This window comes from Silene latifolia, chromosome 7, assembly GCF_048544455.1.
Source record: "Silene latifolia isolate original U9 population chromosome 7, ASM4854445v1, whole genome shotgun sequence".
Taxonomy (NCBI): Eukaryota; Viridiplantae; Streptophyta; class Magnoliopsida; order Caryophyllales; family Caryophyllaceae; genus Silene; species Silene latifolia.
This window is the reverse complement of record NC_133532.1, coordinates 42062250-42134338: the sequence shown is the minus strand read 5'-3', so window position 1 is coordinate 42134338 and position 72089 is coordinate 42062250. Positions and strand designations below refer to the sequence as shown.

Below are 72089 nucleotides of genomic sequence, written 5' to 3'. Positions count from 1 at the left end.
GATGAAAAGGCCGGTTTTGTTGCGTGCAATTTCGAGGCCCAAAAAATATTTTAACGGGCCGAGGTCCTTCATATGAAAACAGCCACTTAAATAGTCTTTAAATTGCTTGATTACTTGAGAGTTATTCCCACAAATAACCAAATCATCAACATATACTAGCACGTGTACCTCGGATGCGGCCGCTATGAGGGAGAAAAGGGAATGGTCGTATGAAGATTGTTTAAACCCGTAGGAGATCAAAGCGGATGCGAGCTTGGCATACCAACAACTCGGGGCTTGGCGAAGTCCATAAAGAGATTTTCGAAGACGATACACTGTCCCATCGGTTTTGGCTTTGTACCCGGGAGGCAATTTCATATATACCTCTTCGTGAAGATCGCCGTGAAGGAAAGCGTTGTGAACATCCATTTGATGAATGATCCAATTTTTGGCTGCGGCAATAGTTAGAAGAGCACGAACTGTTACCATTTTAGCGGTTGGAGCAAATGTTTCTTTGAAATCAATGCCCTCAACTTGTCGGTTGCCCATAACCACTAAACGAGCTTTGTAGCGTTCGATAGTCCCATCCGCATTATATTTTATCTTGTAGACCCATTTGGATGCGATGACCTTTTTGTGAGGTGGGAGATGTTCGAGAGTCCATGTGTTGTTGCGTTCGAGAGCATCAATTTCACTTTGCATTGCGTCACGCCATTGGGGTACCTGCATTGCTTCTTTAAAAGAGGAAGGCTCGTGATTGTCGGTCACAGCCGCTAAGAAAATTTTGTGGTTAGTGGAAAATTTGTCGTAATTGAGAAAATATGAAATAGGGTATCGCGTACCAGAACACGGTGTGAAGACGGAGAGAACGTGGGTCGATGGATTAATAGGTGGTCGAACATAGCTTGTCATGCGAGTGTTAGGGAATTTGACTCGGTGTCCTTTGCCCTTAGGAGAGGGGATGGGTGTCGTGTTTTGCGGGTTAGGTTGGGAATCGGGTGTTGGGTCGGATGTAGTGGTTGGTTATGGAGTGTCGTGAGGAGGGTCATGTGGGATCGTAGTGGATGGGGTAGTATCCGGACTAGAGGTAGAGGTAGTCGGGTTGAGTGTTGTGTTTTCGTGGGGGAGGTCATTGGGTGAAGCAATGGTTATGTGATCAATACAGAAGGAAGGGTGTCATGGAGAAATGAAGGGTTTTCCATATCGTGAATGTTGAGGGACTGGAATGGGAACTCGTGCTCAATGAAGACAACATCGCGAGATGAGAAATGGGCTCCCGTGTCTAAATCATATACCTTCCAACCCTTCTTTCCAAATGGATAGCCTAGGAAAATGCACTTGCGGCCCCTAGGTGCAAATTTGTCGTTGGAGCGATTAATATTTCGCGCATAGCAAAGACAACCAAAGGTTTTGATATGGCTCATGGGTGGGGGTTTTTGGAACAACATTTCATATGGGGTTTTCCCATTATGGATAGAACTCGGTGTACGATTTATAAGATAGACTGCAGCAAGAATACATTCACCCCAGAAAAGGATAGGTAAACTTGCTTGAAAAAGAAGGGCCCGTGCAACATTTAAAATGTGACGATGTTTGCGTTCCACCCGAGCATTTTGTTGTTGAGTATCAACCATAGATGTTTGAAAAATTATCCCATTTTCATTAAAAAATTGTTCAAAACATCGAAATTCGGTGCCATTGTCGCTTCGAAAAATTTTAATTTTCTTATTAAATTGTCGTTCGATTAAAGCAAAGAAATTGAGTAAAGTTTTTCGAGTATCACTTTTCCGTCGGAGTAAGTAAACCCATGTGGATCGAGTAAAGTCGTCAACAATTGTTAAAAAATATGTGGACCCACATGACGCATTTTCGGAGTAAAGACCCCATAAATCACAATGTAATAAATCGAAACTAGCATTAGCAATACTTGAACTTATCGGAAAATGTGACCGAGTTTGTTTAGCACGGAGACTAACGTCACAATGCTTACTATGAAATGAAGAATCAGAAGAGTTTGATTTATTTGAAATAGGCAAAAAACGAGAAATGGTAGTTGAAGGGTGTCCCAACCTACGGTGCCATAATTCAACATTGTCGATGGCAGAGGTATTATAGGCTTGCACCGGATCCTGGAGCACTCTTTTGAGAAAATATAATCCATCAACTTGTTCACCCGCTCCAATCACCGTCTTCGAGGAACGGTCTTGAATCAAACAAAGTTGTTGAGAAAATTGAATAGTAAGAGACGAGTCAAGTAATAAACTTGAGATGGAAATTAAGTTACAATTTAAATGTTGAGCATATAAAAGATTACGTAAAATAAGACGGGGTGATAATTTAATATCACCACTTTGAGTGGCCAAGGCAACGTTTCCATTTGGTAATCCAACACTCAAAGGGGCGATATTTCGAACATTAGAAAAATGAGAAAAACAGCCGGACATATGATGTGAAGCACCTGTATCGATAATCCAAGTTAAAGTAGAAAAGTTACCATTGAGACGATCGGATGTTTCGAGTTTTCTGGATTTCCACCATTGAGTTATTTCAGCAAGATCGTTCGGGTTGAGGTTATTAAGGTCTAGCTGATCGGTGATTAAAGTCGGACCCCCACGAGTTGATGATGCAAAGAAGCAAGACTGCCGGAACCGCGTACGAGGCCATATGAACCCTCGGTCCAGGGGCCTAAAGACCAAAGACCCGAGGAGCTGGAACCACCATTTCATGCGGCGGAACATGGCCAAAAGACACGAAACCAGAGGACGAGTTTCCTCTGTTTTTAGCATATTTCGCGCGTCCTTGTTCATCGGGGACGAACACTGCCTGACTAAGGTCAGTCGCACCAGGGGGTAGGTAAATACGATCCCTAGGTCGATCCCCCCACCATTTCGGAAAGTCTCCATTAACACGATAGCATTTTTGCCATAAATGTCCATTACGTTGACATGCTAAACAGAAGGGTCGTGTGCCTGAGATATTGGAACGGGACTGATCACGGTTTCCTCCTCCCCCCCATTTCGAGGTCCAGTATTAACCCGAGCAAAGAAAAGCCATCACATCGGGACGCGGTTCGGGTTTGGCAGTATGAATGTCACGGATACTCTCAGCCTGAAGGAGGCGATTATATGCTATGTCGAGACCAGGGAGGGGATTAGTTCCAAGAATATTGGAACGGACATTATCAAATCGATCATCTAAGCCCAAAAGAAAATCGCATACCCGATTTTTTTCGCGTCAAGCGTCCATAATAGCCACCCAATCACAGCGACATGGGTTACAGGAGCAGGACGACAGTGGATCGAAAGCGAGCATTTCATCCCATATTGTAGTTATACGGCCATAATAGGCCATGAGGGATTCGGTAGGGCCTTGACGACACGCAAGTAAATCTGCCTGCAGACGATATACACGTGCATCGTTACTTTGGCAAAAGCGATTTTTAATATCGGTCCATACCTGTCGTGCTTCAGGCCGAGTCGAAATCGTACGACGAGTGGATGTTTCGATTGAATTGAAAATCCAACCGGTTACTAGAGCATTAGTAGACCCCCAGGTTGGGAAATCAGTCGCGGTTTCGACAGGCTTTTTGATTGACCCGTCGATGTATCCGTCTTTCCCCTTTGCAAGTAGAGCAAGGTGAAAAGACCGTGCCCATTCATCGTAGTTCGTGCCGTTGAAAACGATATTCGTGATGTTCGTTCCCGTATTTTCAACGTGAATGATGGAGTAGTTTTGTGGAGTTGGAGTTTCGACAGTTTGGGAAGTAGTTGAGTTCGTCATTTGGATCGAAAAAGAGGAAGGAGTTCGGAAGAAAAATTGATTCATCGGGAAATAACCCTAGCTTGATACCATATTATGAATGAGTAATATTAGGAATGCATAGAAAATGTGATACAGAGAATAGAATTGCTGCGTTGTATTATTATGATGCAATGTACACAAGTTCAAAGTATATATATATACAAAGATACTAAGCTATAAACAATTATATGGAATATATCAAATATGGCAAAGGAGAATTGGTTGCCATATTGTTCTCTACTAGCCGTTAAAGGCTTATGGGTAATGGGTAGGCTTGACTGTTGGGTCGGCCCATGTTAGAGAGAGGTAATTGCGAGACTCAACAGTCCGCTGAATGTTGGTTAAGACCAGAACATTGTTAGTGTCGTTACGTCTCTGTAAATGGCACTTGCCACCGACATTAGTACTCACAACTAGATCTCCGAGAACTTGAGCTACTTATGCTTCGTGTCTCGTGGCGGGCATTTGCTAGCCACATATACGGTTGAACATCGCAAATAAATTGTGGAACACCTTCTTCACAAGGTAGTGAACAGACATGTAGTAGAGACTTAGTACTCATGTCGAGGCGATAAATGCATAATTTAGTATCATCCACCAAATAAGCCTTCTCTCTGTCAGCTCCAATGAAATGCTGATATTCGAAGTCCACCCGACTAGGATATACTAAGAAGTTTATTAAAAGGGTCATATGCAGCAATCCCATTGAAAGTATCTAATAGAAACACTCCATTGTAGAAGGTCGCTTTCTTGAATCCGCACCCAGGCACAAAAGTGTGCCCATAAGGATACGGGACGTGGAATACACGCCAATCAAAGAATGCCGCCACAAAGAAGAGTAAAAACATATATAATAAATCCATCCAGCTCCTTATTCTGCAGGAAGAGTACAACAGTGAACTCAATCTTGTTCGGGTCATAGTTAGTAGGAGTAGAATTATTATTAGTCCAAACCCGCGTAGGCTTCAGTGGTTGTCTGTCTGCGTCTGCGTCTGCATGTAGGTAGTAGCAAGTGAAGCCAACATGATGATATCCATATGTGAAGTCGGGTAAAGGTAGTTCCATCCATTCTTTGAAGCAATCTGGGCTGCACACATAGAGAGTAGTATGATACGGGAAAGTCCGAGCTGCGTCAAACCAGGCTTGAGTAAAACTAAACCATCAGAAGTACCCATCACGCTTAGACCCTGCAGCATCTTGTTTGCCGCCCCAATTCTTATTGCTGGAATGAAATCAAAAGAAAAGGCGACAACATCATCAATATTAGCATCAACATCAGCAAGCTGACAAGGTCCAATAGTCTGCAGCATTAGATGATCGGCGGGATTTAATTAGAAAACGATGAGATGAACGAGGATGCGTGATAATATAGGAGCAAGCAAAGGAAGGCGCTGAAATAAGCGAAAACCATCTCTTAGACCATCTGCAATGGTGAAATTTTCACCAATTTTCACTCTACACTTTTCACCTTATCTCTCTTCAATTCACTATCCACCTCACCTTTCCACTTACCATCAAAATTTCACCAAAAAACATCAAAAAAACACGAGTCCGTTTTTGAAATAATGCTCAAAAATAAAAGAATTGTCGTTTTGGGTCGGTTTTGAAAATATTTATCGAAATGGTGTCCACGTAGGCTCGGTTTTGACGAGCCTGTATGGGGCTTAAACACGCCATACGTATTGGCGTGTTTATGCAGTTCAAAATTCCACCCAAGGCAGTAGCTGAACAAAATAAGCAAAGGAAACACGCCATTATGTATGGCGTGTCTTAAGAAGAAAACACGCCATTAGCTATGGCGTGTTTAAGCAGCACAATTTTTAACCCCTTTCCAGTAGCTGATAAAATCTCAAATATTAAACACGCCATACGTAATGGCGTGTCTTCCTCTTGAAACCCGCCATTATATATGGCGTGTTCTTCCAGTTTCCATTTTTTTTTTCATCGTTGGACAAATTCCCTTCGTCCTCATTTCATTCCCTTGCCAAAAAAGAAAACCAAACTCAACAATGCAAAGGACAACACAAACCATTGCCTATTAAAAATAAAAACCGAGTTTACACACCACATAAGTTTCGCACAAGGGGATTAAATTCTGAGTTTTACAACTAAAATGTCAAACAAATTAACCATCTAAAATGTCAAATACATTAATCCTCTAACTATTACATCAAGTCATCAAGTCTTCTTCTTGCTTTTTCCTCGAATACGACTCCAAAACCCTTTCTTAGGCTCCGGGGTACCTTGTTCATTGACAGGTGACATTGAAGACATGGTAGGCATTGAAGACATGGCCGGCAATGAAGACATGGAAGGCATGGAAGACATAGAGTGTCTAGCCGGCATGGAAGACTTAGAGCGTCTAGCCCTCCTAGTGTATTGAACCAAAGGTGAATCGTCATCCACATTCATTGAGTCGAGGGACTCTTGAACCATTGGTGAACTTTATTCCCTTGGTTCTATGGTTGGTTGAAGAAGATGGGAATAGCCTACATGTTCAAGCGATTGAGAGGAGTAGTCCCGTAGGTGTGAAACCATTGTGCGGAAATGAGGAGGCACCTCAAGAGGCATTTGTCGAAGCTCCTTATCACATGTATCATGGACATTGACGAAACCATGCGCCTAAAACAAAATAAGTAGTATAAAAAAATCACATTTTATGATATATTGGTTAAGAATTAAAAGACAAGTATATTAAGTGTACTTACAAGATATTGTGTGGCTCCAAATGGTGCTTAATAAGTAGCTTGTGGGGGGAAAGGGTTTAAGCGAAGAATAGTGCGATCCCGGTACCAAACCATGTAAGGGTCGTAGCAGCTCATTTCAATATCATCCTCTACACCACGGAACCGAAAATCACCCCTCCTAACCCAATTTGATATGTAGGGTTGATGTTTTTCTATCCAATTCCGTGAATGTGCACCCTTTTGTCAACTTTGTGCAAGTTAGGTTCGGTATTAGAGTTTAAAGGGATATATTGTTTCCACCCAAATTGACGAGCTACCCTATTAGGAAAATGCCACTCAACAATGTCGAAACAAATCATAGGTGCCATCACTTCCAATCGTCGAGTCATCATAACAAAACCCGGGCAAAAAAGACAAAATCTATCGGGTGTAAGGTTGCCATGTAAACTGATCATGTCGCATTGAATCAAAAGCATCCCTATACCCAATTAGTGTGGTCACCCCTTCCGGCCTCTTACGATTCACACTTACCCACCTACGACCCAATGAGTCAATCCTTATTTGATGTTGAGAACCTAATGGGTTCGGTCCATGATGAGTAGCATTAACGGGTCTCATGAGTGTAGGTCGACCAATACTAATCCTCTCCCATGCCCACAATTGCAATAGAACAAGGGGACCTCCAATGTCTTTGGACTTCACGTTGCTTGCTCTACATAAATTGCAATATAAAGTAGCAAGTACGGCACTTCCCCAAGAGTAATTATCTAAGTTGGTCAAATCCCTCAACAAAGGCAAATAAACAACTTGAATGTCATTACCACTCTTATCCGGAAACATGATAGTTGCCATTAAGAGAAGCAAATATGCCCTCACATATTGATGTAGAACATCTTCATTTGCATCTTCCGGAAGACCACTAAATTGTTCTAACAACCAACCAATCCTCAAAGAAGCCCCCTTAAGGTCTCCATCACCCGGTGTTTTGCCTAAGAGTTTAGTTACTAACAAGGGCCAATTATAAGCGGTTGTTCCACTAACAATATCCCCTCTTATCCGTAGCCCTAACAACACTTGAACATCTTTTAAGGTCACAGTAGCCTCGCCAATAGTCAAGTGAAATGAATGGGTTTCCGGCCTCCATCGCTCAACCAAAGCACTTATTAATTCCACATTAAAGTTCAACCCCACTAACCTATGAATAAAAAAAACTGAGTGTCCCTAATGAAATTAACTACATGCTCACTTACCAAAAACCCCTTGTGCGAAACTAAGTGTGACCTACATCGAAGGGAACCAACGTCCCCCCCCCCCTTCCAATATTGCCTTGCTCCTGTGTACCTCTTGTTGTGTGAGAAGTTCCGGGTTCACCGGGCCTTGTTGTTGATGTTGTTCCATTATTCCTACACATTTAAAAGAAGATTATTAGATTAGCATAAAAATAAATGTTCAAATAATAACAAAAAATTATGGTAATAAAAAAAATTAAAGAGAAGTGTAAGTAGTAGAATACCCTTGTGAATTGTTAACTCTCATAGTACAAGTTTTTTTATTGTGGCCTAAACCACGACACAAACTATGTGACCTTGTTCTTACTCTTCTCATCCATTTCATTAAGAAATCTTTTATTCTTCCGTCTTCCTTTTCCCCGTTTATTTTGCTCATCGCACACTATTTTAGACCCATTGTAAGGACCCCAATAAGCCTCATCTTTCAAAGGGTGAAATTTAGAAGCATATGAAGCTAAGTGTTCTCCGGTAGAATAGGCGATGTCCACAAATTGAGTAGCATTTAAACCCTTCTTTTTACAAACGGCATACACATGTGAACATGGATACTTGTATGTTTGGAACTTGTTACAAGTACATGTCCTCTTGGATAAATCAACGGTGTGCAAATGGTTACCATGTGACATGGGTCGAGAACCTCTACGTGTTGTGACTTGGTACACCCCTCCGACATGGTCAAAAGCCACAACCTTATGGTATGCTCCTTTTTGGCAATTTTCCTCCAACAAGGTTGTAATCTTCGGACTATAATGAAGCCCCTTCATCAATCGTTTCCTTGCAAACTTTACGAGTGCCGTTACGGGTAGAAAACGTGCTCCTTTAAGAACATTATTAAATGCCTCCGCCAAGTTAGTAGTCAATATTCCATATCTATGTCCACCATCATGGCAAATTGACCACTTCTCTATTCTAATTTCAACAACATATTGTTGTGCCTCTCTATTCAACTCACCTAGGCGATGAAATCCTATGTCAAACTTCTTGTTTTGTAATTGCATTGCCGTTGACCCAAACATTTCTTTAACTGCATTATTTCTAAATCTTGTATTAACATTTGAAGCCAAATGACGAATGCAAACTCTATGATAAGCATACGGCTCCTCCCACCCACTACCAACTTCACTCATTGCTTTCATAATCCCTTTGTGTCTATCGGAAATGACACACAACCCACTTCTTTTGGTAACAAATACTCTTATGCAAGACATAAACCAAGGCCAACTATCGGTATTTTCGGCTTCAACAATAGCAAAAGCAACCGGAAAATTTGATTATTAGCATCAATTGACATAGTCATTTGTCATAATAGTTCCCTTGAACTTTCCATATAAGTGGGTTCCATCAATGCTTAAAACTGGCCGACAATGTTCAAAGCCATCAATACATGGTTTAAATGCCCAAAAAACACGCTTGAATTTTTGCACATTTGGGTTCGTTGTTGGTGTTGTATAAAATTGAACAATAGTGCCAGGATTAGATTCTTTTAAGCCTTGCATGAAACGAGGTAGCAACTCATATGATTTATCCCAATCTCCAAATATTTCCTCAATTGCTCTTTGTTTTGCATTCCAAGCTTTGGTGTATGAAATTGTGTAACCATACTTATCTTAAATATAAGTAACAACAGAGTTTACTTTATATCCCCAATCTCCCTCAACAAGGTTACGAATCTCATGACTTATGAATGCTCGTTTCAAATTCATGTGGTCTTGAGGTACCATGTCACAAACACAAGACTCATCATGAGGACCTTTGTATGTCACAATGGTAAAAACTTCAGAATGAAAGTCTTTTTGTGTAGCCCTTAACCGCCAATTACATGGTGTAGGAGACCGGCTACATTTGAAGGTAATAGTATTAGGCTTTGATTCGGCAACTTTGAAAAATTGATTTGCTTTAACACAATATGATGTCACCTCATCGCTAAGTGAAGCTTTGTTTGGGAACTGTCCAACCGCAAACTCTTTCCCATGTTCATATCTTACCATATTTTCCCAAGTTTTCCAAATTATTCAATTCATCCTCATCTAATTGATCAATCTTATTAAACTCAACAATGGGAGCACTAGCAAAGACAAGATCATCATCACCATCTTCTTCATTTGCCAACAAATTCTCATCAAGTATTGTCAATTCCTCATCAATCTCATCACCTTCTAAGTTACCATAAAATTCCCCATCATTTACGTCATTAGTTTCAAGTGAAACAAATTGAGCAACATCATCTAGCCTAATACTTGGTGTAGGAGTGACAATTTGACTAGTAGAAACTTCTACAAATATGTCCATTGAAGGAGCATGTGAATGACGAATACTTGTCCATAACGCTTTAAAGGCTCCCTCATTATTAAGGGGTACAATTTTGAAACACCCGGCACTTGGAAATTTCATCATTACCTTCAATTGAGTGCCCAAACTTTAAACGCCGATTCCCTTATATATCTCTTCAACTAATTCAAGATATGTCATCTTTGTGCTAGCTAGAATAAAACATTGATTCCCTCCTCTATAAGTTACACATCCATTTTGCTCCAACACTTCTCCATCCCAATAACAAATAAGAGGAAAATCACAAATTTCCATTCTATAAAAAAAAATTGAACAAATTTAGTATAAATCAACTACCAATAACCTAATTTCGAGTTCCCTAAAATACATACCTAAACAACAATTAAAAATCATAAATCGTTCATCCTAATTAGGGTTTCAAAATTTGGGGTTTTCCTTAAACAACCTTAAATTAACACATATAAGTTGTAGATCTAGGCACAAAACAACATAATTACCAACAATGAAGACAAAATAAAAAAAATCTACATTCAAAAGATGAAATTAAATAAGTTAAAAGAATTAAATTACCTTGCTAATTAGGTAGAATGTATAATTTGAAAAGCAAAAACCCAATATAATGCCGGAGACATGCCGGAGATTCGCCGGAGATGAGTGTGAGGTGAAGAAATAAGAAGGGGAGTGAGGTTTGTTCTATCGCACTTGGGGTGTTTGTGAGGCGAAGATGGTGAATGGTTTGTTTTATTTGGTAGAAAGTGACGGAAATACAACATTTGTTAAAAAAAAAAAAAAGAAATCTGACCAAACACGCCATACGTATTGGCGTGTTTATTGGCGAAGACACGCCATACGTAATGGCGTGTTCTATTTCCTTCCAATAACGCAGCTACTGGACTTGGGTTGGAATTTTGGGCTGCTAAAACACGCCATACGTAATGGCGTGTTTCTTTAACAAGACACGCCATACGTAATGGCGTGTTCCCTTTCTTTCCTTATGTTGCTACTGACTTTGGATTTGAATTTTAGACTGCCTAAACACGCCATATGTAATGGCGTGTTCTTTCAAGTAAACACGCCAATACGTATGGCGTGTTTAAACCCCATACAGGCTCGTCAAAAACGAGCCTACATGGACACCATTTCGATAATTATTTTCAAAACCGACCCAAAACGACAATTTTTTTTATTTTTGAGCATTATTTCAAAAACGGACTCAAAAAACACACATAAAAAAATACTCAACTTTCCTTCTCTTTCATACTTTACTATACCTCACATTATCCACATCAAATTTCCCCTATCATATTTATTTTTAATTTATTATCATTATTTGCAATCATATAAATTTTTTGGTTTTATAATTTATTATTTTTATCTTTATTATTGTAAATTCGAATTTCTTTTTTTTAAACGGTTTTTTTCATATAAATTAAGGTAAATTCAAAATTCTTAGTTTTTTTATGGTCTTTAATTTCGAATCATTTTTTAATTTTATCTCTTTTTGTATTCACCAAACATGAATGTTTTCTTATTTTAAATAAAGATACGAAACACGAATGTAATTTGGAGAGATTAAATAGAGAGAAAATAAAATGAGTGTGAGGAAATATATAGATATTAGGCTCATTTTATAGAAGGTAAAAAAATATGGATTATAGTTATTTTATTTTTTTGTAAAAAATAAATTAATTAATTAATTATACTCAAAAATAACCTTAGTATATAGCCGTTGTAATTTAGCTGTTGGGCTGGCTCCACCACGTGGCAAGCTCCTATTGGTCAACGAAAGCCACACTTTTCTTATCCATGTAATTTTTTATTCACTTGTGGGCCTACTTTGCCTCTTCACCAATCTTCGTAAAGGCGAAAATGTTCACTCACCCACTCTCCTCTTTTGCATTTTTTTAATCATTTTTATTGTTCCTTCAATTCTCACATTTCTCGTGAAAATGCACGAGAACCCCAATGTGGATGGTCTTAGAGACACATTTGAAACGATGAAGTGCGTCGATAGGGAGATCCAAGTAAGATTTCGATCAAGACATCGTCATTAACGACATCTAATCCTAAACTTGGTTTTATAGTAACCAAAGGAAGAGTATCAGATACTACATTCCGTGCCCTTGGCTTTAAACACGCAAATAATCTTCTTTTTAGAAACAACAATCTATGTTTCAAGTCTCTAAATTGAAGCATAATCCAAACTTTTCAATTAATCGCAATTGCTAAATTCCATGAGTTGCACCACTAATAATAAAAAGAAGAAGAAAAATTCAATTTTTTCGATCTTCACTCTTCAAATCTTTGATCTTCACAGGAATATTAATAGCTTTTCGAACCTGTCCTTTTTGTATTGGATTAGAACTCCATTCTTCGGACCCGCAAAAATTTTCCAAGCGAGAATGTAGATCTTTTCAAACTCGTTAAATTTCGCTTGTCATGAACGTTGCAATTATTCGAACTTGACAAATTTCAATTAAACGGGAAAACATTGGTTAAAATTCATAATTTCATAATTTGGAAGCCTGACCTAAATTGTAACCCGTAGTTGTATTGACGAATAATATGATTGTGTTGAGTTCCTGATAGAGTCAACTAGTGTCGGCCTAATTAGATAATTTTAGTTGAATAAACTTGTCACAAAGCCGGTTTTGAGTGTTAATCGTTGTATTTTCCGGTGAATCCACTTTGGTTGTAATTTGGATCATTTGAACTTGTTGTTGGTATTTACATCTCAAGGTAATTCAAGTACTTCATATTGGTAAGTTGAGATGAATGGATCATTTTGTACAAGCCAACTCACAAGTCAAACCCGAGCCACAAATCAACCAAGGTGAAGAAGGAGAGCAAAAGGTAAGCCAAGGGAATAAGTTCAAAGTCAAGAAAAGTAAGTTAATGGAAGATTTGATGCCTTGGCATAGACAAACAAGAGCCAAAATGAAGAATTGAAAACTAAGTTTCACAAGGGTCAACTTCAAATGGATATGTCTCTAGTTCTAGAGCTCGTATCGACGCCAGGCCAATTGGAGGTGAAAGCTTGTGATCTTAGCTTTCCAACGGTAGGTCACACGTCTCGTTTGTCCAAGAAACGAGGGAGATATGGGCTTCAAAAGATGCTACTGTCAGTCTGAAGCGCAGCCTGCGCAAATACGCGCAGCCTGCGCTCTGCTCTGAATATTGCAACTTCAGTTCCATGTTTTGGGCTTTCTTGAGGGACTTAACCTAGATTAGCGTGCCTCCTTATATATATCTAGAATTTTGAGATCTAAAAAGACACTACTCTCCTCTAAAGATCTATGTTTAATCTTAAACTTGTAATAATTAAGACCAATGTTGTCAGGATCGGGATTCTACTTTGGATCGATGGGGAGGGTAGGATCGAATCGGATCGTAGAATCGCAAGATTCTACAAACTCACTAAATATAATTTTTTATTTGGTAAAAACATATAATTGAAAATCAAAACACTTGTTTATTAATATTTATTCATAAAATATTGGTAACTAATGATTTTAGTATCATTGTATGAACAACTTACACGAAATTTGGGTTTTACGGTGTCATTATATAAAAATATAAATTAATTTTTTTTATCATGGAATCGGATCGTAGGATCGTAAAATCGTAGGATCGTATTATGATCCCATCTCTAGAAATTTTCAAATCAATAGGATCGTAAGATTCTACAACTATGATAGAATCGTAGGATCCAGGATCGGTCAAGCATTTTCGAATCGTAAAAACGTAGAATCGTGGGATCGAATCGCGATTCTGACAACAATGATTAAGACAAGAACTCTCTTTAATTTTATGTTAATCTTTCTTCAATTTGTGGGTTGTAACAAGATTATGAAGGCTAAATCCTTCTTTACTTGGTATAATTTCATTCAAAGTTCCCAATTTTGGCATTGTAAGATCCTTTCATCTCTCTTAATTTATCTAATACTCTTTCCTTGTGCTTAATTTCTTATGTTTAATAATTGAATGTTTGGCTTGATCACCCTTTCATATTGCTTATTTGACTAGTGCAAATCCTAGAGAAATGGTTTAATCTATTTAGGATTGTTTGAAGCAAGTTTGTTGTATGTTGATTTGGTTTAAAGGATGTATATAACAAATGGGAAAGTTTATGTTTTTTTCTCATTTGTATGGTTTAATTTTAATTGGAATTAATCCTAGCTCCATCTTTTGGTTAAAATCTTAATGCTCATGCTTAGTCTCTTTTCATGGTTTAATGACTTGTTGTCTAAGTTTGAAGGGTATGTGTAGATGGTTTAATTTACATGTATCAACATCTTGAGAAGGTAGTATTGGGTAGATAATTTTGAGAGAGTAAAAGGGTCAAGCTCCTAATTGTTGGTTACTAAGAGGAGGTTATACCAAGTTCTCTTTAATATTAAATTTTCTTGCATGCCACTTGTTTGTTGAATTGTTTAAATAGCAAAATCTCCATTGTTACTCTTTCTCATGATGTTTTCACAACCAAAGACTTCTCCTTTTGTGTTTCCTATAAGTTGAACATTGTTAATATCCATTGTTTGTGTAACAACCCGGATTATAAAATAAAGGAAAAACGTAATATAAAGTAAATATCAGAGTATAACACTGATAAAAGGGTCAAGGTGGCGGAAACACCTTACCAATCCGGTTCGCTAATAAATCCAAAACCAAACTAATACATTATTCAAAGGTTCTTAAAACATAAAACAAACTCCTAATTTATTATTAAGCTCGCTTCGCACATTCCCCAAGCAAGCATCAATCAGCCAGCAACAATCTGAACAACCTGAGAAGGAGGTCGACAATCAGTCAGGAGTAACTAGATGCTCTCCCAGTCATGTTTACAACAATTGAATATAATCAATAATCAATAACAATTGAAAGGCATAAACAGTAAATATGTGAGATCATTTATACTCATGAAACCCAACACCAAATTACCAAGACTTATCAATCTTAGATGGATGCAAACATGCAAACCTAGACCATATGCAATACTAGATCATGAACACTCACAAGACTAGTAGCGACAAACGACCCACAACAACCTAAGGCACAAAGCTAGCATTAAAGCATAGCAAACACGGTAACACACAATCCACAGCAACAGAAGGCACAAAGCTAGCAATCAAGCGTAGCGAATAGAGCGAACGCCCGTTAGAGCGTATAACCACTGCCTCTAACTTGCCAGAGCGTATAACCACTACCTTTAGCTGACGAAGCGTATAACCACTGCCTCCATCGGTGTGGAGTGTATACCACTGCCGCCATGGTACTATGTATAGTGTATAACCACTGCCTATATGTCTAAGACCTGGCCAGACTCTCGGTAAACCAAACGACACTCGGGTAACAGAGCATATAACCACTACCTCTGCTACCCCCCGAACATAGACCAAACAAATCTCGCATCAACGGGTAGCGTTATTTCATTCCGATAGTATATAACTGATACTACCGTCGTCTATTCAGACTATCAAACCACAAATGCACAGTATAGCTAACTGTACTAACATGCGTGAACAACATCACGACTTAACTCATAGGATAGTAATATAGTATAACTGACCATCCTACTTATCATATGAACAAGTGTAACCAAATCTATATGCAAACACAATGTCATTTAATAACTGAACACAACACAACATATGAATAAGTATTAACAATTACTGTTATAGTACTCCAGCTATAACTTTAACATTAACCATTCAATGTTATAGTACCCCAACTATAACTTTAACATTAACCTTACCTCGTAACTCAATGTTATATTAGCTCTGCTACAACATTGACTTAATTAGCCTAATGTTACATTAGCATTAGCTATAACATTGACATGTGACTTAAGTTATAGTAGCCCAACTGTAACATTGAGCCATAATCTCAAAGTTATACGGCTTCACCTACAACTTTATCACGACCCCAGAGTTGTACCAACCCAGCTATAACATTGAGCCATAATCTCAAAGTTATACTAGTTCAGCCATAACTCTAGGTCTTCTCACCAACCTACACCATGCCGCCACTAGGGTTTCCATGTGGAACCCTAGCCGCACGCCCCAAACACCCAACGGAGCATAGGCAAGATGCGTTATACAATTTAAACAATAAAACACATACGTAAACACACAAACACGATTAAACATGATAATAAACAATCAAACACGTACCAATTTACACAAATCAATAATTAAATCATGTAAATTACATCAATTGGCATAAACACAATTAAAAGAAAACACCTAGTTACCATTTTAGCAATTAATGAAAACCTCCATAAAGAATACGACCAACAAAGCCTTGTCTCCAACACGTGTCAACATCCCGAAAAGCGACACAAAAATAAAAGCACAGACCGAAACCCTTGAAAACGCCATGAAAGGCTATTCTTGTTCTTCACCTATTAAAATAAGAGACCTTAAAGGTAGGTCTAAAGGTTCATACAAATAATCCCCGTAAAATTATTTGGAGAAGAATATGTTGTAGAGGTAAGAGCAAGGATTGTGGAAATATAATTTGTGTATGAGTTTGGGAGAAGAAAATATATTCAACAATGGAGTCAAAAGGAGAAAAGAAGAACAAAGGAGAGAAAGAGAGGAGAGGCGTCCGCGGCAGGTGTTACGTGAAATCAAAAGGATTGACCTAGTTGCTTTCTAGGTTAATTCTATTTATAAGGAGATTAACTAATGGGCTTTGGGTCCATTAGCTCATACAATGGATTATCTGATTACAAATCGGATTGGAGCATATTAAAATGCAATGAGAGCTTATTATAGAAAAATAGTTATTATATTAAAATAGTCAAATCATGCCCGAACATTTTAATCCGTTCAAAGTTGGTCAAAATGAGAAATAATTAAATAGAGAACGGAAGCGATAAATATATATATTCAAAATATATTATTAAACTCCGAAATAATTAATTTAATTAAATACTTTTATAATAAAATATTATTATAAAATACGGGGTATTACAATCCAACCCCCTAAAAAGAAGTTTCGTCCTCGAAACTTGAATTTCAAACATAAAATCAAAAGAAGGTAAGAATTACAAGTGATCATCAATAAATGTCATCTCGAAATCCTAATCGATTCGCACTCTGACCCTTATCCAAACTCAAACCAAAGAAAGATATCTCAAATCCTCGATGTTATTATCATCTTCACATACTCTACAATCTCAAACGTTACATCAAACTCATACCATCGAAGTCCATAAAGATCATTAAGCCAACATCTAATCCTCATATTTCAAACATTCCTCCACCATCATTAACCATCATTTAACAACATACACTATCTCTCATAATCTGTATGAACTTATTACTATTACTCCAAGTCCGGATACCTTTAACAAATAATCCAATTCTAATTTACCATTCACCACCAGATCTGACATTAACCAAAACCCCAAACAGATAAATCTCTAAACAAAGAACATCTTTCGAATGAGAAAACTCTTCTATTTACGGGTGACATTAAAATTATTGCTACCATAATTCCTCAAAGTTGGTAGGGCTTACTTCTATATACAGCTCTTAAGCTCAAAAGACTTTACCATCAAACTCGATAGTTCTTGATATACATTAGTATCCTAAGTCATCAATCTCAAACCTCAAACTTTGACTAAACTGTCAAAATCCTATCCAACCTCAATCTTATGACAAAATCTTTAGTCACACTCGCAAGACCCAATCATTTTCTTTTAACTATAACCACGACTTTCCTAAGCACCCAAGGAACCACATACCTTTAGTTAAGCTAGTACCTATTATGCCACAACACACTTATCCACTGATAACACAATACCATCACCGCTCTTAAAATGATATAACCATACAAATCTTATCATCTGTGTCCATAAAAACAATAACGCTTATAACCTCAATTGTAGTTACATTTTACTATCCATGAATATCATCTCAATATCACAAAACCACAACAAAATTGTATAAATCTATGTCCTTTAATAACACTCATACTCTTAAGTGAAACACTTCATTTCAGATAGAACAAACAAACAAACATCTATACACTCTCAAGGTAAAACATCCTCAAACTTTCAGAGCTCAATATAACACCTTTAATACTCTATCTCCAAAACATTAAATTTTATCCCAATTCATACTCGCAACCAACTATTATACTATGCACTCAACCTCAAATAACCAAACACCAATTTCGAAGTATCTAACATCGCTTGCCAAAGGATCCAAGTTTTCACTACGAGATGATCACAAGTAGCTCTAAAGAGATTTCAAACATTTCCAAGTTACCATGAAAGAATAAATAACTTGCAAACCAAAACGAACATTCCCGTGCAATACCACAAGGCAAAAGAACACATAGCTTTAGGAAGTAAAAGCTGAGAGAGAAATCAATGAAAAAGGGTAATTATAAAAGTTCAAAGAAGAAGGAAACTAGAGTTGAAATAAAGAACAAATCGAGAGTAGCGATAAATGAAACAGACAGAGGATAAAGATCAAAGAAACGTTTGGTCTGAAGGCTCAAAAAAGAAGAGGTATGGTTAACACGTGCTAGGATGACAAGAATAGACGACTCAAAAACAGTTTTATTTTCTCGAAGACACGACACCTTAAAACAAGATAAACAAAGCATGATAACCAGAGTCTTACAATTCTCGTACAATCATCACTCAAGGTAACAACGTCTCGTAACATCCTTTCATCATATCTCCATAATAACTCAGGACCAACAAGTCCCTATATAACACTACAAGAAAACAAGACAAAGGCGACAGACATGCTACAGTCGCCAATTTGGTGACAAAAAAAAAACTCGGGCGACCACTACCCGTCGCCAATTTGGCGACTATACCTTTTTATCCAAAAATCCGTATGAAATCCAAGGGCGACCGAATATTATCCAAATTGGCGACCGAAAACAGTCGCCAAATTTGGCGACCATTACCCGTCGCCAATTTGGCGACCAAAAACGGTCGCTAATCTTCTGTTTATTTTTTTTTGCCAGTTTCTTCACCCCGTCCCCTTCATTCATTCTATCATCAACTTAAAAAAAAAAAAAAATCGCCAAGAAACCCGACGATCCGACGCCACCACCAACTACAACGACCACCGGACGCCACCACTCGCCGCCGCCATCCGCACACTACATCACCACATCACTACCGACCCTTTGTTTTTAATAAAGGTTTGTTTTCGACTCAAATCGATTTAATTACTTCAATCCTTCATATTTTGTTTAAGTTGTGATGCTTATTTAGTATCTAGTTGTAATTTATACATTAGTGATGCTTATTAATGTATGTAGTTGTAATTTAATTAGCATTTTTGTTAATTAATTTGAGTTAGGGTTAGAAATTGGGGTTTTTGTTAAATTAGTAATGTGATTTGATTAGGGGATATAATTGAAGGTTATCTTGATAATATTAGTATTATTAAAGGTAGTAACTTAGTTTTAGTAATATTGAAGTAGTATTGTTGAAGGTAGTATAGTTTTATGAAGGTAGTATAATGTTAGGATTGTATAAATTTGCCTTATAATTAACCAAATTAAGTTAGAATGAGCATGATGTATAAATTTGTTAAATTAGTAATGTCATTTGATTAGGAGATTGTATAAAATTGCCTTATAATTTTGACAACTTGTTTAATATATAATGACCTAGTACCCGTTCAAGAATTACTCATTAGGAGCAATTCTTGAATAGTCCCCATTTTGGGACTGTCTTTGTACGTTTCAAGTCACTTAGGTAGTAAACACATAGTTGTGATTTTATTAATGAGAAAAGAATTTGGTTGCAATTTTCTCCAATGTTCTCTGAATACATATGTGGAATATGTATCTTTTCCACATTGTGTATTTGGAGAACTAAGGGGAATTGCTGCCGAATTTTTTTCTCATTAATAATTCACAAATGTGTGTTTGCTAGTGACTTGAAACGTACATTGATGGGTTTAGGTTGGAGTGATAAGGACCCAATTGAAATCTTGAAATTAGCATAAAATGGAGGATGAGATAACCATTGCTTTTTTTGTTGAAATTAAATATTATTATTTAAAATGGTTAGTTTGCTATATATTGCTTATAGATTAAAATGAAGAGATCTGAACGTAGCTGGATGTACGAAGAAAGAGTAGATAAGAAGAAACGTCCAATCGCTAGATTTGTAAAGGGAGTTCGTGGATTTATTGAATTTGCTAGATGTCAAGATTCATATGATTTGGAACAACGTAAACTTAGGTGTCCTTGTACTAAATGTAAAAACTTAAAATATTTATTTGACATTGAAGTAGAAGAGCATCTTGTTACAAATGGTTTTTTTCCAAACTACTACAATTGGATCTCCCATGGAGAAAAATATTATCCCGAAGAGCCTCAAATCCAACAAAATGAGAACCCATATAGAGAAATGGTACTTGATGCCTTTCGGTCTAATGATTTCATTAATGACGACCGTGTACCAATGATTGATGAAGAACAACCAAACCCAAGAGCAAAAGCCTTTTTTGACATGCTAAGTGCTTCCGAAAAACCTTATATGAGGGGAGTAGAATGACATTGTTACAAGTTGCATCCAGGATAGTTTCTTTAAAATGTGAGTATAATATGCCATTTAAAGCCGTTGATAGTATTGCTACGTTGGTTGAGGATGTTATACCCGATAATAATGTTATGACCCGAAATTTCTATAATACCAAGAAAGTGGTCAAAGGTCTTCAACTTCCACATGAAAAGATTGATGCATGTCCTAAAGGATGTATGCTTTTTTGGAAAGATGATGCTTTGCTTGACAAATGTAAGAAATGTTAAAGGGATAGATATGAGACAAGTGAAGGAAATATTGTTTTGAAGGGGAAGAAGGGTAATAAAAGGAGTGGAAAGAGAAAGAAACCAATATCAGAAAACACATTAATTTATTTTCCATTAGCTCCTAAACTTCAAAGAATGTATGCCACGAAAAATCTTGCCAACCAAATGAGATGGCACAAAGAAAATCCTCGTACACCAGGAAAGATGTGTCATCCGAGTGACGGGGAGGAGTGGAAGCGTTTTGATAGGTTATATCCCGATTTTGCCGAGGAACCTCGCAATGTGAGACTTGGCTTGTGTACGGATGGGCTTGTGTAAAGCATTTTATCTTCCTAATTCCAAAAAAATTAGTTGGTTTGATTGTCATAGATGCTTTTTACCGGATGGACATATTCATAGAGAGAACAAGAAATCTTTCTTAAAAGGTAAGGAGGTGCGTGACAATGCTCCGGTTCGACTCCAAGGGGATGAGATATGGGAGGTTGTACGTGATTTGCCAACAACTGTCGATGGGACCGAAGAAGAGTTTAAAGAGTTGAAAAAGAAAAAAATGGTTGGTTTAAAAGAAGTATTTTTGGGAGCTTCCCTCTTTGGAAAACAATGTTATTCGGACACAATTTGGATGTGATGCACATAGAGAAGAACTTCTTTGAGTTACTTATTCATACGATTATGGATGTAAAAGGAAAGACACGTCTTTGATATTAATTCAAGAATAGAATTGAAGAAATTTTGTGATCGTCCTAAACTTCATATTCGTAAGGATGGGGCTAAACCAAAAGCCATATTTACTCTTGACAAAGCTCAAAGAAAGGTATTGTGCGATTGGATAGGAAACTTGAAGTTTCCCGATGGATATGCATCCGATTTGAGCCGTTGTGTTGATTTGAAGGAACTGAAGTTGAAAGGGTTGAAAAGTCATGATTGTCATGTTTTCATGGAGCGCTTATTACCCGTGGCTTTTAAAAATTTACTCCCGACTACGATTTGGAATGCGATTCTGAGAAATAAGTCAATTTTTAGAGATTTATGTTCCTCCATGATATCGATTGAGGACATCGATCGTTTAGAAGACCAAATACCAGAAATTTTGTGTAAACTTGAGATGATATTTCCGCCTTCTTTTTCAATTCGATGGAGCATCTACCTATCCATTTGCCATATGAAGCTAAAGTTGGTGGACCCGTCCAATATAGGTGGATGTATCCTTTCGAAAGGTTTCTTAATCATGTGAAGAAAAAAATTGGTAATAAAGCTCGTGTGGAAGGTTCTATATGCAATGTCTACCTAACGGAAGAGATTGCCAATTTTTGCTCTCTTTATTTTGAAAAACATATTGAGACCGAAGCAAAATACTTGAATATTGATGAAGCGGATGAACTAGACACAAGTATACCCAAGTGTTTCCAAATGCAGGATGAAATAGAGTGTTCATCAATTTGGGGAACAAGATTTATGGATGACAAGGAGTATAACCGTGCCCACCTTTATGTGCTATCTAATTGTGAGGTTTTGGAGTCATATGAAGCTCAATTTGTGACAGATTTCATTAAAGAACACCCTAATGTGAACAGAGAGGATGTTTGGCATAAGCATGAGGATCAATTTCCAGCCTGGTTTCGGAAGCATGTATGTAAGCTAAATATTCAAGATGATGTGATAAGAAGCTTGGCTTTGGGTCCTTCTCGAAAGGTTGTGACGTGGAATCGATATTCAATTAATGGGTTTAAGTTTCAAACATTTGACTATGGCAAAAGTAAGGCTAAATGCAACTACGGCGTTACTATTTCTTCTCTTGATGGCAATGAATATTATGGCATATTAGAGGATATCTTTGAGTTGTGCTACAATGGCCGGAATCGGAGTTATAAAACCGTCTTATTCAAGATTCAATGGAGGGATAATTCCGTAGCTGGAACGAGAGTCCATGATCGTTACAAACTCGTGGAAGTGAATCATACTCGAACCTACTCTCAATATGACCCATTTATACTTGCACAACAAGCTCATCAAGTTTATTTTGCATCTCTTCCGAGCACAAGTAATGATAGACAACAAAAGCAATGGTGGGCCGTTTTTTTAAAACAAAGGCACGATCGAGAAGTTGATACATCTTTTTCCAAGAAGAGGTTGTATCGAAACAGATTTTGTCCCGATTGATCATGATGAAATTATTTATGCAAATGAGATAGAAGCGGAGGAGGAGTTAGAAGAGGAAGAATAAGAGAATGATAAGGAGAGGGATGGGATAGAAGAGGGGGAAGAAGAAGAAGAAGAAGAAGAAGAAGAAGAAGAAGAAGAAGAAGAAGAAGAAGAAGAAGAAGAAGATGAGGATGATGATGATGATGAGTAAGAGAAGGTATTGAAAATATACATATCAAAATTTGGAAACAATTATTAGCGTTTTATTTTTTCTTTTATACCCGTTTATTAGGTTTTATTTTTTTGTATCTTATAATAATTATCCTGTAATATTTGCTAACACTTTTTAATCAATTGTAGTACACATGGCTCGTGGAGGAGGTAGGCGGCGGAGGCTATAGTGAGGGAGGTAGTAGCTCCCGGAGAGCGGGAGGAGGACGTTGACCGTTCTACTACGGAGGTGAGTGAGGAGGAGGAGGAGGAGGTTGGTGTACCCCGATATACGACGACGGGATGATCCTTGATCCGAATGGTCTTTGGTAATTTTTTATTCATTCTATTTTGTAATTTTTTATTTAGTAATAAATGACTTTTTTTAGACATATGTTAATTATACATTATTTTTTATTCCTATATAATTATGTTTTTAACATGTTTGATTTCAGGTTTAGAAGTCAAACAGTTGTTAAACTGGTGTGACTAATAGCACCCAAGAGAACATGACACACGGCGTTACTTGTTGGAGTAACGCTAGTGATGAAGATAAGGAGATGTGGTTCAACAACTTCCGGGTATCTATTTATAAAATATATATTATTAAATATAATTTATTTATTCTTTTTACCTTATTATTAATTTGTTTCTCATCTATGTGTTTACTTTTTGTAGCGTGTGTTCTATTGGCCAACCGACCTTGAGCGCCTAGTTTGGCAAAGGTATAATGACATTGGCAAGAAGAGGCTAAGGGACAACATGTATAAGGTGTCTAGGAGGAAGAAGGCGCCATCTTTCATGAAAGGTATTTAGTTTCTTTTAATACCCGTAATTAGTTAAAATTCATTACATATTTTGAAAATATATTAATTAATAATTGTTATTTTATTGATTATAGGTTCGTCATATGAGGAATATACCAAAATCCGGAGCAGTCCACGAGTTCAAGGAAGCATCGGCCCGGAACAAGATCAACAGGAAAGGAGGAGATAAGGACGCGGAAGTTGAGCCTACTCATTATGGAGGGTCTCAATCTTTTCATGATCGTGTGGTGTTAGATGTAAGTTATTTGTCTTAGCTTTTAATTTAATAGTCTTCTAATTTAATTAGTCTCATTAATTATCATGTTTGAGTAACAATTTCCTTGTTTTTTTTTCCGGAAGACCAAGAAGAATAAGGGCAAGGTACCCACGATTGTTGATCTCTTTGTTGACACTCACGCAAAGAAGACAAGCAAGGGCAAGTTGATCTTCGCGAAGGAAAAAGATCAACGATTATATGTAAGTGTCAAAAAAAAAAAATTTCTTAGCTTTTTAAAGTATATGTTTTATCAATTTTTAGATAAGTAACCTCTAACCGTTAATGTTTTATCAATTTTTTAGGAACAATTCCTTGTCCGTAGGAAGAACAACCCGGAAATTGATGACAATGAGCTATGGTTTGATCTTGTTGAGGGGTTCCAAAGAGGAGATGTATATGGAGCCGGGTCGGCAAAGGAGATTTTCTACCCTCCTGCAAGAAGAAGAGGGTCAATTTCCTCCCAACAACAACCTTATACCCCAAGTGTCGTAAGTGTGCTCCATGCTCAATTAGCCGCCGAGGAGAGCGGGATGCCGAGAGGGAGAGGCGGGATGCCGAGAGAGATGATGAAATTCGGAGGATGAAGGAGGAAATGGAACGGATGAACTCCTTCTTCGCCAATTGCAACACCGGGTGGCGCCCCATGACAAAAGGATCCTAGAGATCCTAATTATGGAGGTGGTAGTGGAGCGGGAGCAAGTTTCCCTGTTATGTAGTTTTTTAGAGAACATGTTATTCCCGGATAATGTTAGATGACCAAAACTCGTAGAACTCGTAGTTGTGTGTATGGAACATGATTTTCTTTATCAAGTTTGGTTGTGTTGGCTTCCCATGTGTTCTCTGCTGGAAGTGTTGGTTTATTTGCAGGTTTTTACGTATTTGGCTAGGTCAAAAACGATTTTTAGGCTAAAAAAATGTAAATTTGGCGACGGATCTTTGAGCAATTGGCGTGACGGAAACCGTCGCTAAGTTTCGATCATGAATTATTTTTAGGGTCATTGGCGGCGAGGAACAATGAATTTGGCGACCAAACTCGATCGCCAAAATGGCGACAAAATCGATCGCCAATTAAAGATATGGAGATGACGTGGATTGTAAAAAGGCGACTAATGATCGCTAAAAAAAAGGCGACTAAAGACGATCGCCAATTTTGGCGACAATTTGGTCGCCCGCTTTAAAAAATTCCGTCGCCAAAATTGGCGACGAAGGCCTGTCGCCAAAAGCGACTAAACCTAGCTACGAAGTGCGGGCGGAGTCTTAGTCGCTTTATTCTTAATGGCGATTGTTCTCGATCGCCTTATATGGTCGCCAATTACCTTATTTGTTGTAGTGTAACTGTTCCTTTACAATCACTACATTTCTAAGACTATCAACTCTCAAGATCATAAACTTCCACGACCATCATCTCTCAAGTCCTTCCACACTCAAGGACTCCATTTAATTACACTTAATGAATCAATCCATAGCAATCTCAATACTCTCAAAAGATGAATACCATGATCCATTATAATCATCGTCAACATGGTGGTTCACTAAGCCAACGCTAAAACACTTTAACATTATTCATTAACATCTCCCAAGTCTATAAATTACAGTTCATCCCTTTCAATCAATCCTTTAAAAGGTACGATGAGTAAAGAACTCCTCAACGGATAAACCATAAAATCTTTCATAACTCACTAATAGTCATTAACAATCCTTACTCCTCAAGTATGATACCCAAATAAAAGACGAGCATAGTCTCCAAAATTCCCAACGTGCTCATTCTAAACTCCACGATAACATTCAACTTATTTCCATTATTCTACTCTTGATCCATAAATAACTCGCATAACTTTTTCCTTGACACAAGACAAAGTTTAGTAATTCTAACCATTAAAAGCATACGCCACGATATTCCCAAATAATATCAAAAGATAAATCTACTCATCATGTCTCTCACTTCTTATGAAACCATAAACCACAATCATATATCTTACGCCACATATCATCACTCTCTGTCATCAAAAGGATTTCCTCAAGCACATAAAAGAACCTAACAACCACTTATCCCAAATGAGATTTCATCTTAACAACCACTAATCCCAAAGTAAACGTCTTCTTTACCAATCGCAAAACTCATAAAAATAAATGCTCTTCCTTTCATACTCGAACATCCACAACTACCATCAAACCTAACTTGTTGCCCCAAGATCCAAACCACAAGGAATCAACTTCAAAATCACCTCAAACAAGGACAACACCACCAAATGATCCAAAAGGATGAAAGTACGATAAGAGTAAATCTCAGGTTATCAAGAATTAAAAGTTTTGACCAACATATAACCAAAATGCACGACACGTAACATGCAAAGGATATTTTCAAAATTGACCATTTTTAAAATCAACAAAGAATGCTCGAAAAAGTCATACATGAACAACACATTTTATACAATTAATGACGAAACAAAATATCAAGTCAATGACAACACAATATATAAACTATACATTTATTACAATTAATAACGATAAACATCAAGACATTAACAAACAAATACATAAACAACTTATTTAATACAATTAACAACAATACGGAAGTTAGAAGCACAAACAAACAAGTAAATGAACAACACATGTACTACAACTAATAAAGATATGAGACATTAAGGCATAAACAAACAAGTCCTTAATTGTTTCTACCCCATTTACTCTCACTCAATTACTAAGTCAATTTATTTTAGTCATTAACTACGTGAGAGTTGGGAGCGTGTTCGCTCTGATACCAACTGTAACAACCCGGATTATAAAATAAAGGAAAAACGTAATATAAAGTAAATATCAGAGTATAACACTGATAAAAGGGTCAAGGTGGCGGAAACACCTGACTAATCCGGTTCGCTACTAAATCCAAAACCAAACTAATACATTATTCAAAGGTTCTTAAAACATAAAACAAACTCCTAATTTATTATTAAGCTCGCTTCGCACATTCCCCAAGCAAGCATCAACCAGCCAGCAACAATTTGAACAACCTGAGAAGGGGGTCGACAATTAGTCGGGAGTAACTAGATGCTCTCTCAGTCATGTTTACAACAATTGAATATAATCAACAATCAATAACAATTGAAAGGCATAAACAGTAAATATGTGAGATCATCTATACTCATGAAACCCAACACCAAATTACCAAGACTTGTCAATCTTAGACGGATGCAAACATGCAAACGTAGACCATATGCAACCACTAGACTATGAACACTTACAAGACTAGTAGCGACAAACGACCCACAACAACCTAAGGCACAAAACTAGCATTAAAGCATAGCAAACACGGTAACACACAATCTATTCAAAGTTGGTCAAAATGAGAAATAATTAAATTGAGAACGGAAGCGATAAATATATATATTCAAAATATATTATTAAACTCCGAAATAATTAATTTAATAAAATACTTTTATAATAAAATATTATTATAAAATACGTGGTATTACAATTTGTGATTAGTTCCATTTGTTTAGTTTAAATTGTCATTAGAGTCTTAATTAGCAGTAGAGTCTTGCTTAGTATTCAATAGTTTACAATTCAAGTTTTTAGTTTAAAAGTCTTTCTCTTGGGATCGACCCTTACTTGCACTATATTGCTTTATCAATTAAAGTAATCTAGAGCATAGTGTGGCTTATAAATTGTTAATTTGGTAGTTAATTCTAGCATTTACGACACCTAGTATTATCTCTATTAGTTCCCTCAACGTAGCTAACTCTAGAGCTTGCAAGTCTGACCCGACTCAAATCCGGCCCGATAGAACTTGACAATATTGCAAATTGAAAGTGATTTAGTGTTTAGTTTGATATGTTTGACTTAATAATGAAGTAATTAAATTAAATAATGGTTGAAAACTAGACTTAATTGTCAAAATTTGAAATAATTCGATGAATTAACTGGAGCTAGTAACGACCCGACACGATAAATCGTTTGACCTGAAGCGGCCTGATCCCGATAACGACCCGACCCAATCCCGACTCGACCCGAAAGGATAGGCTGACCCGATATGACTCTAACCGATATGAGCCGATCCGACTGGTCTAACCCGAGTTACCCGACCTCACTCGGTCAACTAATATGAGTTAACTTGGTAAACGAGTCATTTGGTCCGATTTCGAATCGTTATTAATAAGTCTATTTAAATTCGGTTTTAATTCTATTCGGATCACGTTAATATGAGTTGAGTTGAGTTGAGTTGAGTTTGGTAACCGTCAAGTAAAACCGTCTAAACATGAGTTTGGCTTGAGGGTTACGAAAAATCCAAACGACATCCCTAACTTGACTGACGAAGGCGGTGCAGGAACAACACAAATAGTTGAAACTTGTCTCCCTAATCCCATCAATTAATTAATTTCTTCACGATTATTCTCTCCTAGGGTTTTACTTTCCGATTAAATGTCATCCTCTAAATCCAACGACGTTCATATGCTCCAATTCGAGGATCATGATGAAGAAACTATCTCCGATTCCTTCATTTGCTGTGTTTGTTTGTAAGTTTCCAAAATCTCCTCTCTTTCTTATTGATTATTTAATTTTTCATCGATTAAATTAAATGTTTGTTTCTGCAATTGCGGAGTTAATCTTATTTGATTTCCCCTTTTGATGCACCCGCTATCTCTCGTGATAATTCGGGTTTGTTATTGTGTTAATTAATTGTGCCTAGCTCGATTTTTCGGAAATATCAAGCGAAATTTGATTGGGGAAAAGCTGTTAATTTGATGCATGTATTGTCTGTCATCTGTCGTATGATGAAGTTGTGAATTTGAGTAGATGTCGATACCTTCATCAAAGCATTGATATCAACCACGCGCACCTTTGGTTTATTTATAGATACTTATGATTCAAATGAATGCAAACTTTTTCTGTAGCGAGTTTCTGAGTGAAAAAGACATATACATGTAGCCAAGATTAAGGAAGCTTCGCAAAAGTACATTACCTAAGAACTTGATGTTATTGCTAACACTTTGGTAGGAAACTATCTCTTTCTTTGTGTTGGGACTTTAAAAAAAAGGGGATGTTGTTGCATGAAAGGGAGAAGCCGAGAAGTACAGATAGATAAGAACCAACAATACATTTATCAAATTTCTTTGCCTACTAGTTTCCTCGGTGATCATACCAGTTGAACCATTTCACCCTCACCTTTCGGTTATATGATCATAACATGCTAAAACCTTTTTCCTTTATCTTCATGGGTCTAGGCTTTCAAAAGAGCAAAAGTGTGGCCAAAGTTATATGGGGAATGGGTATTATGAACAAGAGCTTCCAAAAGACGTACTTACCACACAAATAAAAAATTAAAAAAATACACCAAACAAACATTAAACTAATTTTCGCTACTCAACATGAGCTTCAAAAACCCAATGGTGTTTTGAGTCACCTTTGAATCTTTGATGTTATACTAATGCTTTCCTTTTTTATTTATTAAAAAACCTATTGAGAGCTGAACAAAATTATTATAGCCTATGGAACCAACAAAAACAACATTACTCTTGTGCCTCATTGGCTCCCGCTGTGAGAGAGTGAGAGTTTAGTTTTAAAAAGCGCACATAGGCCTCGCGGTGTCTAACGCAAACAGAATCCAAAAGGCGAACCTAACACACGAGGCGCAACTATTGTTGAAGAAATTTTTACTCTAAAATGTACATGTTCGCTTGAAAATTCTTGTGTCTATAAGGCGCATGCCTTCGCCTTGTAGTTGTTGCCTTGCGACCGCATCGCCTCAGTGCGCCGCCGCCTTCTCAAACTAAGAGTGAGAGAGACAATTAGCTGATATAATTAGAGAGTAAGGGGAGGAAATAATTGAAGAGGGGATCTGATTTTTAATGTAAAACTGTTAGCGTGATACTAAATTATAGCATTAGTCGTCATCACAGTAATGGGCACGAAGTGTGGTAGGGTACCTTGAATCATGATGCAGTGGCACAGAGAATGACATGGTTTATTGCAGTGTGTTTTTTGGTCCTTATATTTGTACTGATCTGGGTATCCATTTTATTAGTAATATATTGGCCTAGGATCATATATGACAACAAAATATCGACCAAGTGCTAGCTTTATGAGTCAAATATCAGCGAGAACGACCATTGTCAGCTTTTTCTAAAAGTTCATTTACGTACTGGAGAGTATCCACCTGGTAAGCTGCAAAAATTTGATGTATTAGTTGATATTGCTATGTCTCTATTGCTGAGCTAAGACCATGACGGTAACTTCTGTTGAATTTTCTGGATTTTCGCTGGAACTATCAACTATGTACTTGGCAGGAGCTCCAAAACTATAGCGTGATTTTTGGTAATAGAAGATCATTAGGTAGTAGTTCAAACAATGTGAACTTTGGGTAGTAAATTTTTTTTTTTTTTTCCAAGAACTAGTGAGCAACAACAAAATCGGCTGATATTCGTCATTTGGCTTTATTTATGGCCTTCAATTCAGTCATGGTAACCTATAAAATCTTTACAAAAGTATTGTGCTGTGATGTTGCTGCCTTGATTTAATGTTATGCCTGTATCCCTGAGACCATGGAAATCTCAATTAAAACACCAAATTGCGGCAGAGTTGTTAATAAGATTTACTGCTAGTGTGTTTTGAGGTGCTATCGTGCGCGTTGTGGTGCAAGAATCGAGAGTATAGCGTGATATCTGATTCTGGTATAATTCAATAGAAATTGAATACCATGCTTGGAGGCACGGGGGTTTATGATATTGATTAGTTTTCGCTGAGACTGAAGCCATATTTAGTGTATTTTTGAATGAAACTGATGGTTATCGATTTAGCTTCCGTGTGGAAGTCTCTTGGCAAGTTAGGATGGCCCACTCTTGGTTTAGTATATATGTGATCCTAGGTCTCCTTTCCTTAATTCGCAATGGCAAAACATACGGAAAAGGATGCTCCTTAGTCTTGTGTGCTGGTTCAGGTTGTCAAGTTGTCTACTCTCTCTTGTAAATAACGTTTCTCACTAAAATATATTTTGTTTATTTTGTAGGGATCTCCTCTATAAACCTATTGTGTTAGGTATGCCATTTTATAGTGCGGAAATACCCTTTTGAAAGTTATTCCGAAATTTTAGCATTACGAACTAATCACTCTTGCTTGTTGCGCAGAATGTGGACATGTTTCCTGCTTCTGGTGTGTCCACAATTCCATGGATCCTTGTCGTGAGTCTCATTGCCCAATTTGTAGGAATCCGTATCATTACTTCCCTACTATATGTGAAAGGTTACATTTTCTGCTTGTGAAAATGTATCCCCTTGCTTATAAAAGAAGGGAAAAGCAGATTCTTGGTAAGCTTGCTTGTTTAAAATTAGTAATATCTTACCGTTTACATACCTCACTTACCTCATTGTGGTTGTCAGGGTTTAAATTTTAAAGTTGCATTTTGTTAGGATCATTGTTGCACTGAACCCAATATGTAACCCAAGTTTCCCTGTCGAGTAACACCACAATAAGAATTCGCTGCCTCATCTTCCCTATATTTCATGGTCTATGATTGGTCCATTGTATTTCACACGATATATCTTAACTTCCAAATAGTAGTGTCATGGTAGAAGCTACCAAGCTTCTACGTTATTTCCATATGTAAAGCACTGTCGTGTGTGGAAGCATTTGTAAGTTCGTAACATGCTTTCTAGATATGAATACTTCTATGGGTTTAGGCTGGTGCTTGGCTAAACATTGATATGTGTATACTTATTCAGAATGAAATAATTTGTGATTTTCATTATGAGTCCGGCGGTAACCACTGCGACCGCTTTTATTGTCGTGTCGTAGATTTATCGCATTTTGACTTCTTCTTGTTGTAGATTTATCGCAAACATAACATTCGTATTCATATGCAAATTTCAAGGTGTGTACTTTGTATACTGGGCTATGTTACTCCGACTCTTCTAGTTCCCTTGCGTACCCGTGTCCGACACTCGACACTCGGACATGGGTAAGACACTTAGACACCTCATTTTTAACCAAAATATGCATATTTTTCATAAAAATAGCCGAGTCCGACACTTGAACACGTATCCATGTCAGATACTTCTAAACGAGTCTGAGTAACATAGATACTGGGTTAGTTTCACCTTGAATTGTTCATATAACATTGAATTTTTTGTTTGTATTCTTCAGAGGAGGAAGAGAAGATGGGTCTCTTCTCACCACAACTAGGTGAGCAAGAGATTAACAACGTTGGCAAATTTAAACCTTCTCATGGTGTCAACAATTTGTCTGATATGCCTCGATCCCCATGCATCATAAAGGAAGACAAGGATGGGTTGCAACTGAATATAGAGTGTTCAACTGCTATAAAGGAAAATAGTCTGCCAGCTAATGTGTATGGTAGAAACTGCAAGAGTGTTTCAATTGCCGACTTACTCTGTCCAGCTTGCAACCAACTTTTTTTTCGCCCGACAGTTCTAAATTGTGGCCATGGTAACTTTTGAACTGCTACATTACTCTTTCCCAATTTTTATTTCCATTTGACTTTATACGGCCTCTTAAGATATTTTTACTATACTCTTCTGCATTTATAAATCACTTTCCTTGGTTGAAAATATGATTTTGCGAGATACTGAAGTATTTGATAAAGTATATATTATAGTATCATATTTCCCTCTATTTTCTCGATTTAGCCCCATTTGTCATTTTTTGTGAGAGGAATTTGAAAAGTAGGGCTTAATGGGAAAATAGAGGGAGTAATTTTTTAACTTATATCTCCAACTTTTTCTATACTTCATTTTCAGGAATCTCGACTTTTATAAAAAAAAATTCAAAACTCCTACATTTCTGATTCTTTTCTCCAAAATGCCACTAAAAGCCGATTTTTGCCAAATTTAAATATTGGCAAAACACCAATCATGAAATATCTTTATTTTTCGCCGAAAGCTGACTTTGGTAGAAGGAAAAGACCATTCATTAATGATGTTGGTGAAAAAGATGTCTTTTATTTTGGCAAGTTATGGCTTTTTGTGAGAGTTTTGGAGGAAATGTCCAGAAAAGGTGGTGTCGTAAAAAAATTACAAAAGGTGTCAGCTTTAAGAATGAGGTGTATAAAAGGTGGGAGTTGTGAATTATGTAATATATTTATGGTCAATATTTTGAAGAATGTTGTGAAAGAAAGGAAGTATGAATTTTGCTTAAGTGCTATCTAGTTGAGACTTGAGAGGATTCTTCATTATTTTTTTTTTGCCTTTTATCTGTGCTCCTTATTATGGTAAAATGGTTTTTTATGCATATGTTTTTTTATTCTTATTTTGTGTGTAGTGTTGTGTGAAGCTTGCATTGTGGTTCCAGAAGACGAAGTAATCATCTGTAAAGTTTGTGAAATCCCACACCCAAGGGACTGCCCGAACATTTGCGTGGAGCTGAATAATTTTGTGGAGGAACAATTTCCTGATGAATTTATAGCGCGAAAAGGAAAGATTCAAGAAATGCAGTCACAATTTCAACATAAAAATCCATCTTTCTGTATGGCTTTCTTCTTGTTTCATCTCTTTGTTCTAGAAAAGTTGTTATGCAATGGTATTAGAGGGAGTCTGAACTCCATTCAACCAGTGTCTAAGTGATGGGGAATTTCAAGTGGGGTAGCCTACCATCTTTAGTTCACTTATTGTGCGTCTAACATGGGAGAGTGTTTGTCGACCATTAGGAGACATCCCTGCTGTTAGCAATGTTGACGAGTGAGCAACTAACTTCCTTTTTTTCCCCTCTACCTAATGTGATTATGAATCATTTCAGTAAAAACTAAGAACATGTTAAATTAGGCTGTGCTTAGTTGATCAAAAGGATAGAGCGGAGTGTCTAAAGAACAATCTAAACTAATAAAAAGTCTAATTTGGAAGGTTGTTGGCCAACCTAGACATATCGCACATGGTTTGTGGGAATAAGTTCCAAATATCAGTAAGATTTGACTTAAAATTGCGTGAAACCATGTGCGCCTTTGAAGTTTGAGGTGAGTTTTTTTAATCTAATAAATAAGCCAAAGGCGCACCAAGAACGATGATCCCCAAATGTGAAGGAAGGCCCGATGCCCATTAAAGAAGGGCAGGAAACAAAAACATATGCTTTGACTATCAAGCATGATTACATCAAGGAAGAAATTGAGGATTGTGGTTCAAATGTTCCAAAAAAAAAAAAAACAATCCCGATTTTTCAAGTTGCAAGGAAATTTGGAAAACTTTCTTTTGGTATGATCGTACTAATTGTGAGTGACTTCGTTCTAGATGATATCCACCCGTCTTATGGATTATAGGGTGTTATGGGTGACAAGGATTCAGCTTATATGTTATTTCATTGGCGGTTCTGCATCCTCAAAACCCGAATATATGCCTAATATCACTCTAGAAGTCTAGATATTACCGATGCTGATTTGAAGCCACCCTCTAATGGGAGGCCCAAGTGCCCAACTCGATTGTTCATTGACCGCATTATTCGATTGTTCATGGAACACATTTTTTAAGCTCAACAATAACAGATCCTTGGTCCGAATCCCCAACTGATTTGGGGCAGGCTAATATGAAACCTGTCTGGAACCATAGTTCTTTTTGGGTGTCAAATGAACTACAAGGGGAGTACAATATAAAGGATAAGGGGATTAGAACCTGCGACATATTGTCAAAAGCACTTACGTCTTAACTACTAGGCTAAGACCTTTTCCAATGCTATATTTTCTCTCCAAAGTAGACACGTAGTGCTCTCAAATACCACTGTCCAAGATTTCTTGTTTTTCCCTAACCCTCAGAGCTCACATCACTTCACTACTTATCAGACCTTCCAATTTGTGCATTGCTTGGTCTCCTTCTCACATGGCCAAACTAGCCAAAGTAATTGATGATTTTACCTCCTATTGTACCCAATAGACACGACGCCTTTATTGCCAAAGTTGAAATAAGTGGTTATGATGGATCTTTTGGTTGCAGCTTGGAAGGTAACTAGTATATGTAGCACTTTAGCGGCTCTTGAAACTTGTATGGAGTAAGACGGTCATCGACGATCTGATTAGTGGTCTTGATTTGACTATTTATCTAATTAATAGCATGTAAATCTTGGATCTTGATGTGAAACTAGTCCATCCAATGAGAAGTTAATTGTCATGCTTGGTAACAGAGTCATCATATATGAAAAGGGAGGACATTATATTACATTACATAGGGTACACATAACTAAGGATTTCATGGTGTTTTTTATCACATTAAGTTTCTTTTCTTTGGGTACATTATGGATTATTATCACATATTTCTTCTTTTCCCCTTGTCCCACGTACCACCGATCTTACAATTTTGTAACGAATGTGCCATGTAAGGACCTTTGGAATTGTTTTTTTTTTGTGCCAATGTGCTACCTAGGAGACTTAATTTTCTGTTGATGTTTACTTCCAGTTTCTACTTCAAAAAAATCTGCCAAGAATGGTTTCGAATTGCCTTCGAGTGAAGAGAATCTCTTACCATGGTCGAAAGAATATGTTTCAAAACTCCACGGCGGTGTTGGTTGTGATCATTGTGGAGTAAGTCTTTCGCTCCTTTTATTTTATTTTCAGTTTTATATTTACTTGGATAATTATACTGGATTCACCTGTACAAGTGACTAAGTGAGCCAGTATATTTGTTATTCCCCTTAGCTCCTCATGGCTTTGTTGTTATATGTTCCATTTTATTGCCCATTGGCCATCACCCATTGATTTTCTTGCTTTTAGAGCTTAATCATGCACTCATCTGAGAAGGCCATTTAGTTTAAGCCTCTGTCAGCAGAAAAAAAGCTTTACGTAGCAAATTTCCGTTATTGAAAAGTGAAAAACAAAGCTGGAAATACCTCATTTGTCTTTCTTTCCAAAAATAGGGAAGAAAACGAATAGGGCAGAAGGGAGAAAGTCTCTTTTTATTTTTAACTCTTTATTGGTGGTAAAATGTTGTTCTTCGTTGCCGGAAATGGATTTCTTTTTCTCTTCCCTTCTTATCCCAACCAATGATGGAGATTCTCCACCTTTTTATTATCCTTCTATCTCAAGTTAATGGCGGTGTACAATGATTAATGTTGGCAGATCTTAATGTATTTGGGAGACTTGATTTTGTTGTTGTAACTTGTAAGTATGGTCGACAGAAAAGATTTATATTTGGTGGGGAGAAATAAAATGCAAGGATAAAACTGGACTGTATAAAGGGCTGCAAAATTTGGAAGGCATTTGCTGGATTTGACACAATTAGAATACCAAATTCGAGCCTTATATGCTAGTTAGGTACTGCCTAGATTTTCTACCAATGCTGTTTATACTTGGTTCACACAAGTATGCCTTCATATTTGGAGCGCTATTTTTCGTGAATACAAATATAAGCATGGTAGGAAACAACTGCTCTAAAGTAGCTCTAAAATATAGGCAGTGGGGATATGTTGAGACATTTTTAGTCTAACATTTATTATGATATTAGGCTGATTAAATGTCAAGGTTGTGGAACATGTGCTTGCTATGTGTGTGTGTGTGTGTGTGTGTGTGTTAGAGTATTTCAAAAAAATTGAAATGCTAACAACAATATCAACTCAGTGGTTGATGTATACTACGTTTACCTTGTCTTGAAAAACTCAGAGTTCGTTACTCGCTTAATGAAAATTGAGTGTGTGTTGGCCATTGCTACTTCATAGTATAAGAAGCGCATGCAATTCACTGAGTAGAATTTACATTGCCTAGGAAGTCGAATTTCCCATGATTTTGCTCTGTATAACTCAGCTAAATTAGTGAAAGTCTTTTGGTTAAAGTGTTAAACTTAGGAAACGTAATTTCCGCTCACCAAGGCAAGGATGCTAATGTAGAATGGACATGGTTTTTAAGTTTCGAATACCCTTTTCTCTTTATATTTCACGTGTCCTTTATGTGACATTGTGTCAGGCACCGAGGCATGCTAACTGAATATTTACTCATGTCTCAAGGGCGAATAGATTTCAGCTGTTCTACTTCGTGGAGTTTGTATGAATGAAATCAAGAAGCTTATCTGACTAACATGAATTTGGTTATAACTGCGCAGATGTATCCGATAGTGGGAGAGAGATACAAGTGTCAAGATTGCAAGGAAAGAATAGGGTTTGACCTTTGTGGAGAATGTTACAACACACGTTCCAAACGCCCAGGCCGCTTTAATCAGCAGCATACTCCAGATCATAAGTTTGAGCTTATGAAGCCGCGGCAGATTCCAGTTAGCTTAATGTTCCAACTTGTTGGAAGACATATTGTAGATGGCTCAGGAACTCCGGCTATGGCTATTAGTGCTATGGAAGACTCCTCTGATGGCTGGATTGAGGTCGATTCTACTAATAATGAACTTCATGACATTCTTGATGGTTCGTTATCTGTAGAGTTTAGTGATGCTTTATCTCCGACTCACCATGATGTTGACATGGAGCATCAAGAAGATGATCCTCCTTCAACATGATACTGGACAAATTGTCATATAGGATGCGTTTACGTGTGAGGCCAATGTATTTAACTTCTAGCCAAATGAGAAATCGATTGAGTTACTGAGTTTGTTTTACTCTTGAGACCGTCTTGTTAGAGAGAATGTAATATAGACTTCAAATTTTTTTTGACAGTTAATATAGACTTCTGATTGGTGTAATTTATATCAACTCGAATGACTAATGGGGATATTGACTATTGACGGCTAAAACTCTAAAGAAGGCATGTGATTTTGTATATATGTACTCAAAACTGGTGGGATTAATATCAACACGAATTGAGTGTAATGAGAATTAGCGGCTAAATGCGCATGTAATTTGTAATTTTGTTAATTTATTCTGTATATAACACTTTGGTTTTGGGTTAGGAAAATGTTTGAGCTTCATGTAATAAATTTTGAATTTGATATTTAGAAAGAACTTCGTGTTAATTTGTTACTCAAAAGGAAACTCTGGTTCGTGATTAAAAAAACGTGTCTTCCTAGTTCCTACCCACCGCCCGCGAATATGATTAAGCAGTTTTTATTTTCTTGGGCACATAAGAGGAGTCATAAGGGCCCTCGATTTATTTTTATTTTACTTTTTACAACAATAATTTTTCATAAATAAAATAAGACTATTACATAACGTGCATTTAAAATACAAACAAAGGGGGGATAGAGACCCTTGAACTACTTATTATAACCGAAGAAAAGGTACTCAAAGTCGTAACTGAAGAGAAAATGCTTTTCTTAAGGGTAAATTTTAATCGGGTGATAATTACTAGGTAAGTTAATTACTTGGGTAATGAGTTCCTTAATGATAAGTTTGACATATAAGAGTAATAATTACTGATGAGATGTTTTACTCCGATAATCATTTTACCCGGGTGGAGGGTGGGTAATGTATTACCCCTTCATGAGGGTAATAGATTCGGGAGGTAAATAATTACTCTAATATATACCAAACATGGAAAATGCATCTTACATATCACTCCCCTATTCATTTCCTCATTTTTACCCTCAATCCAAGCAAGCCCTAAAAAGTAGAGATAGTGAGTGTCAAATTTGATCGATTGAACCTTCTTTCTCTTGGTCCTTGTAACCATGGTGATAAACTGAGCAAATCTGCAAAAACAAGTTGAAACATCGACAGAAACCAACAATCGTTTCTTTGAAATAGTAAAAGCTCGACCCTTTTGACCTTTACCGTTGGAGCGGCCCTCAGTGTGTCTCCATTTGTTATTCAACTGATTCCCGGCCGCTGATAATTTAAACTTGATCATTGAAACTTTGCTAACATGGGAACAATCAGAAGAGAGTCGTTTCTTCTTATCAACTGGGAAAATGACATCCTCTTGAGTCTTGAACCAGCGCAACACTCTCAGTCTTCCTGACATCAACGTTTGTATCAAGGTTCACCGACATAGGAGAAGAAGTGGGAACTTCTGCTTTCCCTGAAATATCTTCCAGGGGAGTTCCCGTCTAGATGATTTTAGATTTAGGGGGACGGACCCTCATGATAGATGATGAGGCTGTCGCAACCTATCAAAAAATAAACCAACTGGTCTCTAACTAATATAGCTAGGGAAATCGGGATCGTATCCACAGGGAGGCTTTTAGCGTTCTACTTATCAAATTAAGTCTGTCTAAGTAACCAAAAGGGGTTTGTTTGATTTGTGTTCTAAACTAAAGCGATAAAATAAAAGTTTAAAGAGAGAAATTAAGTTGAGAAAAATATAAGAGAAAGGAGCTAGGACATCGGTTCAACATGGATTATTACGAGTCATAGGTAGGGTCATAGTTCAGTCTCAATTACCGGTCTATAGGGCAGTGAAAAGGTCATCTCGGTCCGCTATTCGCCCTAGAATGCTTCTAACGGGCTCTCGCAACTTACTAGGGCACTCTAATGTGTGTGACAGGTCTAACCCTTTCCAGGCTTTCGATCTTAGGTCGGGGTTTACCAGTACAATTAATCAATTACGTCGACTTGACTAATTAAAAGCAATTGAATGTCACAGTTAACAACATAGACCAATTATATCGACCAATCTAATCACCCAATTAAAACTGTCTCAATCCATGTCTCCCCTAAATCCTAGCAAAAGGGGATTTAGCTACTCATAATGAAATTTGCAATAATAATCGAATAAGATGATAAAGGGAAAGAATTCATAATGAAATTAATTGAGAAATAGTATAACATAAATTAAAACTAATAATAATAAGAACAGAAATAGATGAGATTAACAAGGAAAAGTAAAAGGGAAAAGAGGAATTAAAATTACCAATTACGATCCAAGTATGAGCAATAGAGAAGAAGGGAGAAAATAATTCTAGATCTAAAAGTATAGAGAAGAGAGTACGTAGTAAAGTTTCTAACTGTCTGCTTGCATAAAAATAAGTGTAAAAGTGTAACCTAAATAAAAGATTACAAAAGCTTTTATACTAAAGCCCAAACAAAAGAAATAACCTAAGTGAAAGACTCGTCCATAACATGTCATTGGTCGATCGACATAGATGACTGGTCGATCGACATACTGCTAAAGGTCTATCGACACTATACATGTGGTCGATCGACACACTACTACAAATCCAGGCAACTACAACGCCCCTTTAACAACGATTATTCACGAAAATCACAATAGACATTGTAGAATGTATGGCGCGAATTTTACTAAAATAAATTACAACGGGTATGGTTATAAAAACCGTTGTTATTAGTTTTAACAACGGGTCACACATGCACAACCGTTGTTAATAATTTGGCGCAAAATTGGCGCAAAGTTAGTGAAAAGTAATAACAACGGTTATTTTTGAAACCCGTTGTTAAAACTTATTTAACAACGGGTGTTTTTTACAACCGTTGTTAAAACTTATTTCACAACGGTTGTTGTTTAATAACCGTTGTCAATACCTTCCATACTATAAACCACACAAACATGTAAGTCCATTGCGACCACAAAACACAACCCTTATTAATACACAAACACAAACACAAAGAGACAAACAAACACAAAACACATACACACTCTCTTTCTCTCTTTCTCTCTTTCTCTCTTTCTCATCGTCGCTTTATCTTCTCGCCGTCACTGTGATTTCATCGTCTATTACGTTCTGTATTTATCAGGTAAATCTCGCCGTCATTATTAGTTTCATCGTCATTATTTTCTTTTTCTATTTATTTCTTTTGCATGTATGTGTTTGTATCGACCATTATGTTATTTGTTTAAGTATTGTTCGCATAATTAGTTAGTAAAACAATGAAGAAGCAAGATGAAGAAGTAAGATAAACAATAATTAATATATATATATATATTAATTTATAAATACATAAATTAAAAAAAAATTACATATGTAAAAATGCAATTCTTATATTTTCATAGAGGATCTTATTCTCGCTCTATCGTATCCGTCCTCTCCTCCTTGGCTATTTGAGGTTCCGTTCAGCGATTGCTATATCGTCATATAGCCGCAATCGCTTCTTCTCCGTCAAGCCATCTTCTTTGGCGTGCTTCAGTGCGGATCGAGCATCCGCAAGGTAGCTCCTGAAACTTTCCTCAATATGGAGGAACCGGCGGATGAAGTTGTTGTTGTTCTCGATCATGGTAAGAGTCTTAAGGATGAAATCATTCATTTTGTTGGAGTTTTTTGAGTTTGTTTTGAAAGATTAAGTAGAGTTTGTTTTAGCATTTAGGGTTTTGGAGATGAATATATTGAGATAATGGAAATGTTAGTTGAGATATGCAATGTATTTATACTAAGCAATGTGTGGGTTGAGTTGCTTTTTAATTAATATATATGTTAGGAAGTTGTGCCATAATCATCATCATATCTCTCAATAATGCTGCTTCAAATCTTATTACTAACCCTTCTCATTCCATATTATCCGTTCATATGTACATGATGTCGGTAATAATGCATGCATCGGAATTCTAACAGTAGTAATTATGCATGCATCTAGTAATATTTAATTTAATTTTTTTTTTATTTTTTAAGAACAAACAACAACGGTTATTTTAAAACAACCCGTTGTCTTTAGTTATAACAACGGTTTTGTATATTAAAACCCGTTGTTATAACTTTCCCCCCAAAATTGAGTCACACTTTCCACAACGGGTTTTGATACTTAAAACCGTTGTTAATAGTTTTAACAACGGGTTGCTTAAGAAAACTAACCGTTGTTAAAACCTTCTACAACGGACGCTTTAACAACGTCCGCTTTTTTATATAACAACGGTTTTTGACCGTTGTTATAGCCTGTATCTGTAGTAGTGCATGCATACTAACTCTCCCAAAACATGTTTTCTGTGTCGTTTGGCACTTAGATGACAATGTTGTAATACTACGGATTTTATAAGCTAAGTACTCGACCGAGTAGAGCCTACTCGGCCGAGTAATGTCAAGAGTGTAGGCTGTTTGGGTTCTGCCGAGGAATACTCGGCCGAGTATAGTGAATACTCGACCGAGTAGAAGGTACTCGGCCGAGTATACACTTTACTCGACCGAGTATCCGGTCTGGCGAGTAATATTTCAGTGGTTTGATGCGGGAGTGTTTAGGGTTATTTAATTGCGAAAATCAGTTTCTAAACGTCATTTGCAACCCTAATCCTTTTACGATACTCTAATTACTCCCTAATCTTCCACTGTGTGTGCGATTGTGGTAATCCTTGCGTTCAATCTTTCATTCTACTGTTGGTAAGTCCTTATTCCCCATGTCATTTATGCTATTTTAGGGTTTACTGTATATATGGAATTGGGGAAAAGGGGATTGTTCAATGTGTAATTGTGCTATGTGGTTATTGTATAGGAGAAGACTTCGTAGAGGAGCCTTTCTAATTGTCCGGTTTCCGTATTGTTGTTGTTGCTAAGGTAGGGTTTCTCCTACTCAGTACTGTTAATTGATTAAGATTGCATATGTTTCATAATTGTTGTTATCTGCTGATCATCGGAGGATGGGTGTTGTGGTGACGGTGTTGGTGTGGTTGTGATGTGACGGTTGTGGGTTGTGACAGCTGTGATGTTGTAGTGTGTGTGATTGTGGTGGAGTCACTTGCGGGAGTGGCTTCACACCCTAGTTCGCCCTCCGTGGAACCCGTCACGGGAGGGGATGTGCACATTAAGGGACAGGGATTGTTTTAGTCGCTCGTTGATGAGCTGGACTTGGTGGGGATGGGCTGCGGTCACCCACTGGCGGAGTGGATTACCTGTTTCGATGGGTAATCTGGCAGGGCTACACACTTCGGTGTGTAGTCGGTTACTGTGGAGGATGATCAGCCGATTTCATTGTTTGTTTGTCTTATATTGATTGAATGGTACTGACCCCATTGTTGTTGTTTATGGAATCTGCCGTGATCCATTCGGGGATGGTGAGCAGGCTTGACATATGGGCTGGTGGTCGATCGACATTGAGTACTTGTCGATCGACATTGAGCAAACAACTCCCTTGCAAAGAGAACCTGTGTCAATTGAGTATGTCTATCGACATATGGACCTCTGTCTATAGACATCATGTATAAAACTCCACTCCTTGCTCTCCTAAGCTCGTCTAAACTCTTCCAAGCTTCCCTCTTGTTCCTTTACCGAACGGATTTGGCTTCTAAATGCGTAAGTGGGTCTCAAAGCTGCAAGAGACATGAAATACACCCAAAGTAGCAAATACGGGAGGAAATAGAATGAAATAATCATATAAGTAAATAGAAATGTGTGCCAAACATGTGAATAAACGCATATAAAAGGCACACATCAATAGACATAGACCTAGAGTGAAAGAACTCCAATTTTTGCCATGCATTAAATTCTCGTAGTCCTGAGATGAAAGATTTAGTTTATTATGAGGCTTCTTCTTGTTGGTAAAGTTGAATTGAGTTGATTTTGAGCAGACCGAGTAAACGATATTATTCACGGCCTCGCAAGGTGTAGAGCTACTCTCAGAATCCATAGGCACCTCGGGTAAACTAACAGGGACACAATTATCAAACGAAGCCGTAGACAATAAGGGCTTCTTTCCTTTCCTTTCTATGCCAAGAGGGTCAGTTTGAGACGATTCTCGTTTTCCATTTGGGTTGATGGCTAAATGGTCAACCATAACTTGTAGCACTCGGGAAATATCCTTGTTATGAGGATTAAATTTGAGAGCACATTCCAAATCAGCAACAGCCTTCGGAAGGAGGTTCAAATGCTTAAAAGCTAATCCTCTTCAAAAGCTAACCACCTTAGGTAGAGAGCTTTAAGGTTTGAATGATAAACATATAAAATCAAAGTGCAATACCAGCAAACTTGTTCATAATCGAGGGTCTTCAAATCACAAGCTGCCAAATTCAAAAAGAGAGAGAGGGTAAGAAAAGTGCAAACGGTACATCATAATTGGCAGGGGTACCCATAAGCAAGAGAAATTTAAGAGCGATTTTATAATGAAAGTACGCTAAATGCACATTATCCATTTTAAAGAACAAGTTCCCTTTATCCTTGAGAATGCCGACACTTTTAAACGATGACACCTCACATTCCATAACGATTTAACTAAGGAGTTCATCCACCTCGGGACAATCGTGTAATACCCGTCCTGTTAGGGACCCGTTGACCAGCATTGACTGGCCTTATGCACATGTCTAGACCTTTGGAAGCCTTACTAGTTCGATCTTTCGTTATAGTAACCTTTGAGTTTAGGAAGCTCGATCTAGAGGGATTTACTCGATCGATTAAGTCCCGTACTCGATCGAGTAAGTGGAGTTCAGCGGTGAATTATAAATCGTGAAATCATGAAACCAAAATCAGTTTTATTTCATTTCTCCTAAACATAATTGCCGTCACATCTCTCTCCTTCACCAATCTCCATCCTTAGGAGCCCTTGTGAGTTGAGACACCATAGGGATGAGAAGCATGAGTCGGGTAGCGGTCTTGTCGCCGGAACTCTGTGTATAGGTAAGTCGTCGTCGTCATCATCATCATCATCATCATCACCATCATCGTTTTCCTTAGTTTTGGTTATGGTTGTTGTTCCGGGTGTGATTCCAGAGCAAGTATCGTTACCACCCGTGGCTTGTAGAATAATGTCTTTGGTCGGATTCTTCTTGTCCTTATCGTTCCTCTCGGCCTCTCCTGCAACAATGAACGAACTGAGGGCTTGGCTTTGTGCCAAGCGTACTCACTCCGACGCTCAAGTCAGTAAACTCAAAGGATTAAGTTGTGTTACTTGGCTAGGTATGTATTGTAGAGAGATAAGGGAGATATTACCAGATGAATAGTGTATTTAGGTTTTGTTGTGGGATCCTTTCCTCAATGAAGGTTGAGGAGTATTTATAGGCTTTCACCTTTTGTCACGTAGTGGCCAAGTGGCCAAGTGGCTTATCAGGTGGAAAGACCGTTCTACCCTCGTCCGATGGACCTATGGCAGGCCGGCAGAGGGTCTTGGATGTGAGTACGCGGATATGTGTCCCGGCTGGCTGGTTGCCAGGCCGAGACCCCAGGTGACAGGCCGATGGGCTGCATCGGCTACGCAGTCTAGGTCGTTGGCTTGCTGTAGATATCTTTGACCTTGCTCAGTGTGTTGACTTGGTCAGCGGTGCAGAATATGCCCCATCAATTTGCCCCCAGCGTAGTCTATGCCGTGGTATGGGCTCCGATGTATGCTGAGCATATATTCTGCACTAAGTAAATTTCGCGAATTTTTCTGTATCGGTGTCTTCTTGTGTATCGGCGTGGCTCTTGCTAGGCCGTACCATATACCATATGAGCATATATTCTGCACTAAGTAAATTTCGCGAATTTTTCTGTATCGGTGTCTTCTTGTGTATCGGCGTGGCTCTTGCTAGGCCGTACCATATACCATATCCCCCCTCCACATAGATGCGTGAAGAGTATCCGATGTGGAAAAGAACAAGACGCTGGCCGAGACCAGGGCTGAGAGTGCCGGTTGATTTTGATTGCCCCCGGCTGGTACTCCATGGCTTGGTTGATCGGTAGCCGGCGGAGACTAGATACCTAGGAATTTGTTTGAAGGAGATGAACAGTCGAAAAGATGTGAATAGGCGTGTTGAAGACGCTTGGTCACTGTTGCATTGATTGACATTCAACTGTTGCGACGATTGACATTCCGCGGTTGCATGTTTGACACGTGTGTGTTCGCTGATTGGTTGACGCTTCATGGGCTGTGCCCTGATTGGTCCTTCTTCATGGGCTTTTCTCTATAAATAGGGTAGTTATTCCGTGATTTTGGCCTCCATTTTATTTTCGAAAATTTCTCTCTAAAATCTTCATCTCTCCAAACTTTCAAGGGTTTTCTTCTTCTTAATCTTCGGAGGATTTGATCCGGCGAGTGTTTTTCTTTAAGGTAAACAAGCAAACTTTTATTTTTTCTTGCTAGTAATCTTTGTGAATCATGTCTTCTGCGATCTTTGGACCTAGTAAACTGCGTCGGGGGCCCTAGGTCTCCTTCTCCACGAAGTTGATCCTCAAATTCTGGAGGAATGGGAGGATTCTGACTCTTTTGGTGATCTTGGTGATGATTTTGGTGATGATGCGGAAAGGTCTCGTCCTAGTGAGGGGAGACAGTACGTCATGGATCACGGCTATGTCTGTAAGATCCACCTTGATCGTGCTTGGTCCCGTAAGCTTGCCGTTGTTCCGTGGGAAACTTCTCGAGGATCATTTTTTCTTTGGTAGGGGGTACGAAATTGTTATCCCTGAGGAGGGTCAGGCCGTATGCTGCCCTCCGTCGGGCTGTACTGGCGTTTACCTGCGGCACTTGGAGTACGGGCTCCGGTTTCCGCTGAATGAGTACGTTGTGGCCATAATTAGAGCCATGAACGTTGCTGTTGCCCAACTGCACCCGCTGGCCATGAGGACCATAATTGGTTTTGTCTGGCTTTGTCTTTTTAAGGGAGAGGCTCCGACGGTGGATTTATTCCGCCGGCTTCATCATCTCAAACCGTCACTTTCTGGCCGTGTTGGATGGTACAGTATACAAACGGAGCAGGGTTATGTCTCTGCTGTGACAAACCCTCTTCTTGCAAGGACTCGCAAGGTCGGTGGGTGTATGTTAAAGTCTTGGGAGGACTATCCATTGCCCGCTCCTTCCAAAGATCGGGTTAATTTGCGGTGTGAGACTAGGGCGGAGCATGACAGATGGGTCACTCGGAGGCATCTTAAAATGGATGCTAGCAGGGTCCTTCTTAAGGAGGATGAGAGGCTGGCAATGAGGCTCTTTGAGGTGGACAAGAGTGGGATGCCGAAAAGATGGATTCCCCCGACGCAGATCATTCTTCAGGATGAGCCGCTTTGCTATGTCGGCCTCATACCGGCCCTAGCACGGGGTGAGTGGGGTCGGTGTGAGGCCCACCGCCGCTCTCAATGTTTCTTTATTTTCGGACTTTGATTCACTTCTTCTACCTGACTCTTGCTTTGTTTCTTTTGCAGACCACTTTGGACCGGACCTATCTGAGGATCTTCTTCGGAGAATGGGGCTACACAAAGATAAAACCGTTGCTGACTTGCATCCCAAGGCTCTAGCCCATGACCGCAGGATGTCGTCGAACGATCTCATGGAACAGCGGCTGAAGGTCTTGAGCAAAGAGGAGGCGCAGGCGAGGGTTGTGAGCGGCGTGGTGCGTCGGACGCGGAAAACAAGGCCCTTGGTGGCAACGGCGTCGACACCGGTTTCAACTCCCATCCCCTCCCTCAAGAAGATGGAGATTGTTGAGATTCCCGATGAGGGGGATTCTGACGCAGAGGGATCTCCCCTTATCCGTAAGAGGAAAGGGACAACTTCTACCGCCGGCAAGGAAGTGCCTTCTCCGGTCAAGAAGGCCAAACATGGTACCTATCTAGCTCGTGGCTTAAATTCAGCCGTGCCACTAGGTATTTCTGATAGGTCGATACTGATACTGATGTTTTAACTGAATTTCTGCAGATCAGCCGCAGTCGGCTATTGCTCACGTTGGGCAGCAGGCCGTCGGGTCCTCTGCACAGGTTGGTGACCAAGGCACCACCGTCAACCCTTCATCCCAGAAGGCTTTTGTCTCCCAGCCTCGGGCTAGTGGTCAAATTGTCGCCACCGTCCCTTCATCCCAGAAGGCTTCCGTCTCCGAGCTTATAGAGGAGGGCACGAAGCTAATTAGGGAGCTGGCGAGGTGGAATGTGGTTACCGGTGCTCGTCTCATGGAGCAAGAGAAGGCCGTGGCTCGGGCTGTTCATGAGCGTAATGCCACTAAGCAGGTGGCTGCAGCGGCGAAGTTGGGTCTCCTTAATGAACAGAGGCTCAGGGTAGAAGCTGAGAAAACGCTCTTGGCCGAGAGAAAACTTAGGGAGGACGCTGAAAAGGAGGTCCTTCTTTGAGAGGGCTAAAGCGAGATCTGCGTGCCGCCGAAGCTGCGAATCTGCTGAGGAAATGTGAGCTCGCTCGGGGCGCGCCGACCTCTACCTTAAGCGAGAGAACGAGTCCGGGACTGTTTAAGGCTCGGGCGAGGTGGTTCGGGCGGAGATGCCGTCATCAAGCAGAAGGAGGCGGACATCGAGATGCTGCAAACCGACATGCTTCCCAAACTGTGCGCCAAGTTCCGGGATTTGGCCGAAGATGCTGCTAGGGAAGTTATCGGGGAGCTTTTCCCTCTTGATGGTTCCTTCCCGTGGGGCAGGTTCGACGCGTTGCTTGATGACAAGCTCGAGGCTAAGGAGAAAGCCGCGGTGGAGGAGGCCAAGGAGGCGGTGAAGGCAAAGGTGGAGAGGGAGGCGGCCGCGGAGAAAGCAGCTCTTGCTGAGAGGGCTCGGGTGGCTAAGGAAGAAGCCGAAAGGATGAGGGCAGCTGAGGCTGCCGAAGCCGAGGCCGAGGCCGCTAGAATAGTTTCTTTGGGTTGCCGTTGAAAGAAGATGCGGCTTGATGAGAACAAGTTTACAGCAGATCTGCTTCGGCTGTCCGGGGGCCAGTTACTCAGCCCTTCCTCCCGTAATCTCTTTGTACGTGAACATAATAGTAGTTTTTGTCTTCTTTTTTGTACAAACTCGGTAGGTTGTGTTTCGGCTTATCCCTACGGGGACGGCCGTCGTCCGTATTCTTTTCACTCGTAATTTTGTAACTTATCTTCTAATAATGGTTCGTTTCTTTCGCCTTCGGCTTGGCCGAGGTCTTTATCTCATCTTTGCCAGAATTGTCTTCCTGTATTCCTAATTGAGCGCCCCTTTTGTTTTCGCCTCGGCTTGGCCGTGGCCGTTTTAGAGTGCGTATCTCAACTGTGTTTCAACGCTTCCAAGACACTTCGTCTGTTTCTGCGAGTGTAGTGTGCGATGGCCGTTACTGTCATGGTATCCGCCTTACGAGGGTGATTGCCGCTCTTGTCGGATTGACAGTGCGAGCCGGCGTCTATTTCTCGATAGCGTGTTACGTGGCGTCTACCACTTGGAGTGACTGCGACGACATCAAACCTCTGGGGGTGACTGCCGTGGCGTCTACTACTTGGGGTGACTGCGACGGCGCTAATTTCTTGACAGAGAATGCCGCTCTTGTCGGTATGACAAAGTGAGCGGCGTACATTTCTTGATAGCGTGTTACGTGGCGTCTACCACTTGGGTGAGCTGCGACGGCATCAAACCTCAGGGGTGACTGTGGCGTCTACTACTACTGGGTGACTGCGGGCGCTAATTTCTTGACGAGAGAATGCCGCTCTTGTCGGTATGACGGTGTGGCGCGTCATTTCTTGATAGCGTGTTACGTGGCGTCTACCACTTGGAGTGATCTGCGACGGCATCAAACCTCGGGGGTGATCTGCCGTGGCGTCTACTACTTGGGGTGATGCGACGGCGCTAATTTCTTGACGAGAGAATGCCGCTCTTGTCGGTATGACGGTGTGAGCGGCGTACGTTTCTTGATAGCGTGTTACGTGGCGTCTACCACTTGGAGTGATGCGACGGCATCAAACCTCTGGGGGTGATTTCTGCCGTGGCGTCTACTACTTGGGGTGATCGCGACGGCGCTAATTTCTTGACGAGAGAATGCCGCTCTTGTCGGTATGACGGTGTGAGCGGCGTACATTTCTTGATAGCGTGTTACGTGGCGTCTACCACTTGGAGTGAGCTGCGACGGCATCAAACCTCTCGGGGGTGACTGCTGTGGCGTCTACTACTTGGGGTGATAACGACGCGCTAATTTCTTGACAGAGAATGCCGCTCTTGTCGGTATGACAGTGTGAGCCGGCGTCTGTTTCTTGATAAATAACTGATGGGAAGAACTTTGCTTTGATGGAAGGCGTGGATGGTTTTTCACTAGGTGGTAATGGTGGTTGCTTGTCGTCATATGGTCGTATGCGGTTTTGTGGCGGATTGCTAAAGGTAGGTTTTCCTACTCAGTACTGTTGATTGTCTAGTATGTCGATTGTATTGTCTAATTGAATTGGTACTGTTGTTGGTATTGTAAATTGGTTGTGGTTGTTTGTCTGTGGTTCACGAGGTGCGACCTCGACTGAGTGGAGTCACTTGCGGGAGTGACTTCACGCCCTTGATTCGCCCCTTGTGGAACCCGTCGCAAGAGGGGATGTGCACACTAAGGAACATGGGTTTACGCTCGGTAAAGATGAACGGGGCTTAGGTGGGAACTACTGCGGTCCCTCACTGGCGGTGTGGATTACTGGTTATGGCCGTAATCTGGCAGGACTTGACCTTCGGGTAGTCAGAGGAGTGATGGGTGATTGGAAGTGGTGTTGGATGTATGCATGTCGTAACCAGTGTTTGTGTGGTTCTTCAGTTACTGACCTTGTGTGGTGTTGTCTGTGTTTTCCTCTTGTGTTGTGTCTGCCATGATCCATTATGGCGAGCAGTCGGTCTTAGCAGGTATTGATTTGTGGAGCTTAGTTGGGTGCTGTAGAGGGTCGAGTCTATCACGAGTCATGGCATGGATAATATCACGTAGTTGATAGTTGTTAACAGTTGTACTTTTTTCTTTGTTAAGTTAACTTGTAATAAACTTAATCATTCTTTTATTGATGTTTGATATTTACTAGTCCTCGGGCAACTGAGATGGTGACACCCTTATATGTTGGGGAAGGTCTTGTTAAGGCTCCTTGGTAGATGGAGGTATTACAAATCGTCCCCGCAAATCATGTCCCCAAGATCGGCTAAAATTAATTGATATGCCAATATGCCATACTCAAAGCAAGATAAAAATTGAAGAAAGTGAATTTTGTAGACTTAAGGATTAAAAAAATGAGAAAGCTTAAGGAAGAAGGAATTAAAGAAAGGAATAAAACTTAACAAAGAAGGAATGAAGAAGGAGATGAGAGACTAGAGAGAGAAATTTTGATAATCCATCAAGAGAAATTTTAAGGACGAAGAAACTATAGAAAGAGAATGATGCTTAACAACGAAATGAAGATAAAAACTAGACTACAACCAACCTCACCCGCCTCACCCGCCTCAACAACCAACACAAACAACCACCTCCGAAAGACTTCGACCATGGGAGAAGAAAACCAGTATAATAAGGCACCACAACGATAGGTTATCAACCTCCGACCAAAGATAACATAAAGAAATCTCGAAAACTTAACCTGTGACTCGTCTTAAAAGCAAGTGATTGCATGGCTAAGTGATAAATTTAGCAGAGTGACAAATTGACAATTAATCTAAAAAGCAAACACATAATATTGCAAGGCTTAATGATAAAATTAACAGACAACTTGACAAATAACCCAAAAATCTAAACATAAAATAGAGTTTGAACAACCGAAGGTATGTATGCTCTTTCAAAATAAACAGAAAACATGGTATCAATTAATGGTAAAGATTAGAAAATGGATTCTTAAAGCCTGAAAAGAAAGAACATCGACTGGATAATGACTTAGAACTTAAGCAAATGAATCAAAAGACAGATGTAATTGGAAGCAAATCACAATTAATGAAAAAGAGGTGATATAGAGGGCTGACTCAGATGATCAAACCAATAGAAGAAAATAGAGAACAATTTTGTGGTTTGTATTTGTAACCTCGCAAGTATAACGAGTGATCGTTGTAGATGTGAAGATCAAACTCAAGGGACGAAGAGTTATGGTTCTAAGACGGTTTAGTTACTCCTAGTTTAATTCAAGCCAATGACAAATAGGTTGGTAAGTAAAGATGAATTATGACTAAAACAAGGAAAACAAAAATAAGCAAGTAAAATGCAAGATTAAACTCAAGATATTAAGAGACTAGGGTGTTTGGGTTCACTAGCGTAAGGTATGGTTGACTTATGGTTACAACTAGGGTAGTCTAAGACCAAGGTCAAGGAAGGTCTCGACCCCTCGGTGCGAGACGGTCCTCTAGGTTAGGTCGGATCAAACTCTCGCTCTAACATTCCCTAAACATGCTATTGTCACACACAACTTAACACAAGTATAAGCTCTCACCTAAGCATGCAATAAAAGATGATGAACTTAAATTCTCATTCAAGCCTTCTAACAAACACTTGATGTGCACAAGAACAAGGCATTTACTCAAAGACTCCCCTTTGTATCAAAACCAACAATCAAACCATAAAGAACCTACAATAGCTCCCGTTCTACCCTAGTATGGCACCACCAGGGGCGGGCCCATGTATACCAATGGTGTAGCAAATGTTACACCATTCCCAGGAAAATTTAGAGTAAATTAATGTTTTGCTACACCATACTTTGACTCTGTAATTAGCTCCCTCTGACTCTCTTTTAGTTGTTGCTACACCAATTTCCCATAATGAATTAATGATTAATTTCTCACTCGCAACAATTTCCATCTCAATTTTCCATAACTACTTGCATTTTTTTTTAAAATTTCCAAAATAGTATACTCTATAAAATTCTGATCTTTTCCATTAGCCCTTTGAGAATAACAATGAAAGGATTTTTTTTATATTTAACGTAGGGTATGTGTTATTTTGTGGGTTTCTTTATATGGCAAGGTGAGGGGCGTTTAATATCCCGGGCGATTACGGGTGACGGAACCGCACCTCCAATTTTATTCACTGAATTTATAAATTTTACAGATAAAATTCAATACAAATCTAGACGTGTAGTATCCTTATACATTTATATTTGGGGCCTCATTTTTTATGGTGCACCAGACATCCATTTACTTTAAGACGCCCCTGACAAGAAGGGAGAATTTTCAATTTTCAATTGCCATTTTTTTTGGTATTTTCGGTTGAATTGTTAAAATGCATAATCATGTATTTTAATATGCACAATAAATCTTTTGGAAATATGATAGCTAATAAGAAAACTTGTTTTCATCAAATTAGCGAGTATACCTTTCAAATTTTCAATATACGGATTCGACTTGCGGATTACCCGATGGGAAATAAGTTGTTCATGAATTTTAATATACGAAAATTTGTCGCATAATATGTGACATTATACTTCTAAAAATTTTCGTATCGTTGACGTTTTTTTATAATAACTAAAATATTAATTTTGCTACACCGAAAAATAAATTCTGGGTTCGCCCCTGGGCACCACTAATACATAATTGCAACAATAAACATAAAAGGTGAAAACTTTAGCATGAGACAAACAAAGGAAAGCATTTTTAACAAATAGGAAATCAAACAAACATAAACATGTAAAATCGAAAGGAAATGAAATAAAGATGAGAATTATACCAATATTAATTAAAAGAGGAAACTTGGAATGATATAAAGAAGATGAATTTCTTCAAGTCTTCAAATTACAACCCAATAACTAGATGTAAACTATTGGAATGAGTAGATCTAAATTAAAATAAAGAGTAATTAAGTTATAATTAACGAAAGATTAATGCTTTGATTAAGGAAATATTGCATAAATTAGGGAATAAATTCGGATCTAGGTTAATGTGTCAAGTGAAATTAGGAAGGGGGTATTTATAAATTTCACACAAATTAGGTCAAGAATTACAAGGACTTGAAAATGCGACCAGCCAGTGGACCGATCGTCGGTGGCCTTCCCGGCTGGGAGTTCTCTGGAAGTTTTCTTCAATTTCTGGAGGTGTCAGGTGCGCCTAGCCGAGGTGCCGACTGCAGGTATGTTCGCCGGCTGGGAGTCCTGCATTTTCCCTTCAAAATCTAGTGTACACAACCCGGTGGGTCGACTGCCGGTGGCTCACCCATTTGGGAATCCTCTGCTTCATTTCCTTCTATTTTCTTCCTTGGCTAATTGGGAGGGCGCCCAGCCGGTAGACCGGCTGCCGATCGGCCGGCTGGGAGGCTCTTCTCGGCTTCTTCTCCACTTCTCTCCTATGCAATTTTCGCGACTTCCTAACTTGCTCCCATTTCTTCCTTTCCGTCTGAATTCCTACAACGTGAGATACAAAATCATAGAACGAGAATTAGGGGGACAAAATGCAAGTAATAGGGCTAAAAACCGTCTCAAAATTGACCAACATGCATAGAAAAAAAGGGAGAATTACGACCAATTAAATGCATATAAAACAACCTGGTACAAATCAAACCAACAGAACTCATCTCAACACACAAAGACAAATCGGAGGTTGAAGGAGAAAGGTGCAATTTAAAGGGAAGCCAAAATTAACCCATGATCTAGGTGTAGGAACCGTCAGAGATCAGTTACAGGGGGCCATATCTCCGGTGGAACCAGAGGTGGAGCAGGGGTGGAAGGAGGGATGCAGCGGTTGTAGTGAATAGAAGACTTGGGGAGTTTGGAAAGGTGGAGAGAAAAAGGAGGATTTTAGAGAGAGAGAGAGAGTAACTAGAAAAAATATTGTCCCCTGAGGCCCCCAAGTAATGTAACTAATTTTATATTAAACGAGAAGTGAGAACCCCGACATGTCATCTAAAAGGATCGCTCTAAACTCGACTAGTGGATAAGAAATGTCGACCTTCTGACACTCCTTGGTGTGCTAGCTAATCACTAGCCCTATTTGCCTCTTGATAAATATGTTCCACCTTGACTGCGTGGCTGTCACGGATTAAATGCTTACAGCGAAGGACAAGGGCACGAAGTGCGTTACTTACAAGTTGATCTTCACTAAGCATTCTATGACAATTTTTGTCTTTGTCTTACTTTTGATAACCATTTCATATGCGTTAAATCATATATTTCTCACATAATAAGCTACGTATGTTATTTTAAGGTACTAATTAAACGTATTATGTTATTTGTGTTCTTTGATAAGTCGTAAATCTTAGGGTCTCGAAAGTCCATTTAAGCTTAAAAGCATGATTTAGCCCATAAGGCCCTGTTTGGGCTCACTAAAGCCCACACCTAGCTTGTTCGGTGCACATGGGTCATTTTTGGTACCGTTGACCTACCCAAACCCACGCGTGCCCCACCCATGATCACTTGTAAGTCAGACTAGCCTAATAACAATAACTCCAAATGTATTAGTTTATTTTACGTGCATTACTTTATCACGACGCTTCAGAAAGTCTGTCATCCTTCTAAGATATCCATGTTTTAAGCTTGTGATATGATAACAAACTTGGCAAACAAGCCAATCGAGTTTGTTACTAATAATTTCGGGTTTAAAAGGATTAGGTTGAATTATTTTAGATCATTTAAAGGTACTAGTTAGCACGCGACGATGAACATATGATTCAGCTCAGGTTGGGTCATTAATTTATGTTACGAGTCTATTCAAGCCTTACTTTGACTGAAATCCGGATACAAATCAAGTCAATTTTACCGGGCCTAAATCAATAAATAAACCGATCTCACACGATAATTATCGATTCTAAAAGAACCCAAAATACCTATCTATCTAAGATGGGCCAAACAAAAACCCACATAACCCATTGATCCGTCCATCAAACCAATAAACCTTCGTAAACGTATGAATACTAAACCTTCTTTCTTAAGTCTCCAAGAAACACGATAATCAATCTATCGTGTCAAAAGAAATTGTAGAATGAAGCTTTTATTTAGCACGCCAAATAACCATCTGCATAGATGATATAACCAGCTCCAAATAACCATTCTCAATGTCCGCTTTTTGCAAAACATCCTACAGAGGACATAACACAATTTTTGTTTAAAACATCCATCTCAAGGACATATAGCTCAGGCGGAGGCATAACGTTTTGGTTAAAATCTCAGGGAAGCAGCGTAGTGCACTGATGGATCTTCTTGGCATACAAGACACGGCTTTTTGGTCAGAAGTATTGATGGTATCATGATACTTTTTGTGCACAAAAAAAATCATGTAAAAACATGTAGGTGTTTGTATGTATTGTCAATGTTTTATCAAATATAACCACACCACGAGTAATGCTCATCTTAAGAAATATATGTCTCAGAAAACCCTAGACGGTGAAGCCCGAGCATCGCCGGGCCCAAAAACTTGTAAGCTTAAAAGTGTGACTTAGCCCATAAGGCCCTGTTTGGGCTCACTAAAGCCCACACCTAGCTTGTTCGTGCACATGGGTCAGTTTTGGTACCGTTGACCTACCCAAACCCACGCGTGCCCCACCCATGATCACTTGTAAGTCAGACTAGCCTAATAACAATAACTCCAAATGTATTAGTTTATTTTACGTGCATTACTTTATCACGACGCTTCAGAAAGTCTGTCATCCTTCTAAGATATCCATGTTTTAAGCTTGTGATATGATAACAAACTTGGCAAACAAGCCAATCGAGTTTGTTACTAATAATTTCGGGTTTAAAAGGATTAGGTTGAATTATTTTAGATCATTTAAAGGTACTAGTTAGCACGCGACGATGAACATATGATTCAAATTTCGGGTTGGGTCATTAATTTATGTTACGAGTCTATTCAAGCCTTACTTTGATTTGAAATCCGATACAAATCAAGTCAATTTTACCGGGCCTAAATCAATAAATAAACCGATCTCACACGATAATTATCGATTCTAAAAGAACCCAAAATACCTATCTATCTAAGATGGGCCAAACAAAAACCCACATAACCCATTGATCCGTCCATCAAACCAATAAACCTTCGTAAACGTATGAATACTAAACCTTCTTTCTTAAGTCTCCAAGAAACACGATAATCAATCTATCGTGTCAAAAGAAATTGTAGAATGAAGCTTTTATTTAGCACGCCAAATAACCATCTGCATAGATGATATAACCAGCTCCAAATAACCATTCTCAATGTCCGCTTTTTGCAAAACATCCTACAGAGGACATAACACAATTTTTGTTTAAAACATCTATCTCAAGGACATATAGCTCAGGCGGAGGCATAACGTTTTGGTTAAAATCTCAGGGAAGCAGCGTAGTGCACTGATGGATCTTCTTGGCATACAAGACACGGCTTTTTGGTCAGAAGTATTGATGGTATCATGATACTTTTTGTGCACAAAAAAAATCATGTAAAAACATGTAGGTGTTTGTATGTATTGTCAATGTTTTATCAAATATAACCACACCACGAGTAATGCTCATCTTAAGAAATATATGTCTCAGAAAACCCTAGACGGTGAAGCCCGAGCATCGCCGGGCCCAAAAACTTGTAAGCTTAAAAGTGTGACTTAGCCCATAAGGCCCTGTTTGGGCTCACTAAAGCCCACACCTAGCTTGTTCGTGCACATGGGTCAGTTTTGGTACCGTTGACCTACCCAAACCCACGCGTGCCCCACCCATGATCACTTGTAAGTCAGACTAGCCTAATAACAATAACTCCAAATGTATTAATTTATTTTACGTGCATTACTTTATCACGACGCTTCAGAAAGTCTGTCATCCTTCTAAGATATCCATGTTTTAAGCTTGTTATATGATAACAAACTTGGCAAAAACAAGTCAATCAAGTTTGTTACTAATCATTTCTGGTTTAAAAGGATTAGGTTGAATGATTTTGGATCATTTAAAAGTACTGGTTAGCACGTGACGATAAACATATGATTCAACTCAGGTTGAGTCATTATCTTATGTTACGAGTCTATTCAAGCCTTACTTTGGCTGAAATCCGGATACAACTCAATTCAATTTTGCCAGGCCTAAATCAATAAACCGATCTCACACGATAATTATCGATTCTAAAAGAACCCAAAAATACCTAACAATCTAACATGGGCCAAACAAAAACCCACATAACCCATTGATCCGTCCATCAAACCAATAAACCCTAGAAATCTCCCCTCATTTATTCACTCCTTCATTCATTTCCCTTTTCCCTTCCAACACAAAACAGCCGCAGAGCTTGGTAAACCTCCAGCATCAATCAAAAATGGTGTCAGGATCAGGAGTAATGTCGAAAAGGGTAGTGATAGATGCACGACACCACATGTTAGGACGCACGGCCTCCATTGTTGCTAAGGAACTTCTTTCTGGACAGAAAGTAGTTGTTGTCAGATGTGAAGAGATTGCACTTTCAGGAGGTCTTGTTCGTCAAAAAATGAAGTATCTTCGTTTTCTTCGTAAACGTATGAATACTAAACCTTCTCATGGCCCTATTCATTTCCGTGCTCCTTCTAAGATCTTCTGGAGAACTGTTCGTGGGTACGTATTCAAATTCTTGTTTAAGACCGTCTTATCGTTACCTTGTTTTGTTTCATTTTCCTAATGGGTTATTGAGTATATTTTGTGGGTAGTCCAATTTTATATGTTTGATTAAAATACGTCTCGAATATATTGAACAAACGTATAAAATTTGAGTGAACGAATGGAGTATGAGATTTAGTGATGTTTTTGTGTGAATGTAATTGTGTTGGGTTTTAGGTTGTTTTGTATATGAAATGCTGGAGGGTTTTATGTTGTTTTGTATATGAAATGCTGGAGGGTTTTATGTTGTTTTGTATATGAAATGCTGGAGAGATTTGGTGTTATGGGTCTGTAATTGTTCATCTCTATATTCGCTCTTAATTGTTATTAACTCCATCTCAAGGATCTATCTTTTAATCAATTGTAAACAAATGATTGGGTTTTTGGTACAGTAGGAGTATTTTTCATTAGAAAAAGAGAATTGGATATTGGATAAATATGTTCCTTCATCTGTTCCAATCATTTGTTTACCTTTGATTGAAGTACACCTCACAAAGAATATTAAAGGTAAACAAATGATTGAGACGGAGGGAGTACATTTCATTTTGTTGGTTATCATCTCTTGTATGAGAAGATTGTTTTGTGTTTATGTGTTACAATCTGTCACTAATGATATTCAGAGTAGTTTGTTTTTATTGGGTATGTTTTATCTGCCACTGTGGTTGTTTTGAATTCGTCTTTGCGAGTGTGCGGTTGATTTGATCGACTTGTTGGGTTTTGGTTTAGGGTTGTTTTAATTGGTTGTCTGAGTTTGTGGGTGTGCAATGTGGTTGATTGTATGTAGGATGATTCCACACAAGACCAAGAGAGGAGCTGCTGCTTTGGCTAGGTTGAAGGTTTACGAGGGTGTTCCTCCTCCTTATGACAAGGTCAAGAGGATGGTTGTTCCTGATGCTCTTAAGTGAGTTCCTTCTCGACCTCTCTCTTTTGTTCTCATTTAATATAGCTGATCATTGACGTACTACTCTGTTCAGTAACTGTCTATTTTTCTGGTTGAATGATTTGTTTTCTGGGATTGATGCAGGGTGTTAAGGCTCCAGAAGGGACACAAGTACTGCTTGCTAGGCCGTCTATCCAAGGAAGTTGGCTGGAACCACTATGATACCATCAAGGTATGTTCAACCTACTTTCTTGATTGTTGGTTTTTTGCTTAGGTATTTATTCTTTTCGCAATGACTTGCGATTTTATCCTTGGCGGCTTAAATGGTCTCTTCTTGACAATGTAACTTGTGTGTCGATGTGGCTTGTTAAAATTTTCTTTTATTGCTAGCTCTTATTTATGAAATATATTGTACATCTACGGAGTATATGTTTGCCTTACTAGCATCCGCCAAAACGTATATCTGTCTTACTGTTTTAGATTAGGATGTTAATTCTAGCTAGCGGAGTTGTGTTGTGATCCTCGAGTTCATTCAAAACTCTACTGTGTAGAGTTGCTGAGATCCTGGTCAGTTGTTTACATCTTTGCCTAAAAATGTTCTACCTCATCACTTGGAAGCACGATTGTATTGGACAACCCGTGTTTTGGTGTTTTAGCATAATAGTATTCTGATTACAAAGCAAAGTTATTGTGTTAAAGTGCGTTTTGGTAGTGGTGTCTTAACTTAGACGGCCCTGACAATGGTGTTTTTGGTAAACAGGAGCTGGAAGAGAAGCGAAAGGAGAGATCAAAGGTTGCCTATGAGAGGAAGAAGCAACTCGCTAGACTGAGGGTTAAGGCCGAGAAGGTTGCTGAAGAGAAGCTTGGATCTCAGTTAGACATTCTTACTGCTGTCAAGTATTGATGATCTTTGCATGCCGTTTTGAGAAGGATAGACAGACCATTTCAGTTAATCTTATGTACTCGACCGTTGTGTTTTTTGATTTTCTACTTTGTCAGATATCATTTGAATCTGCTTTTATTTGTTGTGCACGGTTACTGAATGTTCTAGGTGAATCTTGCACCATATTTTGTGGTACTGACTTTCAGGGCTTCAACTTCTTCCAATATTTAGTTCTTTTGCTCTAAATTCTATTGTGTTACTGTTGCTTGTAGTGTCGACATAAAACCGAAAAAATGAAATCTGAAATAGATGTAAGCTGATCAAGACGGATATCATGACAATGGTTCCCACATACTCCGTATATTCTACTGGCCTTGTGCCGCATCTGACACTGGAGTGCATTTTTTAGATTTTTTTTCGAGTGTATTTTTTAGATTTTACCTATGCTTAAATGCTTAATGCTTCACATATTTATCTATTACATCAGCTCGTGTCGTCTTTAAACAGAAAAGTAAACTGCTTCCATATATTATCTATAACATCATCACGTTTCACACTTGTACACTGCAAAATAGAAATATGCAGAAATGACGAAACACGGTGAAACTTAGGTTTCTATAAAAAGCGAGAACAAAGATCAATATATTCAATGATATAATCAACCTTCCACTCTGTGATATCGAGCAGAAAGTGAGTGAATCTCGGTGCTCGGTGCTCCGCTACACTAAGAATGACTCCGCTACTATCAAACCTATGCCATTGAAATTACCACCGACACTAGGCATTGGTAGGTTTAAAGTGAGTGAATCTCGGTGCTCTACAATGTGAAGAATAGTAAAATGTATGGGGCCGATGCTGTACGTCTATGTCGAAGAATATCTTTGTCGCAAATAGAAGAATAATGCCGTTGAAGCAGCCACCGCGTATGGAAATATGGTCCAAATGCCCTGAATGGAGCAATAGAGATGAGTCAATCCGATGAGTCAACAACGGGTCTGGTGACTCTGGTCTGAATGTATTATCATCCTTACACGAGACGTAAGTAAATTTGCCATTACTGGAAAATCACTTACCACTACAGAAGCAACAGTTGCAACAGCAAACAAAGGGCGTTCTCGTAATAAAAATCCAATAGCCAGCTGCAACCACCAAAATCAAAATCCACACAAGATAAACCTTACCAATTCAGGAAGTATTTATAGTCAATGCAGGTATTCTCTGATTTATAAACACCAGTCAAGCCAACAACACTAACCTGAATAGGTAAAGTGACGAGACCACCACAGCAAACACCAGCAAAGAAACACTCAGGAGAAACCCCCTGTATTTACAACATCGTCCTCAGCAAAAAATGACAACTGAAGATCAAGAAATTATCATGGGCCCCGACACTAGGACTATGTGCGAAGAACCACAAATACCTAATTAGTCTCCCGTAATATTGTTGTTGCATGAACTCAACAAGTCACATACACAATTATGAAGTACTCCCTCTTTCTCAGTCATTTGTTGTCTTATTCCATTTTGGGTGTTTCAGTTAATTGTTGTCCTTTATATTTTAAGAATGAATTTGATCATTCACATTCAAATTGGTCCACATGTCATTTAGTAATTGGCCATCTCTTCTTTCCTTGGTATTTGTGCCAAAACCGAAGGACAACAATTGACCGGGACGGAGGGAGTACCAATTATAACACGAAATGAGATTGTTATATGTATATTAGTATATAACAGTTCCATATGAGTTTCTGCAGTCAACTTCAACCACTATGTTTGAAAATGAAAACGAGAAGTTAAAGCTAAATTGACATTTGACAAAAGACGGTACTAACCATGGCTCCAGCAAGAAATGCCGTTGGATTCCTCACTCCAAGAGAGAAGCGCTCAACTGTATAAAAGCATGGCAAACATAGACTTACATATTGAAAAGTAAGACTAGATAATGAGAGACGAGATTTCTACAGAGAAGGATGGAGACACAACCATCAAAGACTAAGTTAAACTGTCGAAAAAAGCATTAGTCATGTATAGTTATCTCAAACAGTCCAAGTAAGCTTCATAACACATACTGTAAAAACAAATGTACCAAAAGCAAAAACCGGAGGACGAAGAGGTCCCATTTCAGGAAGAAAACAGCTGTAAACAAAGAGGAATAAAGTTATCGGTAAGTCCCAGCGAAATTACCAAAACCACTGAGATTGCCATATTTTTGAACAGCGCGTGTAATCTTCACCAGCTTCTCTCTACCTATTCCTAACTGCATATATAAACAGGGCATCTATAAGAATTACAAACATAAAGAAACACCCACTCCATTCTTTTGGATTCACTACATTTCCTAGCACGAGTTTTAAGGAAGGAGTAAGTGCGAAGGTTATATATGTCAAGTGGGTGGATGGTGTGAGCAGGTGGATGGACACTGGATTTCGAAATTAATGTAAATGTGGAAATCTAGTAAATTGGTGCGAATGATTCAAAAAGGAAAATGAATGTAGCAAATCCAAATGAAAGGAGGGAGTATGAAAGAGCGGGAAGCATCAACAACCAAGATAAGAGTTGAAGCAAGTAGCACAATGTTCAGATACGAATCATAATGTCAAGAAGATTGAGCAAACCTTAGAACACACATCATCAGAAGCTCCTGACTGCCTGAAAAGCTTCCCGACATAAAACGGTATCATGTCACTGATGCAAACTCCCCTGAAAAATTTTAGAACTTGTAAGGTTCATTCAAACAGGTAAATCTCTCTTGGCAATATGATGACTACAGTTATAAGCATAAGAAAGAGAGAGAAAGTCAGTTACCAGTAAACCCACAAGACAGTAGATATAATGTATGGGCCACTTCTGGAGAATGATTCAGCAAAAGATTGCCATGTCCCATCCAAACAAAGTTTCCGGGCTAAGGTTATGCCAACCTATTGTAAAAATGTCAGCATGCTCTCAAATAAAGGTATGTACTACTCCCTCTATTGAATTGAGTTCACTACATTTTCCTTTGCGCGACATTTAAATTAATTCACCACATTTTTTCCATTATTCTCTCACATATATGTATTTCATCTCCTAAAACTTTGGCTCAAAAACAAGTGTAGTGAGTTTAAGTGAATGGGGAGAGTACATGAATATGATGATGATCGTGGTATGTCAAATTCTTAGTTTGTAAAACAGAAATACCGGCAAAAAGGACAGACCCATATATTTAAGGCCTCTTCACTGATAAACAGCCCGCATCCAGCAGCCATGAGCAACCAAAAATAGACCCACCTGCACAATGCGATATTGAAGATCAAACGTTATGTCTACTTAACATAACAATTAGAACAACGTCGAACAAATATCCTGCCTCTATCTCTGCAGATAGTCACAGTTGCTTTAAATCAGTTTTTTTATACAGTGTCTCACATTCACTATCCCCCACACCAAAAACGCCTAAAAAGGCAAGGTAAGCTAGCAGTTAAGACGACGGGCTATGATAGCATAGGTAAACTTTTAGAGGGACAAAGGGAATAGTTGTTAATGCCATTCTTGACGATTATAGTGATGCAACAATAGATGTACTAATTATTGGTTCCAAGACATATTCATCCTTACTGAAGAATTGAAGCTTGATAACATGGACAGGAAAATACTATACTCCGTTCCCCTAAAAGCAAACTGATGAAACTAAAGCATACAGTGTTTGACCGAACATTATACATTTAGATTAAGGATCGTAATACACACCCTGGAGCATATTCTGGAAGTACAACTCTGTGACCAAACGCTTTGAACGAGAAGCCAACAGGTGCTGCCGAGCTGGAAGAAGATGACACGTCAGCTAGACGCTGGATTCCAATTCCAAGGGATGATCCAACATCTTGCTGCTTGAGAGTAATAGACAGGAAAGTTACAGTTGCAGCCACTCCCAGGCCAATTGCTAATTTTGCCACAAAATAATTGTCTTTGCCATCATTTTCTTGCTTTTGGTCCTTTAGCAACTCATTCACTCTATCAACTTCATTCAAGGAATCATTAGAGTTTGCAGAATCATCAGCTCTGTCGTCCTGTGATTGAAAGCTTCTGATCCTATTTACAGCAACCATGATACAGTTTCATAATCATACAATGCAGCCTCATATGGGTTCACTACAACACCAGCATTTAAATGTCACAAGAAAACGATCTAATAAAACCATGTCAATATGTTCCATCAAGCCTAAGCAACTTTCTACCTTCGTGAATCACTTAAAAGTAGAACAACGCAATAAACAGCCAGCAATTACACTAAACCCTAAGAAAGTCACATGTCACAGTATCAAACGACAACATGAAGGAAAACTAAGAGATTACTCTTAACCGAGCACATAGCTAAAATGGCCGACTGGACATATAACCAGATGATAAGCACAAAACCCATCTACACTATATTAGTACATTTTCAGCAACCTATTGAGCTACACCACATAATAAACCGCCTAATTCTGACAACAAATGACAAACAACATAACTCTGTTGCCTCAAAGGAACCTACCTATTGGAGGAAAAGGGTGTAAAATATATACTCCCTCGTATCTCCCTATTTCCTTTTTCGTCTATTCACAATACTCTCCCTATTTCCTTATTTGACAAACTTTTATACTTATTTTAATCACCCCACCCCACAACAATACCCCACAATACTCATACTTTATCTTATTTTAATCACCTTACCCCACAACAATACTTATTTTAATCACACAATACCTTCCCTCTCTCCAATCTCCTACCCCACTACAATACTTTACCATATAATACTCCCCTCCCTTAATTCCCGTGCCCTCCATGAAAGGGGAGGGTTATTAAGAATAGGAGGGAGTACAACCTTACACATACGCTCAAACACATGATGAAAATTGCGTTGAGAATTGCATCAATCGGCTATTACTTAACAATATAAAAAGCGAAGAAAATAGTGAGTCAATAAAATAGATGAGATAACTATATAGTTTTCCTCAATCACACTTGTTTTTTATTCCCTTAGCTTTCTATTTCCTTCTTCTTTTCTTACCATCTCAATTTGTCCTCAAATCACCCACCTTTATACATTCTTGCAGCTATCTAAACAACTTCTTGTTCATGTTAGCCAACACCAAATTCAACAATCATCCCATTACCCTTACTCATCAAGGTACCTTCGCAAAACCATCCAATCATACAGACATACATACAAATAAGTAACATACATTGGCGGAGTCAGGATTTCTAGGTAAGGGGCGAAACAAGTAATGCAGTAAGGACGTAAGGTAAACTCGAAAAAAATTCGGAAATTTTAACTAAAACTTTTATACCCCACTGCATACATATATACATACATGAGTAAAAATGTTAGTAGAACAGAAAAAAAAAAAAAAAAAAAAGCGAGAGATACCGGAAATGTGAGTAGTTGGGAAAATGAGAAGAAGAAAAAAGAGGCCTTTTGCAGGAAAAGGGAGTAAAGCAGGCATTAGAGTTGTTTGAAAGCTTGAGTAGAGGAGAAATGGAGACATGGGCAGTTGGTAATATTGAATGTGGAGCTACAAAGTGTCCATGAGCGAGGACTGCTGCCATGGAAGAATACATTTCTTTGCATTCAACCTTTGTTATTATTTCTAGTATTGACGAGTCAAAACAACAGTTGAACAAACTGACCAACAGAAGAGAAACAAAGGGGGTTATAGGGCGGTAATTAGTGTGTTGTAAGACGGCACGTAACGGATATCATTTTCTCTCACAAATGACCCAAATAGAGGAAAGAGGGAAGCACATGGGGTGCACAAATACTATCTTACAACCAGTTGTACATTAGCATTGTACAACCGCCTCAAAGTTGTTGAATTTTTTACACAAAGTTGTCGAGCTATTTTATAAGTTATTGAGCTAATTTAAAAAGTTATTGAGTTTAATAATTATTCCTCTTAAGCTCAATAACTTTGTTGTCAGAATCGACATTTTGTTAATAAAGCTCGACAACTTTATAACAAAACTCGACAACATTGAAAAGGTTGTACATAAACTACATACAACCAGTTGTATAATCTACTAATTGCATGGGGTGCCCCCACCTTGTCCCCCTATCCGTTTTGTGAGTGTCATTACCCGTCATACTCCGACCCATCTTCAACAAGACTAATTGTAACAATTGATATCAATTAACAGTATTTTTTTATTTTAATTAACAATTAATCTTAGTATAGACGGATATATCTGTCTAAAGTGAGAGACGGGTCAAATATGCTTAAAATGCTAACATTTTTTGGCTCCACCATGCAACTTGTTGCTTGTCTTATAGTTAAAATGAGTGGATATTTGGCCCGTCTATAACTATAGACGGATATCTCTCATCTATAATGAGAATTTGTGTTTAATTAATTTGTTTGGTGTCGACCAAGAGTATCCCCTACAAGGCTTCAAGCCTCTCAAAGAACAATTTTGTAGAGTATTTATCGGGAAGTTTACTTGTTATACGTAGTTTGCAGGTTATCATATAGCCCGAGGATCTACCCTGTGCACCGAAAGTAACGGTTATGGCTTCCCTCAAAAAAAAAAAAAAAAAAAGGTAGAGAAATTTGGGGATGGTAGTAGAAACTAGAAAGTGGAAAGGGCATGTTCCTTGAGTTGGAGTACATGCCACGGAAACATTTTGTGATTTTTGATACTTGAGAGTTTATACCCATTTGTAGATTTTTTGAGGTTGTCTTGTGTCCACTTCATCCTTTGAGAAGGTGATTTTTTGATAGAAAAGCTACAAAAGCATGGGACAATCTGGTTGCAGACTTGTAGCATCGACAAGTGTCCCGTTTATGTATTTTAAAACGGGCTTTGTGCTTTTACTTAGGATAAGTCGTTACTCCAAGTAGCGACTTATTTGATTTCTAAAGTCACTCCTTAATGCTAATTAATTAATTTGAAGTGAAGCAATCTAAGCTAAATTGAAAACAATTGCGCTGATTGATTTAAACTTAAATCAACTGCAAATAACAAGCCCTTTGTCTCGCAAGTATAACAAGTTTTTATATCGTTGGTCAATTAGTAATGCTAATGCGCCCGCAAAAACAGTAGTGCCCAGTAAAGCGCATTTCTTTCAAGCTGTTTCGTAAAATGTTTTCCTAAACGTTTATCAAGTGGCTAAGATTGGTCAGTGTTGTGAACTTGGAAGTCAGCCAGCCTTGATTCAAAACCACCAAAATCAATTAGGTGTACACTGTAAGCCTATCCCATTCTGCTGAAATCGGACAATCTCAATCAGTTAAAGACTCTGTAAGATGAGCTCGAGCAAAAATTCCTCATGCCGTTATGCCTGAAATAGAAGGTGTGAATCTATGCAAATGCAAAAAAGGTTGTCAGATGATTTTTAAAAACCTAAAATTTGTGCAGAACTGAAGTGTAACAAACCATGTGAATAAAGTACTACATTAGGACATGTCGATCGATACTCACTACTTCCTACCACACTGATTACCATCCAAGCTGTTCCTACAAGCCAGACCATTTACAAGCATTCGGCTGCCCTGTAAAATTGAGAACACGTTCATCTACAGATGATTTTGTGCTGCTCCATGGCCGAAATGGTAACACTAAAGTACTACGAGTTATCATATTTTAGGGAAGAGAGGGTCGATAAATGCATGATACACTGGGTCCTGCATCCAAAGTTTGGAGAGCTGATGATGTGATGCTGTGCGCCTATGAACCTCCTCGATGAGCCAGATAGTCGATTCTGCTTTAAGAGGATGAACAACAGTGTCCAACGGCTGATAATCATCACCGGTTTCAAATCGGGCCTGGTCCCACTGCTTAAGGAGGACATTTGTGAGATAGTGGAGTGGTTGCCCGTATAATTCCTTCAAAGATTTGGCTAATCCCGTCCATGAATTACATAAAATGACTGATCCACGGTTGTTTGGAATTGGGATCTTGTTCATGTATTCCTGATACATTTTTGCCCTTCTGAGTATAGAACCTGCATCATATTAGGAATATGTTCAATATGAACAAGACTCGGTCACAACAGGGTTATCCCTTTTAATCACAAAAGAAGATGGTACAGACAATGCATTTTTGAAATTTCACATAAGCTGGGAGCATTAAACCATCCCAAACCTGCTTGCCCGATTGCGGGTCACCAAAATCATGTTCGAGGCCGGCCTGCATTCGGCTCAAGCCTTGATCACCTTTTATAATGAACTAATTCAAACACCCTTCAAATTGCAAACAATGAATTTGTGCATCATCAAATTTGTTACGATCAGAATCATCTAGATATGTACCTTCAGTTGATTTCATAATAGCAGGCTGAGTAATCTTGGTTTCTGGAGTTAGTTTATGAGCAGAGGGGCTAGTATCTATCTCCATATCTTTCTCATCATCTGATGATAGAATATCCACGTTCACTGACAGAGACATCTTATAAATTTGTGTTTTGGAACTGGAGTATTACTTGGGTCAGTCTGGTTCAAACAGCAGAAGGCAGAAAAGTCAAACAATTATATCGCATGCATAACAGTATGAAAGTATGAGCAGGACATTATTGATTATTCTATGCAAGCATTTGCTCATAGCCAGTGCTATAATGTTATGGAAAACCAACTGAGAAAATCGACAACTCTCATACTGTTCAAAAATCGTTCATCAACAGCTGTCAACTAATGCTAATCTAGAGGATAAAGTCAGTGAGTGGGGTGGGATATTCATAACCCGAGTTTGAACCCTTTTGCATCAAAATTACCCTTGTGGCTCCACCACACCCAAAAACCAAGAATTTATACTATAAAAAACAGAAGAACCTGTCTTTTGAAGGTTGCCTACTCAGTACCACTGCCTGATGTAATATTCTTATTAGCAAATACAAGAACATCCAAAAAAGTTATCTACAAAATGACAGTAAAATTAACTCAAGACAACAGTGTAAGCTTTACTCATGAAACACGAGGGCCATTTATGTTATGAGATTAAAAGAGAGTCAAGATACTTCAGCTACGTAGTCTATATAAATATACACTCACTCACTTCAGATTCCAATATATGCTCAGTCCCTTCAGATTCCAGCACAAGATCACTAGTAACTTCAACTTGATTACAATGGTTGCGTAAATTTGTTAGAGCCGCAGAAGAAGATATAGAACCAAAGTAACAGTCGATACAGCATTGTACGATGGTTATACACAAGCTTTTCATACCTTAAAGTTTGACTAAAAACATGAGTAAATTATCAATTACACCCACGTCAAATGCACTTTTTTACATTTACTCCCAAGTCAATTTTTTTTAATAAATTACACCCAAGTTAATAGCTCAGTTTATAAATTGCATCCAATATCGGATTCCGACCACATTTCCGTCAAATTTCAAAATTTTTGGGTTAAAACATATTTTTTAGGACGATTTTGCCCTTCTTCCTTTTCTTTATTAACCTTGTGTTTGTTTGATGTTTAACATCTCATTCATTCCATTCCCTTCTTCATCCTTCTCTCATATTTTCCCTAATTTGATTTCCTCCATTATTTTCCTCATCCTCAAGGTAATTCATTCCATTCCCTTCTTCAACCCAGAAATTTCAAACCCAAACCCAGAAATTGAAAACCCTAGAAATTAGGATGAGCAAAATTAACCTAACTAATTCAATGGGTAGCAATTATAAAGTCGCAAATTAGGATAAACAACATTGAATAATTTCATAGCAATGATTGACAATGAATTTAACGACATTATCAACGCAACAGAAATAAAAAATTAACCAACAAACAAATTTCAAAGAAGAGATAAAAGGGCAGCTTACAGATGATTAGTAAAGTGATTGATGGTGACGGATGATCAATATATCAATAATTAAGATTTAAATGGGATTTATGCGAAAATTTGGGGGAATTTGAAAGGGGAAGATTTTGGGGAAATATTGGGATGAAATTAGGGTAAAAAGTGAAAGGGGGGAAGTAAAATGAAGAGTCACACAGCTTCATTCAGAGTTAGAAACACGCGGGGGCAATTTTGTCATTTCATATAGTTTTTCACCTGAAAATGGCTTGGGGTGCAATTTCTAACCTGAGCTATTAACTTGGGTGTAAATAAAAAGAAAAAAAAAATTGACGTGGGAGTAAATGTAAAAAAGTGCATTTGACGTGGGTGTAATTGATATTTTACTCTAAAAACATTATAACCAACAAACAAGTGTAAAAAGCTACTGATACATCAGACAATTAGAATGTCATTCACTAATGTAATATGTTCATTGAGCATATACGTCCTCAGAGAAAACTTCCACTAAAAACAGTATCTTCTTGCCTCTTTTGTGGACTTCGTATAGTCGTATAATAACTGATGAATTGGAGGTGACCATCAAAAGAAAATTAACAGCTTACTTTAAGGGTGACTCAATTCCCTTCCACATGAGATTTTCTATAAGTTGCTTCGCCTTTTCCCGTTGCTTTTTGCTCATGTTTTCATGTCAGCAATGTGTATGTCTTATCCATTTGAACGACTCCCTTCTACACTATTTGTTCATAAAAGGAACACAGATAGGTGGTCCGAAAGGCAATGACTTGAGAGGTCAAAACTACGCGAAAAGTTTGGAATCCTAAACATCAATCATAAGCCGACACCTGGTTAACCTATCAAGGCTAGCTCTTCAACCACATAAGTTTAGATCATAAGAAACTTGAGCAAACACTCACTACAGACATCGTGTACATATACTCGAACCAGGTCAATTGTTTACATTTTTAATCCTCTGTGACGGATATTTTAATCAAAGGTAAACAAATGATTGGGACGTAGGGAGTAAGCAATAGGGAAACCAGCAATGCACAGCCGCAATACCTAGATAACAACCCGCCAATACAATCGTAACTTTAACCCTACGGTGAGGCTAGCAAGGGACGCTCGCCCTCTTAACAACGGAAATTTTGAAACTTTTAGTTATAATTTCCGACTTTTCAAGTTTACCTAATTGTATTATTACTCAACTTCAAAACCTGGCTCCGCCACCGGATCATACACACCCGTAATCATAAATTAGCAGAGATAATGTATGTAATACAATCATGCAGATGTATCAGCAAGATATTAAACGTCACCATCGAATTCTTACAGTCTAAAAATCAAAGATTAAAGAACTAGATCAAACATTATCTAACTCTACTCTTAAATAAAATAGTCAGAAACGAAAAAAAATAAAAATTAAGAGTGAATTACCAAGGTAAATAAAGATTAAAGCTTGAGATGAAGCTTTAATGGCAGACCCGGATGGGAACTTCAAGGCATGTGCGCGACGGGGGTGGGGGAAGTAGAAATTGGACTAGTGTTACGATTGGATTTTCAGGTATTCATAAAAAATAAGACCGTACAGTATACTTGCTAGTAGGTAAATCGGGTCGTTCGGGTCTCGTAAACTTGATTTTGAGTGGTTCGGGTTTAAAAGAATATGAGTCGGGTTATTTTGAGTTTGGATCACTTTTGGGTGGGTTGTTGTTAACTTATTTGGGATAACGGTCAACATGCGTCAATAAACATTCAGGTCGAGTTGAGTTGTGTCGGATCGGGTCAGATTCATGTCCTCAATTCCATTTAGGGATGTCAATTTCACCCGCATCCATCAAAACCCCCACCCGATCCTAAAGATGAATGAAAACCCGACTTAAATGGATGATGGATGGATGACGGATGAAACGGATGATGGATGACAGATGGGTTGGATGAAGAAATTTCACCCGACATCCATCCATCATCCGGTTTTATTACTTTTTATTTAATTTTTTTTTTACATATAACACATTATTAAGATATAAAATATTTAAATTTTCTTATTTGTCTATTCTCAATATAGATATTTTGTGAACCTACCCACTAGAAAGTTAAACTAAATAATTATCTAACTTTATTTCTGTAGAGAAAAAAAATCTTCATTTTTTTTAACTTGAAATATATAAATATACAACACCCGTTTATCACCCGATCCACCCGTTTCATCCATGGATGATGGATGGATGGATGACGAATGATAGGTTTCACGGATGACGGACGGGTTGGATGAGATTTTAAAAGGACGGATGGATGACGGATGAGGCTTCACCCCACCCGAACCCGATCCATTGACATCCCTAATTCCATTGTGGGTTGAGTACGAGTCGTGTTATTCGAGCTTGGTCATTCGAGCCTGGTAAGTTTTGCCATATCGTATAGTATT

The 72089-nt window shown here is 38.5% G+C and overlaps 4 protein-coding genes across 4 annotated transcripts; 2 read left to right on the top strand and 2 right to left on the bottom strand.

Annotated features, from left to right (window-relative positions):
* The first annotated feature begins 28545 nt into the window (after positions 1-28545).
* On the top strand, positions 28546-37935 carry LOC141592070 (E3 ubiquitin-protein ligase PRT1-like). The gene is made up of 7 exons (XM_074412634.1): positions 28546-28791; positions 31281-31309; positions 31399-31578; positions 32414-32716; positions 33548-33751; positions 35662-35786; positions 37297-37935. The coding sequence occupies exons 1-7, from the start codon at positions 28697-28699 to the stop codon at positions 37699-37701; spliced, it is 1341 nt and encodes a 446-aa protein (XP_074268735.1). The 5' UTR covers positions 28546-28696; the 3' UTR covers positions 37702-37935.
* A 19792-nt stretch (positions 37936-57727) lies between these two features.
* On the top strand, positions 57728-60157 carry LOC141592069 (large ribosomal subunit protein uL13w-like). The gene is made up of 4 exons (XM_074412632.1): positions 57728-58106; positions 58933-59049; positions 59173-59260; positions 59789-60157. Exons 1-4 carry the CDS (start codon positions 57835-57837, stop codon positions 59930-59932), a joined length of 621 nt encoding a protein of 206 aa, XP_074268733.1. The 5' UTR covers positions 57728-57834; the 3' UTR covers positions 59933-60157.
* Positions 60158-60417: 260 nt separating this feature from the next.
* On the bottom strand, positions 60418-65716 carry LOC141592068 (uncharacterized). The gene is made up of 10 exons (XM_074412631.1): positions 65301-65716; positions 63638-63979; positions 63106-63178; positions 62717-62829; positions 62527-62611; positions 62096-62168; positions 61744-61799; positions 61167-61232; positions 60985-61050; positions 60418-60858 (listed from the first exon to the last, which is right to left on the bottom strand). Exons 1-10 carry the CDS (start codon positions 65489-65491, stop codon positions 60775-60777), a joined length of 1149 nt encoding a protein of 382 aa, XP_074268732.1. The 5' UTR covers positions 65492-65716; the 3' UTR covers positions 60418-60774.
* Positions 65717-67227: 1511 nt separating this feature from the next.
* LOC141592067 (protein RDM1-like) lies at positions 67228-71292 on the bottom strand. Its single transcript, XM_074412630.1, has 3 exons — positions 71099-71292; positions 68179-68358; positions 67228-67871 (listed from the first exon to the last, which is right to left on the bottom strand). Exons 2-3 carry the CDS (start codon positions 68312-68314, stop codon positions 67504-67506), a joined length of 504 nt encoding a protein of 167 aa, XP_074268731.1. The 5' UTR covers positions 68315-68358; positions 71099-71292; the 3' UTR covers positions 67228-67503.
* Positions 71293-72089: the final 797 nt, after the last annotated feature.

Excerpts from the sequence above, each read along its gene's own strand:
- LOC141592067 (XM_074412630.1), bottom strand. The coding sequence starts at position 68,314 with ATGTCTCTGTCAGTGAACGTGGATATTCTATCATCAGATGATGAGAAA. Across the intron at positions 67,872-68,178 it reads TATTATGAAATCAACTGAAG|GTTCTATACTCAGAAGGGCA; the intron begins GTACATATCTAG and ends AATATGATGCAG.
- LOC141592069 (XM_074412632.1), top strand. The coding sequence starts at position 57,835 with ATGGTGTCAGGATCAGGAGTAATGTCGAAAAGGGTAGTGATAGATGCA. Across the intron at positions 58,107-58,932 it reads TTCTGGAGAACTGTTCGTGG|GATGATTCCACACAAGACCA; the intron begins GTACGTATTCAA and ends GATTGTATGTAG. Across the intron at positions 59,261-59,788 it reads ACCACTATGATACCATCAAG|GAGCTGGAAGAGAAGCGAAA; the intron begins GTATGTTCAACC and ends TTTGGTAAACAG.
- LOC141592070 (XM_074412634.1), top strand. The coding sequence starts at position 28,697 with ATGTCATCCTCTAAATCCAACGACGTTCATATGCTCCAATTCGAGGAT. Across the intron at positions 33,752-35,661 it reads ACATAAAAATCCATCTTTCT|TTTCTACTTCAAAAAAATCT; the intron begins GTATGGCTTTCT and ends GTTTACTTCCAG. Across the intron at positions 35,787-37,296 it reads TTGGTTGTGATCATTGTGGA|ATGTATCCGATAGTGGGAGA; the intron begins GTAAGTCTTTCG and ends ATAACTGCGCAG.
- LOC141592068 (XM_074412631.1), bottom strand. The coding sequence starts at position 65,491 with ATGTATTCTTCCATGGCAGCAGTCCTCGCTCATGGACACTTTGTAGCT. Across the intron at positions 62,169-62,526 it reads CTGATGATGTGTGTTCTAAG|TTAGGAATAGGTAGAGAGAA; the intron begins GTTTGCTCAATC and ends TTATATATGCAG. Across the intron at positions 61,800-62,095 it reads TGGCAATCTCAGTGGTTTTG|TTGAGCGCTTCTCTCTTGGA; the intron begins GTAATTTCGCTG and ends GCTTTTATACAG.